The following is a 72089-nucleotide window of genomic DNA, read 5'->3' as shown; positions in this document are numbered from 1 at the left end:
AGACGACCACTCTGATCTTCAAGGGGACCAATTGTGTCCCTTACTATCCTTTTACTCTTAATATACTTGTAGAAACCCTTAGGGTTTACCTTCATATTATCTGCCAAAGCAACCTTATGTCTTCTTTTTGCCTTCCCGATTTTCTTTTTTAGTATTTTCTAACATTTTCTATACTCTACAAGTACTCATTTGCTTCTTGTTGCCTATACCTGCTATACACCTCTCTCTTCTTCTTAACCAGATCGCCAATATACCTTGAAAACCAAGGTTCCCTATGCCTGTTAACTTTGCCTTTAATCCTGACAGGAACATGCAAACTCTGCACTCTCAAAATTTTGCCTTTGAATGCCTTCCACTTACTGAACACATCCTTGCCAGAAAACAACTTATGCCAATCCACTCTTCCTAGACCCTTTCTCATTTCCACAAAATTGGCCTTTCTTCAATTTAGAATCTCAACTCGAGGACCAGACCTATCCTTATCCATAATTAGCTTAAAACTAATGACATTGTGGTCACTGGACCCAAAATGTTCGCCTACACATACTTCTGTCACCTGACCTGTCTGGTTCCCTAATAGGAGATCAAGTATTGCATTCTCTCTCGTTGGTACCTCTACATATTGATTTAGAAAACTGTCCTGAACACATTTGACAAACTCCAAGCCATCCAGCCCTTTTACAGTATGGGAGTCCCAGTCAATATGTGGAAAGTTAAAATCTCCTACTATCACAACTTTCTGTTTCTTACATCGGTCTGCTATCTCTCTACAGATTTGCTCCTCTAATTCTCTCTGACTATTGGGCGGTCTATAATACAACCCTATTAGTGTGGTCACACCTTTCCCATTCCTCAGCTCCACCCATATGGCCTCTGTAGACGAGCCCTCCGGGCTGTCCTGCTTATGCACAGCTGTGATATTTTCCCTGACTAGTAATGCCACTCCTCCCCCTTTCATCCCTCCCCCTCTATCACGTCTGAAACAACGGAACCCCGGAACATTGAGCTGCCAGTCCTGCCCCACCTGCAACCAAGTCTCACTAATAGCAATAATGTTGTAATCCCACGTGCCAATCCACGCCCTAAGCTCATCTGCCTTTCCGACAATACGTCTAAGTGCTTGGAATGAAAGATGATTCCGAGGCAAGGACCAACGTAATCTCTGTGCAATTGCACCCAAGGTCTACCAGGACACTCCCATGGGTGTAACGGGACTGCCACTGGTAACTCTTGCAGCTGTTGACATTGCACACAGTGCTTTACCCCCCGTCCAATATCACCGTCCATCCCCGGCCACCAAAGATAACTTTGCGCTATCGTCTTCATGCGTGAGATTCCTGGATGGGCATGTGTAGCTCTACTAAGAGTGGTTTCCCTTCCTTGTGAAGGAACTACCACTCGTACACCCCATAATAGAATACCATCTTGACTGCTCATCTCGTATCTTCGGTTGCAAAATGGCTTCAATTCATCAGAGACTGATTTCTGGGACCAGCCATGTAACACTTAGTCTCTCACTCGAGACAGGACTGGATCACAATTCGTCCAGTTTCTTATCTGCCTGGCACAGACTGGCGAGGAATCTCGGAAATTCATCACTAATATGAGTGCTTGAGGAATTGGGATGTGGTCATTGTTCTCTTGTAAAGGAAGGCGACTTAGGGCATCGGCATTTGCTATATGAATCCCTGGTCTATGTACAAATGTTATTCATATGCTGCCAAAATTAGGGCCCATCATTGTATATTCGTGCTGACGCTATGAGTGGTATAGCCTTTTCCTCACTAAAGACCCAAAAGTGGTTTGTGGTCTAATACGATCGTGAAATGTCGCCTGTGCACGTATTGGTGGAATTTTTTACGCCAAAAATAATGAACACACTTTCCTCTTGGAGCTGAGAATATCCTTTTTCAGCTGTGATAAGTGTCCTGGATACATAGCCTAATGGCCTCTCGGTGCTGTCATCCATTTTGTGAGATAGGACCGCTCCCAATCCATAGGGGGACCCGTCACAGGTTAGCACCAATTCCTTTGTCTGGTCATAATGCACTAACAAATTTGAAGAGTATAAGAGCTGTTTTACTTTCACAAAGGCTTCTTCTTGGGGTGACTCCCAAAACCAACCCTGTTTTTTTCCTAGCAGAGAATGTAGAGGGGCTAGAACTGTGGAATAATTTGGTAGAAATCGCCCATAATAATTTACCATCCCTGAAAATGCTTTAAGTTCAGAGATGTTCTTAGGTGCAGGTGCCTCTCTTATTGCTTTACCTTTCTCCACAACAGGGTGTAACCCTTGGGCATCTACCCAAAGGCTCAAATAAATGACTTTGTTTGCCTGAAAAGTGCATTTTTCCTTCTTCAGGAACACTCCTGCTTCCATAAATCGTTCCCAAACTTCCTCCAGGTTCGCCAAGTGTTCCTTTTCTGTGAACCCAGTTATCAGTACATTGTCCAGGTAGACCATTACTTGAGGTAGGCCCTGTAGTAAGCTCTCAATTGTCCTTTGGAAAATGGCACAGGCCGAGGAGACACCGAAGGGCAGGCATGTATGTTGATACCCTTTGTGGGTATTTATGGTCACAAATTCCCGGGAGGCATCTTCCAACTCCAGTTGCTGATATGCATGACTCATGTCAAGCTTTATATACGTTGTACTTCCTACTATAGGTCTTCAATCTTGGGAATGGGGTACCTGTCCAGTTTGGCTGCTCCGTTGATTGTTAGTTTATAGTCCCCGCAGATCCGGATGGTCTGGTTTGGTTTAAGGACAGGGACCTTGGGTGCTGCCCACTCTGAGAACTGGACCAATCTTGATACCCAGCCTCTCTAGCCGGTTCAACACAGCATCAAACTTCTCTCTCAGGGCGTATGGCACCGGACTTGCTTTCAAGAAGCGAGGGGTTGCTTCTGGGCCCACATAAATCCTGGCCTGTAGGCCTTGGATTTTTCCCAGTTCATCCTTGAAGACAGTGTCATATTCTATTAGCAGCTCGAGTGGTCTCCCTGCTCGTAACTGGAAGATTTCGGACCAGTTTAATTTAATCTCTTTCAACCAATCACACCCTAGAAGGCTTGGTCCTTCACCTCCTACCACCATCACTGGTAGCTGTGCCGATTGGTGTCTAGAATGAACAGTTGCTCTAGTGATACCTATTACCTGGATTTCTTCATCTGCATATGTTTTCAACTTGGCAGATGTTTGTTCCAAATTTAATTGTTGATCACCTTTATTTAAATATCTGAAAGTGTGTTCTCCTATAACAGTGGGAGAAACACCTGTGTCTCCTTCCATTTTTAATTGTTTACCATTCATTTGCACTGTGACAATAATTGGCTCTGTCTTTCCAACTTTCATGTTGAATAATGAATAAATGTCAGAATTGGTTCTTTCCGGCTCTTCTACACTACAGACTTCATTGAACTTCGATTGTTGTTTGGAGGCCTGTTTAAATCTCACTTTGCAATGTTTCAATATGTGTCCACTCCTGTGACAAAAATAACACTCGACTTTCTTAAATTGCCAATCGCTAGAAGAATGATTGTTTCCATGTCGATACAAATTCGTTTTTGATTTTGTTGCTGAGCGATTTCCTCGCATTTTTTGGTTTGCAGGGGCTGTTTCCCACTTCGTAGCAGAGTTCCGGCTTTTCACGCCACTTTCTGCTGACTGTTCCCGCCCAACTAGGAGGACAGTGCTATTTTGTGCCCCTTGAATTGCTTGTGAATCCCTTCCGGAGATTTCCATCACCAGCGCTATTTCTAACGCTTTCTTAAAATCAAGATCCACTTCAGCCAGCAATCTTCGCTGAATAGCATCCTCCTGCACGACACATACCAAACGATCTCTGAGCATGTCATTCAGGGTTTCACCCAATTCACAATCTTCCGTTAGTTGTTTTAATTTCACCATGTAGATAGCAATGGACTCCCCTGGGACTCCATTCCATCAATTAAACCGGAATCTCTGCATTGTGACTGAGGGCTTGGGTTGAAAATGTCCCTGAATGAGGTCTATTAATTGAATGAAAGTCTATGAATCCAGGGCACTGGGGGCCTTCATGCTTCAAATTAAACTGTAGGTCTTGCCTCCACAAATACTCAAGAGAATCGCTCTCCTCCTTCCCACCTCTGTGATTTTGTTGGCTTGAAAGTAGAACGCAAGTTGATCTATATATTGAGAATAATCGTTTGTGATTGGTTCAAAGGGTTTGGTTCTGCCAAACTGTGGCATTTCAGATCAGAATATCTTCTTTTCTTTTTAATGAACTTAGATACCGACAATCTCTGGGCAAGTTACAGCAGCGCATCTGATGTTTCCTCATCACCAGTTTGTTATAGAGTTGATCTTCCAGACAACTTTTCTGAGTGGACACAGTGAACTTTATTTACAAGACAGCAGCAGCAACTTACATATGTGCATCATACTCCATAACTAAAGAAGAACTCTCCCCTAGAGGTTCCCTGTGCTGCTGAGATGTTGGTTTACACAAATCATGTGATCTTACAACACGGGATCATTCTTAAAGCTACAGTCCTAAGTTTATCCAAACTATAATTACCACAGAGAGATTATTACCTTTAAGGTTCTGCTTCTTAGTCTGGTGACTAGTTCCTCATACTGACTATGCAGAGCCTCCTTCCTCATCCTGCCTTTTTCTTGGTACCCACATGGACCACGACCACTGGAACCACCACACCCACTGCAAGTTCCTCTCCAACCCTGAGCAGATGCCAGAACCCTGGCACCGGGCAGGCAACACAACCATCTGCACTCTCGCTCTTTGCTACAGAGAACAGTGTCAATCCCCCTCACTATACTGTTCCCTACTACCACTATGTTCACTTTTGCTCCCCCAATTTGAATGGCTTCCTGTACTACGGTGCTGTGGTCTGTTTGCTCATCCACACTGCTGTCTCTGCTCTCATCCAAACAAGCTGAGTGAACCTCAAACCTGTTAAATAATTGCTGAGGCTCACACTCCTGCACTCCTGCCCTCTGGGTCCCCTTATCTTCCTCACTCGCAGTCATACCCTCCTGTCCCTGGCCACTGACCAAATCAGAAGACCCTGTCTTAAGAGGTGTGATTGCCTCCTGGTATAAAGCATCCAGGTAACTTTCCCCCTCCCTGATGTGCCGCAGTGTCTGCAGTTCAGCCTCCAGCTCAATGACTCTGAGCCAAAGCTCCTCAAGCTACAAACACTTACTGCAGACGTGTTTGACCTGGATCACAATGTTATTCAGGAGCTCCCACATGCTGCAGCCTCGACACATCACCTGCCCTGCCATCCTTAATGTGTTTTAAATAATTACTCAATTATATTAATCATTTACCTATGTCATTTCCTTGTATATTTTATTAACTTTACCACACATTTGTGTACCTTTTAAAGCCTTAGGGATAGAATGGAGCTTATTCACTAGCCCGATACTCAACAAATTGCTCACTCCTTTCCCTGGACTGGAGCAAGAACCAATTCCTATGGGATGAGAAAGATAGAAAGAGGAAATAAACATCTCCTTCCCTGCTTCACTGAACTTCCCCTCTCACCAATCTCCAAGTCTCCACTCAGTTAGCTCAGCTGAACTCCGTTTGCCTTGGCTGCACTAAAGAATCCTGAATCCATTGTAGACTGAACTGCGGCTTCAGTAACCAGGTTCAGGCAGTTAGCTAGTTAACTACTCAGCTCCTACAGCTGAGAGTGAGTTTACCTTGTCTCAATTGCCAGAATGAAAGAACTCAGCCTGCCTGCACAGTACTTTCCAGTTACTGCTAATTACAGACTAGATTAGCTTTTAAGAACAAAATTTAAGAGTAAAAATTAACACTTTAACACCCCCGCACGCCCAACCACCAAATTCCAAGTCTTCACTCAGTTATCTCAGCTGCACTCCACTTGCCTTTGTTTGTAATTTGTTAATTAGGTAGTTAGTCAGAACTAGTTTCCTAGCCATAAGTGGCTGAATCAGCTGACTAGGATTTCAACTGGTATAAATACAGGAGGTTTCACAGACCCATGAAGTAAGTAGTACAAAGGTGAAACTTTGTCTGAATGGAGTGAGGCTGAGAGCTGAACTCTGGGAAGTGAGGGAGGAGGTGCTTTCTGGTCTTGTACAAGAATAGAGTGGTCCAAGAGAAGGAGCTGGAGACAGTGAAATCATGTCAATGTATTTGCCCACTCACTCAAGCTGTCTAAGTCCACATCCTGGGAGTGGCTGGTTGTGCAGTTTACAATATTCTTAGAATCAAGGCTTCTGGAACATTGTTGATGCTGGAGAGACAAAATTCATGACCAAGAAAGAGAAGGAAAGAAACTGATTTTATAAAGAGGTTTGGATAAACACTTGAAGGGAAAGATATGCAGGAACATGGGAAATTAACTGGGGAATGAAACTAAATGGAGGGGAAAAGGCATGGGGAGGTTTGAACACAGGAATGGGAATATTAAAATTGAGGAGTTGCAAGACCAGGAATCGGTGGAGGTCAGTGAGCACAGGGATGATGAGTGAATGGGATTCGGTATGAGGTAGGACATGGGAAGCAGAGTTTGGGATGAGCAGTAGTTTATATGGGGTCATAAATCAGCTCAGGGTCGAATAGAAATCAAAGGTTGCATCAGCCTGGTTCAGCCTCAGACATTGGCCAGGGAAGTGGATGCACTTCATGGGTATGGAATGGAGTTTATAGTGGGGACCGATGACACTGACTTCAGTCTTCCCAAGAGTTTAATGAGAAAGAATAAGAGAATGAATCATGGTTTACAGAATTATCAGGGACACCAACTGCAACACAAGTGAAAGAAAATTACAAAACCAGGAATGCAGTTAGCAATGGGGTATAGAGTTAATAACTGATTATAGAGAGTCACCAGCAGCAACAGCAGCAAAGAGGGCAGAGTAAATGATGGGAACAGTAATACAGTTAAACATGGTGGACAGAGTTAATAGAGAGACTTACCAGAGACAACAACAACAGCCAGGATGGGATAGTAAAAGTACTGAACGATGTAAAGTGAATATTTGATCTGAATTTTTAACGATAGACGATCATAATATGTGGAAAGAAAGTAAAAATCCCAGGAGAAACTCCTGTCCATTGTTGTAACATTCCAGTCGATTGTTCTCAGATTCCAATCCATTGTTGTAACATTCCAATCCATTGTTCTCAGATTCTTATCCATCCTCTCCTCCTCTCTGGAGCCGCTGATCCCTGTCAGTATTGGTGGTGACGTTCTCGCTGACATTATGGGATAACACATTGAAAGGATTCCCTTTTAACAGAAGAGGGAAACCCTCCAGTGACACAATTAGGATCCGTGGAGAGTGACATTAATTACAGTCACTGAACAAACAAGTTCAGTTAATCCCTTCCAATCCAACACTTTTTATACCACAATAAAGTAGAACATTTACCCGGTCTGGATGTGATTTGTGAGGGTAACTGAGGGAAGGAATGGTGGAAATAGTGGACACACTGACCCTAACCTTCCAATCCTCCTTGGATATGGCGGTGGTGCCAGAGAACTGGAGAGTTGTAAATGTTCCATCCGGTTTAAAAAAGGAGAGGGGGATAAACCCTGTAACTACAAACCAGCCAGTCTCACATCAGTGAAACATTGGGGGAAACTTCTAACTTCTAAAATCTGCAACAACTTAAAATGTGGTTTGGAAAACATGAGTTAATAAATGAGCAGCAGCAGAGGTATGTTCATGGGAAATCGTGTCTGACCAACTTGGAGTTCTTTGAGGAAGTAATGGAGAGGGTTGATGAGCTCAGCCTGGTTCATGTTATGTATATGGACTTTCAATTGTCACATGTTAGGAAAGTGAAAGCCATAGATTAAAGGGGCAGTGACATTGTGGATACGACACTGGCTATGGGACAGAAAGCAGACAGAAGTGGTCAACGGTGACAATTCAGGATGGAGGGGAGTACACAGTGATGTTCCCCACGAGTCAGTATTAGGACCACTGCTCCTTCTGATACCGTTAAATGACCTGGACATATATAAAGGACAGAATTTTGTTGTTTATAGATAACAGGAATACAGAATGCAAACAGTGAGGAGAATTGGAATAGGCTTTAGGAGGACATAGATTGGTGAAATGGAGAGAGAATTTGTGGTGTCCAATGATTCAATTGTTCTGCCTTTGATTATGTCTGTCTGTTGACTGATCAATGCTCATGGTGCTTGATTAATTAAGCCTGAGTGTGGACTCAGAGAAAAGTAAATAAAGCTGAAGAAAGTGCTGGAAGCTGGAGCAGACATTTAAAACACTGCGAATAAAATCTGTTAGACACGTAGAAAATCAACATCAATGTGAGATATAAAATATAAAACATACCTGAGAAATGAAATTTAATGCAGAGCAATGTGAATGATTCATGTGGGAGGAAGAATGAGGACAGATGATATAAATAATATCAGGTGATTTTAAATGAGGTGCAGGGACAGTGGAGAACATGTACACAAATCCTCGAAGGCTTTTACACTCGATGGGTGTGAATTTCCAGCCCCATCCACCACCGGGATCGTCTGCTCCCATCGAAAGTCAATGGGCTTTTGGATGGGCCACCAAATCTCCCGCAGCAGGTCCCACCATGGCGTGGCTGGAAAATCCTGGCCTCTGTCTCTGTCTAAACCAAATATCCTGCAGGGATTTTTAACAATTTGATCAACTTCTCCTGCCACCTTCAAAGATTTGTGCATTCCAGCTTGGAACAACTCACTGGATAAAAATGTTCTCTTTCTCTCCCCTCTGGTTCTTTTGACAATTATTTGAAATCTTGTAACTGAGTGTTGTTCCGGTGGGAACAGTTTCTCCTCACTCTGTCAATACTCCACATTAATTTGAACACCTCCATTCAATCTCCCCTTGACTTTATCTGCTCTAAGGAGAACAATCCCAGCTTCTCTGATCTCTCCATATAACTGAAATCCTCATCCCTGGTACCATTCCAGTAAATCTCTGCTGCACTCCCTCCAAGACCCTCACATCCTTTCTCATATGAAACACCCAGAATTCGACACAATTCCTTTTATCCAGTGAGTTGTTCCAATCTAGAATGCACTGCCTGAAGACATGCTGTAAGCAGATTCAATAGTAAGTTTCAAAAGGGAACAGGATAAATACCGATAGGGGGGATTTGCAGGGTTATAGGGAAAGAGCAGGCAGGAGAGACAAAGCAAAATCGCTCTTTCAAAGATGGTACAGACATAATGGAGCAAATGAATTCCATCCAGGCTGTATGATTATCCAAACCTGTGATTACAGAATCCAGTGAGTCCACACCTCGTGTACAATTGACATTCAGCTGTTAACTAGTGCACCATCCAGATTCCATCACTTACTCATCAAAATACAAGGCTATGACTGTGACATACGCTACAAACTGGCTTGTTCCATGCTCACATCTGATCCAAAACTGCAGATATTTCCTTAGATCTGCAAGTGGATTTCATCGAAATGGAAATTGAAGACATCTTTCATATCGACCGGCTGAATTTCGGGAAGAATAGATGCCAGCAACTGCAACAAGAGATGTCCAATGTTCCTGTATTGCAACAGTTATGGAAGACTGTGATTGGAGGGTGGCCAGAGTCCTTCCAGGATGTTCCAGAGGCTCTAAGACTATTTTGGCCTCACAGAGATGAGCTTGGGATTCCCCAAGGGCCAGAAAGTCCTTGTTCTCTTAGACCTGACATCCTCCAGCAATTGCACCAAGTGTATATGTGGATAGATTGAACCAGGAAACAGGCTGGAGAACAGTATAGTGATCAGGTATGAATCTAGACATCGAGTGATAAGAACGTAAGAAACAGGAACAGGAGTAGGCCATTCGGCCCCTCGAGCCTGCTCCACCATTCAATAAGATCATGGCTGATCTTCTTGTGTTTCGATTTCCACATTCCCATCTACTCCCGATAACCTTTGATTCCCTAGCCTAACAAGAATCTATCTACCCCTGCCTTAAAAATATTCAATGACCCCAACTCCACCACCTTCTGAGGCAGAGTCCCAAAGTCGCACAACCCTCTGAGAGAAAAATGTTCTCCTCATCTCCATCCTAAAAAGGTGACCCCTAAATTTAAAACAGTGCCCCCTAGTTCTGGACTCTCCCACAAGAGGAAACATCCTTTCCACGTCCACCTTGTCAAGGCTGTTCAGGATCTTGTATAATTCAATCAAATCACCCCCCTCACTCTTCTAAACTCCAGTGGAAACAAGCCCAGCCTGTCCAACCTTTCCTTAAAAGACAACCCACTCATTCCAGGTATCAACCTAGTAAACCTCCTGTCAACTGCCTCCAATGCATTTACATCCTTCCTTAAATCAGGAGACCAAAACTGTGCAGAGCATTCGAGGTGCAGTCTCACCAATGCCCTATATAACTGAAGCAAAACATTCTTACTTTTATGTTCAGTTCACCCCGTAATAAAGGATAGCATTCCATCAGCCTTCTTAATTACTTGCAGTACCTGTACACTAAGTTTTTGTGGCTCATGTACAAGAACATCTAGATCCCTCTGCACCTCAGAATTATGCAGCCATTTTCCATTTAAGTCATACTCTGCTTTTTTGTTCTTCCTGCCAAAGTGAACAACTTCACACATCCCACATTAAACTCCATTTGGCAGATCTTTGCCCACTCACTCAACCTTTCTATATCCATCAAGAACCTCCTTATGTCTTCTTCACAAAATACTTTCCTACCTATCTTTGCGTCATCTGCAAATTGAGCTACCAGCCTTCACTCCCCTCATCTAAGTCATTGATGTAAATTGTAAAAAGTTGAGGCCTCAGCACAGACCCCTGTGGGTCTCCACTTGTTCCCATCCTGCCAGAGGGAATGTGAGGCGTGCCAAGTCAACATGCCCTGACATCAGAAGAATCATTATTACCTCACAAGGTACCCACACATCCAATAAACATTTGATGGTCCAGAACCTGAGTATTGCTGAAAAAAAGAGACAGTTTTTGTCAAAGCTTTTCATCTTGCACTGGTCAGGACAATTTGCAAGAATGGCAATATAAGGGAAAAAACAAATTTATACTGTGTGAGCAGAGAGTGCTGATTGGTTAGCAAGTAGACTCTGATGGTAGAGATGCTGCCATGGAGAATGCACCAGGTGATGGTGACTTACAGTTAACTGCTAAGAATTGTTTGAAATGTAAACCAGGCAGCTTGACTCTGATTGATCAAGACATTGCCCTGAGGAATGAACGAGTGAATGGCTGTCACTTATTTTGTTCAGTTAAACAGGCGCAATATGCGTACATGTTCTTTCTGTCTGCAATGAACAGGGCCCTGTGAATAAATATATGTAGCTTCCAGTACACATAAATGGGCCACACTGTGAGGCTGCCTGACAATCTTAAATTCTTAAACTGATCATCAGCATAATTCTTAGCACACTGCTGATTGTTTAGCAAATGTTCTCCAATCGCGAATCATATCTAATGTTGCACATTATGTTTTATGGGCTGGTTGGATCCAGCCTGTACCTTGCCCATTGTGAACAGTGGATGGGACATGATGTTGATATGATCCGCCAGGTTTTGGGACATACGGCCTACATACCTAGCATCACACTGGCACTGAAACTCATATACCACATTACTCATTTGTGTGATAGGCAAAATGTCTTTTTGGCTTGATGGCAGCATCTTGTTAGTGGCCAATAGCACTCGTGTTGCTATTGCATTGTAGCAGTGTGAAACAACTAGCTTCACCTGCTGCTCAAATTTTGAGATACCTTGCCCTTCTAGAGTAGTGTGAGGTAGATTGGGCACTTTTCACAGCCAAAGGAGACAGTCTTAGGCCCGTTCTTGAGTTTGCGTGATATACAGTGCGAAATAATCTGATCAGGGTAGCCATTATCCTGCAGGATGCCTTTGATGAGCCCTATTTAAGCATCAAGCTTGCATGATGAGCAAATGGCTTGGGCCCTATTTTAAACTTCAAACAGTGCATGGCAGTTAAATGTCAATCACCATCAACTGGTGCATTCTCCATGGCAATGCCTCAACCAATCAGAGTCCACTTGACCAGCAATAAACACTCTGTCCTCATACAGTATAAATTTGTTGTTTCCCTTTCATTGCCATTCTTGCAAATTGACCTGACGAGAGCAAGACAAAAAAGTCTCCTTTTTCAGCGATACATCCAATAATTAGAATTTTAACCGATCTCTTCAGCATCCATGGGGTGATTTCTTGGTTGTGATGATTTCGCCAAATATTCATCAGTTCCATGATACATCCAGCGCAGCCACTGCCAACGCATTGGGTGGAATTTTATGCCGGCAGCATTTTACAGTCACGCCAAAGCTAAGGGACTTTTGAAAGGCTCCTGGCATTTTACAGCCCCACCCAGGCCATGACAGGGCTGTAAAATTCTGCCCACTGAGTTCAATCTTCAGCCTATTTGAGGCACCGTAAGAAGTGGTTTCGGACAACGGAGCCCAATATTCTGGAAAACCACTCAAGGTGATGTCTGAAAAGTGGGGAGTTGACATATTACCTCATCACCCACACTACACCAGGCCCAATAACATGGCCGAATGGATGGTATGCAATGTAAAGTCTTTAATTATAAAATGTTGATCGAATCTTCCAGCACAGGAAGAGGCCATTCTGCCCACTTAGCTTTTCAGGCTCTTTGAAAGAGGGACCCAATTCATCCCATCCCCTCACTCCTTCCCTGTCGCCCTGCAAATTTTTCCTTTTTCAATAAATATCCACGTCCTATTTGAAAGTGAATTATTAAGTGATATTGAATCTTCTTCCATCCCCCTTTCAGACAATCATCATAACATCCTGTGAAAAAAAAAAATTTCTCCCCATCTTCCCCCCGGCACTTTTGACAATTGTTTTAAATGGAGTTGAAAGTTGTATTGGTGACTTCCTGATTCTGGTTGTGGACCTTGCCTGATGTTTGGGGAAGGACCGTACAGATTAACAATGACAAAAGGCCAATTACTGACCTACAGCTGGAGACTGAAAGGTCACCTTTAATGGTCAGAATCACAATGTCAGACCACAGAGCAAGATAGGATCAAACAGCACAGGAGGAAGTCATTTGGCCCATTGTGTCTGCGATGGCTCTTTACAACAATGAGCTGCAGTTCCACTACTTTAGAATGAATCAATATAAAAATATCCGTATAATTCAGGAGACTGGAGGACCCTCTCTAGCCAATAAAAAATCAAAGCAGCAAGTTTGTACAAAGTGACCTGTAAAAACTCCGCTGGACAGAGCTTTGTAATGTAAACTCGGTTTCCAATTGTTGGCTTGTATGCAATGCTGAAAAATTTTATTCACTTAAAGAATGTAAAACGTTAATTTTATTGGATAGTGTTATGATTCCCATAGAGACTGGTAACTTTAAAAAAAGATATGAACTTCCCAGTAAACAACACAAAGAATCACATGACAAGATTTCATGTTTGAAAACCTTTGCTGTAACAAAACACCAAAATCAACCCAGACTAAACAGTACTTAGTAGGAAACTAATACTCCAAACTAGAGAAAAGGTATTCTCCATTAACATCTTAACAGAGCCAAAAACACCACACCACATTTATACATTACATGGATCTCTCAGCAAAAACGTAATCTTCTTTTTAAAAGCCCAAATCCTTCCTGGTTTTAACAAGATATTTCTCACTGCCCAAGATTTCATTGAAGTCACGTAGCGAGGTCTCCAGGCAGATTTCACAGGAGGTCACATCCCCCTCTCCAAATTAATCTATTTTATCTTGAATTAAAGGAGGAAGTTTAAAACATAACTATCTTCTAAAGTCCACCATTTGCACAAACAGACATGTATGGTAAGCACTTACCCAATTTCTCAACATGCACTTTGAGCAGTTGTGACTCCTCTCTGGGAATGTGCATCAGTAAAATATGATTGTATATGTGAACAGAACTGCAGTGACTACACATTGAGCAGGGTGATGCCGCACAGACTGTTTCACCACTCCTCCAACTACCTTCCACATGATCCATCCAGCACCGGTGTCCAGTGTCAGGAGTGTGTGACATCTGCAACATGCAGTGCTGCCAAACCCCTCGGCTTCCCTGTGAACCCACAGCCTCTACCACCGAGAAGACAAAGGCTTCAAGTGTAGTGGAGAAACTACATAAACATCCTTCCCTGGAACATACACGGCATCTTGACATGTGGGGAATCGTCTTTAGTCAGTGTATAACAGTCGCGTGTGGATGACTGCCTTCAACACAGCACTCATGGTTGAAGTGCACCTGATAAACTCCATCTGATCTTTGAGTCTGATCATTGATGAACAAGAAATGCTGCAAGGAGCAGCTCAATCCACAACCCTTGGTGTATTACAGCCTTATCTGAAGTTCTGGAGAAGCAAACAGCCTTCCACTGCTGGACATGCATGGGCACACCCTGGCTCCTGATGGTGTCAATGAGAGCTGGATTTCAGAATGCAGTCTTCAGTGCCAATGGTAAGGACCGCGTTCACTCTGTTAACATTCCCACTGAGGGTGCAAAAACAGACCCAAACATTCTTTGCAATAGATATGTGTGTTTACAACTTGTGTAATTGTGATGTTAGTGTGAGGTCATCCATTTTGGAATTGAAAAAATAAATTCCAAAATGTTCTAAATGGTTAGAAACCAGGAACTGGAGAGGAACAAAGTGGTTTGAGATTCCAAGGACATAAATTATTAAAAGCTGGTGGTCAGGTAAAGGTAGCAATAAAAAAACGATGAGTGGAATGTTGACCCTTACCTCAAGGAAGCTGGATTGTAAAAGGAATGAATTTCTGCTTCAGTTGTATTGAACCTTGGTCAAACCCCATCTGGATATTATATTCAGTTCTGGGCACCCAGCTCAGGAAGTGCCGGGTAGATTCACCAGAATGAAAACGGTGCTTCGAGGGTTAAATTATGAGGAGAGCTTGTATAAGCCTGGCTTGTATTCCATTGAGTTTAGAAGATTGAGCAATGATCAGATTGAGGTGTTTAGAATGTTAAAAGGATTGAAGAGGTCGATACAGAGAAACTATTTTCTCTGTTGGGGGAATGAAGAATGAGGGAACATATTGAGCTCAGTCATTTAGGAGAGAAATCAAGAAATAACTTTTCACACAAAGAAACCGGGAATTTACCCCCAGAAGGCTGTGGATGCTGGAACAACTGCAGATAACAAGACTGAGATTGAGGGATTTTTGGTGAGGAATGATTTCAAGGGATCTGGAGCTAAGGTGGGTAAATGGTGGTGAGGGACCAATCAGCTGTGATCTAACTGAATGGTGGGAGGGAAAACCACCTCCTCTTGTTCCAATGTTCCTAATCTTTATCAGTCCCTCCTCAGACAGGGGAAGCATTGCAGCAGAACGATGGTTAAACTTTGGTTTTCTATTAGTCAGGATTCATCAATTGACGTTAAATGTTTCTCGATCACCCTTATCTCCTGAGGTTTTGTGGATAAGCACAGACATTAAAAACAAAATGAGGAAAAAGTTCAGATTTTCAAGTGGAAAAGGCTTCGGACACCGATTTCCTTTACTTTCAATTTAGTATACGGTATTCACTGCTCCCGATGTGGTCTCCTCTACATTGGGGAGTTCAAATGCAGACTGGGTGACTGCTTTGCGGACACCTCCGTTCAGTCCACAAGTATCACCCTGAGCTTCCTGTTGCTGGTCATTTCAATTGTCCACCTTGCTCTCACTCTGACCTTTCTGTCCTTGACCTGCTACAGTTTTCCAATGAAGCTCAACACAAGCTCGAGGAACAGCATGTCATCTTTCGACTGGACACTCGACAGCCTTCTGGACTCAGCACTGAGGCTAACACTTTTAGATCAGACCCTCTGTTTTCATTTTGTTTTTTTTGCTGGTTTGATTGGGTCTCGTTTTTTTCTTTATTCCTTCATGTTACATTCAGACGGTTGCTATGCAGCCATTCACACCTCATCTGGACACATCTTCTGTTTCTTTCCTTTCCCAATTACCACTGCCTTTGGCTTTTGTTCCATGAAACCTTTTATCCTTTAATCTCTCCTGCCCTCCTCCCTATCACACACCTTCCCTTCTGTTCTTCCACACCTCTCCCCGACCACTTGCTCAAAACCTATTACATTTCGAAACTTCCTGGGATTTATTACAAGTTGTTGTTGTTGTTGTAGCAGTGTGAGAGTCTCCATTTCCCATCACTCCATTTATCAGTCTGCACGCCAAGCTCCCTGGGTCAGTGCCCACCAGTCATCCTCATGGATCAATGAACAAAACCACGTGAGATGATTGGATTAATGGTGCCTTCAACATGAGAACTTGTGGGGCTGAATTCAGTCAGGTGACACCAGAGCAACTCAGAGTGACTCCTATTGCTCCAAATAAAATCGGCCCTCCTGGTAATAAACCCATGAGTTCTGTCATTGGTGGAGATTGTAGAGGTTGGGGCTGGTTAATTGGTTCAACGTTGCTGCTTCTGGTCTCATTGGTGTCAGGTGAGTGCAGCTTGTGTGTATAAAAGGTGCTGCTCGGTGGCTGAAGGGATGGTGAGTTGTTTGGTATCATGGGGGATTTTGTAGTGAGGGCTTTGTTCCCAGGGCTGGTGTTAGTTGGAGCTGTTTGTGGCTCTGATACTTGGCAACAGTTTCTAGGCCAGAGTCAAAGCCACCCCTGTGCCTCAGACAGTCTCTCCTCCTGGGCCTCCCTTTGGTTCCCATTTCCGTGTGTCTGAGGGTGGAAGTGTGTCTCCACTGCAGACTGTGATGGTGCAGTGTGGAGAGGACAAGCTGCTGCTCAGGGTCCAGCTGGATTTATTTGGAACCTGGCACCTGATCAAAGCTGCTGACCTGACCCTGGTGGACAGCAGGTTGTTGGCCAACCAGGATCTACTCTCAGAACCACACTGTCCTCTTTGACTATGGACTCCATGAGTGTGGCAGCAGGTTGCAGGTAATGGGAATCCTCAGCTCTTGCTCTAAGTTTGGGCTGTTGGTTATTCCCCACTCTTCATTCCAACACTGGGTGAGATGTCAATGATATTGAGGAGATAGCTGTCTCCTGCTTTATAAAACTACAAATTAGCTTTCTAGTCTGTATTGTACTTTGCATTAACTGGTCCTTGAGTCTTTCCAACCTATGACATCAGCCCCATTGGTCTTGAACCTTCTCTTTGGATCCTCTAAGCTTTTCCTTCTGTTGTTTAGAGGAATTTCATCTCTATTCCCCTCATTCAGATCAATTCAACTGGAGACTTCAGTTTCAGTCCAGTTTAATCCAATTTGATTGTCTCTTAAATGAAGAAAATGGAATACGAATTAAGTCCTCTTTGACTAAAGAGTAACTCCACACTTCCCAGTTTCCCTGCTATTGGAATAAATGGGGCCCTGGCTTCAAACTGTTCTATTTCCATGCTCCATGTTATTGTCCACTTGTGGCTCCTTTTACTGTTAACTGAAGCTGTCCTTTTGTTGAGAGACTTCCCAATTAATGGACCATGATCTTGTGCTCATGATCTCTCTCCTTCGATAAGGGCTGAGGTTACAAAGCAACAAATAACCAAATGAGGCCATACGGCCCCTCGAGCCTGTTCCCCAATCATTAAGATCATGGCTGATCTTCTACACAACCTCCATGTTCCTCTCCCCTCAACATATTCTTTGATGCCCCAAAGTAAATCCATCTGTCTAAAATATACTCAATAACTGAGCATTCACAGCTCTCTGGGGCAGTGAAGTCACAAAGTGCATGACCTACAGGATGTTCTGGCAGTGTTACATGTGGGACTGAGCACGCTACTGCCGACAGTAATTTAAGGCCCATGATCCAGACCCAGGGTCGATTTGCTGCTGAACACAGATGTGGGAATACCAAGCTGTACCTGTGAAAATAATTCTAGTTAATGAAGACTTAGTTAAGCTACAGGAGACAATGGAGACTTCCTCAAAACACAGCATTCTCTGAACACCCTCAAACTGGGATAGAATTCCCAAGATTCTTTCCTTGCTGAATGAAGAAATTCCCTGTTAAGTTAATCCTAAATGACTGGCGCCTGACCTGAACTGACAGCCCCTAATAGTAAATTCTCCAGTGATGGGGTAGCAGTCTCTTCACACTGACCCTGTCAATCCCCCTCAGAATTGTTTTCAGGGGATGGGATGACTTCATTGTTAACCCCTGTGGAGAACATTCTCATTTCAGATCAGTTCTTCATTCCTTCACCTGATTCTTTCAGATGATTGGAGATTTCCTCATCTACACCACCCACCTGAACCACACCCCAGAGTATCATGGATCTGTCTTTGTGAGAACGAATGGAGCTGTCGTTCCCATTGAGTGTCGTTATTTGAGGTGAGAATCTTTATTCGCTTTGTCAATAAGATCTACAGCTGCTGGTGGTCTCTGAAGATGTCCTAAAATGACTCCCCTGCCTTTCCAGGAAGGGCAATGTGAGCAGTGACCCCATCAAGCCCACCTGGATCCCATTCAGCTCCACCAAGTCTGGAGAAGGGCATCTGTCATTCTCTCTGCGCCTAATGCATGGTATGTGATGGTTGGATGGGGAGTGATTTCCTGTAGTCACTCACTGGGAGTTACAGCCACTGTCTCTAACCCTTGTCCTCTTGTACTTCAGGTGACTGGCTTACAGAGCGCACTTCGACTGTCTACTACCTGGGTGAGCTCATTCACATTGAGGCCTCTGTTTCAATGACCAACCACATGCCCCTGAAGCTCTACATTGACCGCTGTGTAGCTACATTGAGCCCAGACAAGGACTCCACCCCGAGATACAGCTTCATTGACCACAATGGGTAAGGAGCTCTCTGCTTTCTCCAGCTGGTCCCATCTCAATGGCTTCACTTGATTCACTTCCTGTCCCTTTTTAATCTTTCTTCAGTTGCCTCCTGGACAGCAAAGCTGAGGACTCCTTTTCAACTTTTGTGTTGCCAAGAGACGAGCAGGAGCTGGACAAGCTCCGCTTTGACCTGGATGCGTTCCGTTTCCTTGGAGATGACCGTTCCTTGGTAAGAGGAAGCTGATCATTGGAGTCTCCATGTTGGGAGGGAGTCACTGAATCATGACGTGTGTTGAATGTGTCCCTCAGATTTTCATCACCTGTCACCTGAAAGTTGCTCCATTGGATCAGAGGGATTCCAGGAACAAAGCTTGTACTTTCCAGAAGGTGCAGAATGTGTCAGTTCCCTCTCTCTCCATCAGGGATGTGTTGTGTGGAGATGTGATGCACAACCTGGTTGATGGGCTCTTTCTCTTGTTTAGCTGGACCCCATTGGAGGAATCGAGCATTGACATTTGTGCCTGTTGCCATGTGGGTAACTGTGGTGCCACAAGGGAGTTGTGGTTTGGTCCCAGAGGAAGGAGAGATCTTGTACCTGAAGCTGGTGGGACATTGATCCTCTAGATGTTGGACGTCCCCCTTTCCCCTCTCTAACTGGAATGTTTGATGTTGCAGAGAGTGAAGCTGGATTGAAGTGGGTGGGTGAGGCCTCACTTGGAGCCCTGCTCATTCTGGATACTGATGTGACCAAGCTGGCAACAGAGTCCCTGAATGAGGCTGAGCGAAGGATGCAGGAGAGGTCTCCAGGTGGTGAGTTGGCCGACTACTGGTTTCCATTTCCCCCTCAGTGTTTCCTTCACTAACCATTGGTTTCTCATTGCTTTGTAGGTGTGGAGTCTGAGGTGGTCCTGATCGTGGCCCTGACTGTGACAGCTGTCTCCCTGATCTCTGCTTCATTCTGGAGGTTATTAGCTATGAGGAGAGGTTGGAGAAACTCGGATTGTTCTCACTAGAGCGACGGAGATTGAGGGGCGACTTGATAGAAGTTTACAAAATTATGAGTGGCATGGACAGAGTAGATAGTCAGAAGCTTTTTCCCAGGGTGGAAGAGTCAATTACTTGGGGACATAGATTTAAGGTGAGAGGAGAAAACTATAGAGATGTGCGGGGCAAGTTTTTTTACACAGGGTAGTGAGCGTCTGGAATTCGCTGCCAGAGGAGGTGGTGGAAGCAGGTACGATAGTGGTGTTTTAGAGGCAGCTTGACAAATACATGAATAGGATGTGAATAGAGGGATACGGACCCCGGAAGTGCAAAATGTTTTAGTTGACGGGCAATATGATCGACGCAGGCTTGGAGGGCCGAAGGGCCTGTTCCTGTGCTGTACTTTTCTTTGTTCTTTTCTTTGTTCATTGCTGGCCTTGCTCCTGTACAGGAAACACAAGCAAACTCAGGTCAAACAGTGATCAAATGATCAATAAAGCAGAGACTCCTTCTACCTTGTGTCAGGGAGCTGAATGGTCTATGCATTCTCCTTGTTAGTTAAATATCTCCATGGACCTAATGACTGGTGTTAGTCTATCCAAGCACAGAACTAGGCCTCCTGAATGATGGGTTTACTGAAGGTTGAGAGAAGCAGGAATTGTTCATTTTTTTTCTGGGTGCTTCAGACCCCAGGCTTGGTATCTATAGCCACCCAGTGTGGGGGAGGGGGTGTGAGCAGGCCTGGCATGAGGGGGAGGGGATGTGAGCAGATCTGGGGCCTCCTTGTGGACCTGTTCCTGAGCCTGGCTGGTGTGGATGTTTACTCAGGCTGCCTCACTCTCTTCCATGGTGATGTTCACCCCCTGGAGAGGGGGATCACTGTATTGGAGTGTTTGAGGTTTGCTGTCATCAGTGGTGCCAGAAGGACCGAGTGGATGATCCATCTCAGCCTCCTCCTGAGGTCTCCAGCATCAGATGCCAGTCTTCAGCCGAGTTGATTCACTCCTCATGATATCAAGAAATGGCTGAAGAGCCCTGGATCTGCATCTGCACTGGCCCTTACAATATTCCAGCAATAGTACTGAAGGCTTGTGCTCCAGAACTTGCCGTTCCCCTGTTCAAGCTGTTCCAGTGCGGCTACAACACTGGCATCACCCAGCAAAGTGGAAAATTGCCCATATGTGACCTGTCCACAAAAAGCAGGACAATTCCAACCCGGTCAATTCCTGCCCCATCAGTCGACTCTCGATCATCAGCAAAGTGATGGAAGGGGTTGTCACAAGTGCTGCTTGTTAGCACTGTCGCTGCTCACTAACACTCAGTTTGGGTTCTGCCAGGGCCACTCAGCTCCTGACCTCATCACAGCCTTGGTCCTCAGGGCGGTGTCCAAACCCCAACCATCTTCAGCTGCTTCATCAAAGACCTTCCCTTCATCATAAGGTCAAAAATGGGGATGTTCACTGATGATTGCACAATATTCAGCATCATTCAGGACTCCTCAGATACTGAAGCAGCCCATGTCCAAATGCAGCAAAACCTGGGCAATATCCAGGCTTGGGCTGACAAGTGGCAAGTAACATTCGTGCCACATGAGTACCAGGCAATGAACACTTCCCACCAGAGAGAATCTAACCATCTCCCTTTGAAATTCAATGGCATTACCGCCACTGAATTCCCCACTATCAACATCCTGTGGGTTACCATTGACCTGAAACTGAACTGGGCGAGCCACATAAATACTGTGGCTACAAGGGCAGGTCAGAAGCCATGAATCCTGCAGTGAGTATTTCACCTCCTGATTCCATTAAGCCTGTCCACCATCTACAAGTCAGGAGTGTGATGGAATAATCTCCCCTTGACTAGACAAGTACAGCTCCAACAACACTCGAGAAGCTTGACACCATCCAAGGCAAAGCAGCCCACTTGACTGGCACCCCATGCACAATCATTCGCTCCCTCCATCACCAATACACAGTGCACAAGATGCTCTGCAGAAACTCACCAAGGCTCCTAGAACAGCACCTTCAAAATCCACGACCACTCCGATCTCGAAGAACAAGGGCAGCAGATAAATAGGATCACAACCAACTGGAAGTTCCCTGCTAAGCCACTCACCATCTGACTTGGAAATATATCGCCGTTCCTTCACTATCGCTGGGTCCAAATCTTGGAACTCCCTCCCTAACAGCAGTGTGGGTGTACCTACACCACAGGGACTGCAGTGGTTCAAGAGGGTAGCTCACCACCGCCTTCACAAGGGCAATGAGGGACGGGCCATAAACGTTGGCTGAGCCAGTGATGCCCAAACCTCATGAATGAATAAAATATTTTGTATCTGTTTTCATGGTAGACGACACGAACAACATCCCAATAATAGTGGAAGGTCAAGGGGCTACAGGGAGCAAGGGTCTTAAAACAACCACTATCACGAAAGAAAGTGTAATGGGAATACTAATGGGACTTAAAGCTGACAAGTCCCCTGGACCTGATGGCCTGCATTCTAGGGTCCAAAAGAAGTGGCTGCAGAGAGAGTTTATGCATGGGCTGTCATCTTACAAAATTCCACAGGTTCTGGAGATGTAATGAAGTCAGGAGCTGAGAGTCCCTGGCGAAATCCATACTGGGCATCAATGAGCAGGTTATTGCTCAGCAAGTGCTGCTTGATAGCACTGTTGATGACTCCTTCCATTGCTTTACTGATGATCGAGAGTAGACTGATGGGGCGGTAATTGGCTGGGTTGGATTGCCCTGCTTTTTGCGTACAGGACATACACGGGCAATTTTCCACATAGCCGGGTAGATGCCAGTGTTGAGCTGTACTGGAACAGCTTGGCTAGGGGCATGGCAAGTTCAGGAGCACAAGTCTTCAGTACTATTGCTGAAATATTGTCAGGGCCCATAGCCTTTGCAGTATCCAGGGTCTTCATCTGTTTCATCATATCACGTGGAGTGAATCGAATTGGCTGGAGACGGGCATCTGTGATGCTGGGGACTTCCGGAGGAGGCTGAGGTGGATCATCCACTCAGCACTTGTGGCTGAAAGTTGTTGCAAATGCTTCAGCCTTATCTTTTGCACTGATGTGCTGGGCTCCCCCATCATTGAGGATGGGGATATTTATGGAGCTGCCTCCTCCAGTGAGTTGTTTAATTGTCCACCACCATTCACAACTAGATGTGGCAGGACTGCAGAGCTTAGATCTCATCCGTTGGTTGTGGGATTGCTTAGCTCTGTCTATCACTTGTTGCTGATGCTGGTTGGTACGCAAATAGTCCTGTGTTATAGATTTACCAAGTTGACACCTCATTTTTAGGTATACCTGGTGCTGCTCCTGGCATGCCCTCCTGCACTCTTCATTGAACCAGGGTCAATCGCCTGGCTTGGTGATGATGGTAGAGTGGGGGATATGCAGGGCCATGAGGTTACAGGTTGTGTTCGAGTACAATTCTGCAGCTTCTGATGGCTCACAGCGCCTCATGGAAGCCCAGTCTTGATTTGTTAGATCTGTTTGAAATCTATCCCATTTAGCACAGTGGTAGCGCCACACAACACGATGGAGGGTATCCTCAATGTGAAGGCAGGACTTGGTCTCCACAATGACTGTGCAATGGTCACTCCTACCGATACTGTCATGGACAGATGCATCTGCGACAGGCAGGTGGGTGAGGATGCAGTCAATCATTTTTTTTCCCTCACCACCTGCCCCAGACCCAGTCTAGAAGCTATGTCAATTAGGACTCAGCCAGCTCAGTCAGTAGTTGTGCAACCGAGCCACTCTTAGTGATGGACACTGAAGTCCCTACCCAGAGTACATTCTGCGCCCTTGTCACCCTTAGTGCTTCCGTCAATTGGTGTTCGGTATGGAGGAGCGCAAATTCTTCAGCTGAGGGAGGACGGTACGTGGTAATCAGAAGGAGGTTTCCTTCTTGTTTGACCTGATACCATGAGACTTCATGGGGTCCAGAGTCGACACTCCCTCCCGACAGTATAGCACTGTGCGGCCACCTTTGCTGGGATGATGACGGTGGTTTCTGGGACCTGATCTGTGAGGTATGATTCCATTGCTTCACTAGTCTGTGAGACAGCTTTTGGCACTAGCCCCCAGATGATAGTTAGGAGGACTTTGCAGTGTTGACAAGGCTGAGTTTGCCGTTGTCTTTTCCGGTGCCATGGAGAATGCTGGGTGGTCAGCAGAATTAGTTCATTTTCAAGTTGGCTAACGGTCACTAGAGGAGTGTCCCAGGGACCCGTGCTGGAATCTCAACTACTTACAATCCATATGAGCAACTTGGATGAAGGGACCGAGATTATTGACAAATTTGCATCCAATACAAGGATAGGTGGGAAAGCAAATTGCCAGGACACACAGGTCGGGATTTTCCAGCACCACCTGTCACCAGGATCTTCCGGTCCCGCCAAAAGTTAATGGAACTTTGGCTGACCTGCCCCATCCCCTGTGATGGGCACTGCCACATGGGGCCGGAAAATCACGGCAAAGGGATATCGATGGGTTAAGGGAGTCGGCCGATATTTCAGAGATGGATAAAAATGTGGGAAAACGTGAGGTTATCCACTTTGGCAGGAAGAACAGAATAGCAGAATATTATTGAAATGCAGAGAGACTGCAGAATGCTGCAGTACAGAGGGAACTGGGTGTCCCTCATACATGAAACTCCAAAAGTTAGCATGCAAGTCCAGGCAGGAATTAGGAAGGCAAGTTGAATGCTGGGCTTCATTACAAGGGGGACAGAGTGTAAAAGTAGGGACGTCTTGTTACAATTGTACAGGGCTTTGGTGAGACCACTCCGACTGCACCGCGGACAGATTTAGGCACCTTACTCAATGACAAATACACTTACATTGGAGCCAATTCAGAGAAGGTTCACCAGGTTGACCCCTGGGGTGAAGGGGATTGTTTATAAGAAAAGTTTGGGCAGATTGAGGGTATAAACATTGAAGTTTTGAAGAATGTGAGCTGACCGCATTGAAACATATAAGATACTGAGGAAGATTGACAGGGTAAATATTGAGCAGTTGTTTCCCCTGGCTGGGAAATCTTGAAACATGGGGGCACTGACTCAGGATAAGGGGCCCATCATTTACAACTGAAATATGGAGACATTTCTTCACTGAGAGTTGTGAATCTGTGGAATTCTCTACCCCAGAGGGGGAGTGGATGCTCCATCATTGAATATAGTTAACGCTGAGAAAGAACAGATTTTGGATCTCAGGGAATCGGGGGATATGTGGAGTGAGAGCAGCAAAGAGCTCCCAGAATGAGAGCTGCTGAAACATAGGATTGAACCAGGGAGCTTCAGATCCTCAATCTAACACTGTCCCAACTGAGCTATTTCAGCCACCATTTTGCTGTGTTTTTGTGCCATTCTTTTAGAAGAAAATATAACCCCACCTGCTGGAATTCTCCCTCCTGCTCATTCCTCATTTCGTGGCACTGCAACCTGACCAGGGCGTTTCATCTCTCCTCTCTTACACCCAATCACACACCTTCCCTTTTCTTCATTTTATCACCCTCCCCTCGCCTAAAGCCCATCACATTTCAAACTTTTCCCACTCCTCATCAAAACTTATCTGCCTGAAACTGCAACTCTCTTTCTCTCTACACACCCGCTGTCACACCCGCTGAGCATTTCCAACATCTTCTCTCTTCATTAAAAACAATTCTCTCTTACTCCATATCAGAAACACAATGGACATTATGCAAAATAAGTTCCCTCTCACATTCCCTCTCAACTTGTTTGCTTTAAAACTTTGCATTTTTATTCTTCTGAAATTGTCTCAAATTAAACACACAAACTCCTGACATGGACCCATGCATCCATTTAGCACGGATGGACGATCAGTTCACAGACATTTCACTATTAATCTGCTGCTGTTAATTGTTGCCATGGGCCTTTAAATTAGGCAGAGGGTGATGACATCATACAGACACACTTGGCCACCATATCAGAAAGCTCCCAGAGTGTAATCTCCGATCTAGCGCTTTGAAAGGTTGGAATTATTGATGTAAACTTGGAAATGTTTGACTTCACAGGCTGGGATTGCCTCAATCTCTCCCTACACTAGTCTTCCTCCCGAGCTGTTTGTGTTTGAGCTATCCCACTCGATTTGGGGCAGGATAGTGGGGGAAATCCAGGCCCAGGACAAAGAGACAAAACCTGAAAATCAGAGCCAGGTCATTGAGGAGAGAAGTTAGGAAACACTTCATCACACAAAGGGTGGGAGAAGGGTAGAACTCGATCCCACTATACAATCACAGAGACAAGCTCAATTAATCATTTAAAACCTGAGATTGAAGGAGCTTTGGTGGACCAGGGAACTCAGGGAGATGGGGACAAGGCAGGTAAATAGTGTTAGGATTCACATCAGCCATAATCTCATTGAATAGTGAAACTCATGTTGCTACGTTTCAATGTTTTTCCTGTAGCTTTGATGTGGATCATTTCGAAATAATGGACTCTTCTGATGTCATACAGTCCTCGTGTTATGATGTCATGAAGATAAATAAATTACAGCAGAGCCTTGGTAGCGGAGAGAGTTTTGTTTGAGACGGCAGCAAGCCCTTTGCTTAAGGATTTGTAATTGAAATACAGGACAGGGCATTGGTGAGACCACATCTCGAATACTGTGTGCAGTTTTGGTCTCCTTATTTAAGGAAGAATTAAGTATGTTGGAGGTGTTTCAGAGGAGGTTTACTAGATTGATACCTGGAATGAGCAGATTGTCTTATGAGGATAGGTTGGACAGGCTGGGCTTGTTTCCACTGGAGTTTAGAGGAGTGAGGGGTGACCTGATTGAAGTCTATAAGATCCTGAATGGTCTTGACAAGATGGAATTAGAAAGCATGTTTCCTCTAGTGGGTGAGTCAGAACTAGCGGCAACTGTTTTAAAATGAGGGGTCACCCTTATCAGACAGAGATGAGAGTTGTGCGACTTTGGAACTCTGCGTCAGAAAGTGGTGGAAGTGGGGTCATTGAATATTTTTAAGAAAGATTCTTGTCAGGCAACAGAATCAAAGGTTATCGGCGGTAGGTGGGAACGTAGAAGTCGAAACACAAACAGATCAGCCCTACTGTTATTGAACGGCAGAGCAGACTCGAGGGGCCGAATGGCCTACATCTGCTCCTATTTCGTATGTTCATAAGTCAGCAATGGAAAAGAAAGCTAGACAGCATATGAACATCAGGAATAGTGTTGTAAATGATGATGATGAACAATGTCTACACTACCGGCTCAGTATGGTGCACCAAATATCCTATCCTGCCTCATTGGACGAACAATGGAAGAAGTCAGGGAAATTGTACACCACAGAGACAAAGAAACTTTTATACATCCCGAGGCGTCCCACTCAAACCAGACCCAAGTCCTGTCTCCAGTTCCGGTTGCTAAGAAACAACAGAAAGATTCAGCTGCTGGAGACGGTAACAGAGAAAAGGCACCAGTTACCAGATCGGTGGAACTTGGACCGAACACCAAGGTTGGCACAAAAAACAAACCCAACTGGCGGCTGTGAAGAAGAAGGTGAGAGGGAGGTGAAGGGTGAACTGAGGAGGCAAGGGTCACAGTGTCAGGAGGAGGTGGTCACTCAGTGGGATCGGAGGTCAAGATCCAGTGTATAGACCGTCCACTCTCTTTCACTCCTCAAATTCTTCCACTAGGTATTAGTTCCGGAGCAGCATTCACAGAAACCTTGAGAACAAGCCACTTGTCATCGTGACTAGGATTTGCCATTTGATCATTGTCCAGACTGCCATTGACACTCACTCCTTAAGAAATGCACACTTAACCCGTTCACACTCTCTCTGCAGCTGCTGCCCAATCTCCAGATTTTTCTCCAATCTTGGAAGATATTGCTGTCTCTCACCTATGCTGTCACCCCTCCCACTGATCCTTATTTGAAACCCTCTAATCTCCCGCCCTGTCTCTCACAGCACCGGGACCCCATTCATCAAAGTCACAGAGAACAGCTAGTGTGACAGCAACAATTACTGACATCAGAACCTGGATGTGTGAGAACTTTCTCCAAACCGTCCTCGGTTAAATTAAAGACAGCCTGTTTGGTTCCTGCCAGGACTCGTGTTTCTGGTTTTCACCCATCAGCCTCTCTGACTGCCGGGCCTGACTGCTTGGAATTATGCACCTACCTGAAGCAGAGCTCTGTTTCCTGTTGTGTATCCACAGTTACTTTTAATAATGAAATGTGTTCATCTGCAGGAACGACTGGATCAGGTAAGTGAGGAAAACCAAAGGCTGAAGACAGCGATCACCAGAACGACTGAAGAACTGAACCAGATCAGGACGAAGCTTCAGGAAGAAGTTTTGGGAACCTGAAAATTCAATTTTAGCCTCGTTTAAAAGTTGCCTCATTAACTTTGTCTCCAGATTGTTTCGAAATTCTAAATTGTATATTCACCAAGACTCGGGAACTCCAACCAAGTCACAGCCCGAGCTCCCTCCGTTTGATTTCACTGAGTAGTGAGGTTTATGGTGTGTCATTGGTGAAAGAATTTGTTTTGTAATTTCAAATCTCTCACTCTCATAAGATTGTTCTGGAGAAAATGTTCCAGCGAATACATTTCAAGACAAGAAGCACAAAGAAATTCTGGGGTTAGCTATTTCGTGACTTTTAGTTTAAATGATTTTTACACAGCAACAAGAACTGGAACTGCCCAGCTCTTTCCAATCTGAACTACATGCAAAGAAGGAGGTGTCTCAGAAGGTGGGCGATTTGCAGGGGGGCGTCGCTGACTTGAAAGAAAAGGTATAAATCCCACCCAAAGTGCAACAATGTCCAGTGATTTCCACTGGCCTTATATTGTGTGCTTCTTAACCTCGTAGTAGTTTCATTTGAGGGATCATCATCCCAAATGGCTGCTATAAGCAGGGAGCTTGTATTAATATTACACTCTGCCCCTATTCCTTTTATTCAGGAGTCTTGTCCATCTTTTCAGGTGTCCTCAGTCTTTGCATCTTGGAGTGAATGTGGTACAATGGAGTATGTTAGACTCAGTCCCATAAAGGGTTAACTGTAATAGTCTGTGATGTCAGAGAAGGAAGTGACTTTCTCATGTGATGTGAGATTCTGGGACAATCTGAAGTGAAAGGAAAGCAAGTATGGTCAGAAGCTTGTAAGAATGTTCTCCTTAATCTGTGAATATGTGAAAATAAATGTTAGCGTCTTTATAGCTAGCAGTCTTCAGAATTCACTGAAACTGCTCCAGCCCAACAGCACAATCATATAGTGCACAGTTTGTCTTTGATGATGTGGAACTGGAGCATGTTCTTTGTAACAAGCTGAACATTCCCTGGAATGTCGGACTGGCTGGTTAATGTACACTGTGCAGCTGAACATTCCCAGTAATGTCGGACTGGCTGGTTAATGTACACTGTGCAGCTGAACAGTCCCTGTAATGTCAGACTGGCTGGTTAATGGACACTGTGCAGCTGAACAGTCCCTGTAATGTCAGACTGGCTGGTTAATGTACACTGTGCAGCTGAACAGTCCCTGTAATGTCAGACTGGCTGGTTAATGTATACTGTGCAGCTGAACATTCCCTGTAATGTCAGACTGGCTGGTTAATGTACACTGTGCAGCTGAACATTTCCTGTAATGTCGGACTGGCTGGTTAATGTACACTGTGCAGCTGAACATTCCCTGTAATGTCGGACTGGCTGGTTAATCTACACTGTGCAGCTGAACAGTCCCTGTAATGTCGGACTGACTATTTTTTGGAAAAATATACTTTATTCATAAAATATCTGGAACAACATTTCAAACCACTTCAAAATCACCATCACAAAGGTACAATCAGATTCAGCTTTTACAACATGTATCACCAGGTGCATAAGTACAAACAATGAATATTACAATCATTTGCAGACATTCATTTGAGCTGTACAGCCCGAGGGGATTTAAACATTTCCCAGTCCCTCGGTGCCCTGGCAGAAAGGTCTTAGACAGTGACCCTTCCCCATTGCGCCTTTGCGGCAGCTGCCCCAAGCTTTAGTGCGTCCCTCAGCACGTAGTCCTGGACTTTGGAATGTGCCAGTCTGCAACACTCGGTCGGGGACAACTCTTTGCGCTGGAAGACCAACAAGTTTCGGGCAGACCAAAGAGCGTCTTTCACCGAGTTGATGATCCTCCAGCTGCAGTTGATGTTTGTCTCGGTGTGTGTCCCTGGGAACAGCCCGTAGAGCACAGAGTCCTGTGTCACAGAACTGCTCAGGACGAACCTCGACAGCAACCACTGCATCTCTCTCCAGACCTTCTTTGCAAAGGCACAATCTACAAGGAGGTGAACAACGGTCTCTTCCCCACCACAGCCACCTCGAGGGCAATGTGCAGAGTGGGTGAGACTCCTGGCGTGTAGGAAGGATCTGACGGGGAGGGCCTTTCTCACCACCAGCCAAGTCACGTCTTGGTGCTTGTTGGAAAGTTCTGGCGTTGAGGCATTCTGCCAAATAACAGTCTGCTCGGGAAACCATCCCACAGGGTCCACCCTCTCCTTTTCCCGCAGGGCCTCTAAGACGTTACGTGCCGACCACTGCCTGATGGATTTGTGGTCATAGGTGTTTCTCTGCATAAATTTTTCCACCAGGGACAGGTGGTACGGCACGGTCCAACTACTTGGAGCGTTCCGCGGCAGCGTGGCCAGACCCATCCTTCGCAACACCGGGGACAGGTAGAACCTCAGCACGTAGTGACACTTGGTGTTTGCGTACTGACGGTCTACGCACCGCTTGATGCAGCCACACACAAAGTTGGCCATCAGTATGAGGGCGATGTTAGGCACGTTTTTTCCCCCTTTATCTAGAGGCTTGTACATCGCGTCCTTGCAGACACGATCCATTTTCGACCTCCAGATAAAGTTAAAGGTGGCTCGGGTGATCGCCATCGTGCAGGTGTCTGGAATGGGCCAGACCTGTGCCACGTACAGCAACAGCGAGAGTGCCTCACACCTGATGACCAGGTCCTTACCCGCAATGGAGAGGGAGCGTCGCTCCCACATGCCCAGTTTTCATTTCACCATAGACACTCGTACCTTCCAGTTTCTAACGCATGCCCCGGTCCCTCCGAACCATATCCCCAGCACCTTCAAGCTGTCAGCCCTGACGGTGTAGGGGACAAAGGATCGGTCAGCCCAGTTCCCAAAGAACATGGCCACGCTCTTCCCACGATTTACCTTGGCTTCCGAGGCCAGTTCGAACTGGTCGCAGATGTGGATCAGTCTGCGCACCGACAGCGGATCCGAGCAGAAGACGGCGACATCGTCCATGTACAGGGAGGCTTTGATCTGAGTGCCTCCACTGCCTGGGATCATCACTCCTCTTATGCCCGGATCCTTCCTGATGGACTCGGCAAAGGGTTCTATGCAACACACAAACAGGACAGGGGAGAGAGGACAGCCCTGCCTGACTCCAGATTTAATCGGAAAACGATCTGTTTCCCACCCATTGATTGAGACTGCGCTACTGATGTTAGTGTAGAGCAGTTGGATCCAATTTCAAATTCCCTCCCCAAACTACAGTTTGGAGAGCACATCCACCATGTAGGTGTGCGATATTCTGTCAAAGGCCTTCTCCTGATCCAAGACCTCCGTGATAGAGGACAGGAAGGACTGGGAGGCCGTGCTGTCTGTGGGCTTCACGTCATACAATCTGGCATAAAAGGATTTGCTGATCCTCAAAATGTCGGACTGTGATGACTTTACTGAGCCGTCTTCTTCCTTCAGGCTGCTGATCACAGAGCTCTCTCTGTGTACCTTTTGGAAGAAGAAACGTGAGCACGTCTCATCCTGCTCCACGGAGCGGACTCTGGAACGGAAGATGATCTTGGAGGCCTCCGAGGCAAAGAGCGAGGCTTGCTGGCTCTTCACCTCTTGGAGTTCCTCCTTGACATCGACCCCCATCGACTGCAGCCGGAGCAGATTCTGCATCTTTTTCTGGAGTCGAGACATTTCCCTCTGTTCCTTTCTAGCTTTCTGGGTGCCTTTGAGGATGAAAAACCTCTTGATGTTTCCCTTGATCACTTCCCACCAGTGTGTCAGGGACTCAAAGAGGGGTTTCACGGTTCTCCAACCTTTGAAAACCCTCTTGAGCTCCTCAATGTTCTCTGGGGTCAGCAGTTGCACGTTTAGCTTCCATGCCCCCCTGCCCACCCTCTGGTCTTCCTTTAAGTGACAGTCAGCCAGTAGGAGGCAGTGGTCAGAGAAGAACACTGGCTTGACATCGGTGGATCTGACTGCGAACGCTCGGGACACAAACAGCAAATATATCCTGGAACGGATGGACCCGTCTGGCCGCGACCAGGTGTACCTACGCTGCGCTCCGTCTGCAGGGTTGCTGAAGACGTTGTGCAGCTTGGCATCCTTAACTGTTTCCATCAGGGATCTGGACGTAGCGTCCAATCTGCTGTCGGCCCTGCTGGATCGTCCAGCCGCATCGATGATGCAGTTGAAGTCACCGCCCAGAATGACCGGCCTGGAGGTCGCCAGCAGCAGTGGGACTTGCTGAAAAACCTCCAGCCGCTCGGCCTTTTGTGCCGGGGTGTACACGTTAATTAACCGGAGTGGAGCATTCTTGTACATGACGTCTGCTACGAGGAGGCGCCCGCCCACCACCTCCTTAACCTCGGAGACGGTGAAGTTGCCTCCCCGCAGCAGAATACCCAGGCCGGAGGAACGAGAGTCGTTTCCTCCCGACCAGCTGCTACTTCCCCCTGCTGATTTTCCACTGCTTCCTCCTCCTCCATTGATTTGCTCTCCTGAGGAGTGGGAGGTTCAGGGGGCAGTGCTGTTGATCGGCTGTCTGTTGCCTCAATCTTTTCCTCCACCTTGTCTCTCTCTGTGTCCTCCTTTGTCCCGTTGTTCTCACTGGGGGCCATGGTGGTTGGAGTGTTGCAAGTGTCCTTGGTAGTAGTGACATGAAGCATTTCCCTGCTTCCCCCTCGTTGGCTTTGGCTGCCCGTGCATAAGTGAGGCAGCATTTGGGGCAGGTCCTGTAGAGTTGAGCTGCCTCGCCACACAGGTTGCAGCATTTAGTCTGTTTGCAGTCCTTTGTCTGGTGCCCTTCCTGTTTGCAGTTCTTGCAGAGGGAGGCGCTGCAGTTGGCCGCTGCATGAGCAGACTTGCCACATGAGCAACAAAGTTTGGGTTGCCCAGCGTAGACAAGGTAACCACGGCTTCCCCCGATAGCAAATCTGGAAGGAGGGTGGAAGGTGGCTCCCTGACCATCGGTCTTGAGCGTGACCTTAAACTGGCGTTTGCCTGTCCAGATCCCCAAATCGTCTCTAACCTCGGTGCAGCTCCCCACCTTGTCGAAGTACCTGGTGAGGAAGGTGAGCACGTCGATGACAGGGACGTGGGGGTTGTAGAGATGCACCGTCACCACACGGTCCCGTTGCAACGGCAGAGCAAAGAGCGGCTCCACCGTCAGGATCTTCATCTCCGGCTGGTCTCTCTTCTCCTCAAACACCTTCAGGAACTTGACGCAGGCAGCAACATTCCTGAAGCTCACGTCGAAATATCCAGCGCTGGGGAAGTGCTGCAGGGAGTAGATCTCCGCAGCTTCAAATCCACACGCCTTCAACAGGATCCTCCTGGCGAAGAAGGCCCGATTCATAGGTGCTCCTCCTTCGCTGTCCTTCACCGTGACTCAGACGGTGTTTGATACCCCATGGTATGGGGTTCGATTGGTTATAGCATTTGCTTCACGACCTTGCCCTGGCAGAACCACGATCATGGTCTCTCCCCTGCCAGGTAAGTAAGGGTTATGTTGGGCACGTTTTTCCCCCCTCATCTAGAGGCTTGTACATCGCGTCCCTGTGAACATGATCCATTTTGTAGTGCATTTCCACAGCACATCACTTCAGATTCAGGCTAGTGGTGAAAATCTGAAGAGTTTCATGCATTGCTAATTACAGAGACGCCTAATAGGTCACAATGTTCTGTAACTGCTCCCAGACATGCTACACCACAACGTAGCAATTTAAAGCCTTTTATTCTGCACTGGTAAACTGAAAGGAAGCAGAAATATCCAGATGCCAACTATGGCACATGGCCAATAAGACGTAAAGCTCCATCAAGCACTCACTTTGATTAGACAAGTACAAGAGGGCAAGAGAACAGGCTGCACTCCATTAGCTGCACTGTTCACTTCTGAACATTTAATTCAGTGTCTTAATTAGTTTCATTCATATTCAGGTATCACAGTTTAAGCAACTCCCTCTGTGCACTACAGAAAACTCCAGATTAAGCGTTCTGTTACCCTACATGGTGTAAGAAATCTAAAGCCTCTCTCTGCAATCCTACCCCCAAAAAAGTGATCTGTACACGCAACACGCCTACCTTCAACTTTCATCCCCTTCCTGTTTTAGATAAAATTCAAAACAACCTGACCACGTGTTAAATCCTGCCAGGATTGGGTGCTGAGTGATTACTCTCCCCATTGGGTAACCATGTGATCCTGCTGGCTTCTGCAGCCAATGCTCGTTTAACCAAAGTGGACCCGGCCAAGGGGGCCACGTGCGCGAGAGACTGAGCGAAGGGGGAGTGTGGACCTGCCATGGTGCATTCCACAAAGCAGCGGGGAGTGACGTCACAGGACAGCAAGGCACTTCCTTAAACTCGGAGTCAGGAAACGACCAATTTCAATCGGGGTGCGTGCAACAATCACAATAATAATCCAAGCATTGGCACAGAGCAGGTCTAGAGGCATTCATTAAAGTCAATGACTTAAACATTTTACTCAATAGATTGTAAAAGAGGTAATCGAGGATTTTTTCTTCAGTCATGGATGGGCAGCTGAGAGCTGCTGCTTACAATCCCTGCGCGGTGTGGGAACTTCAGGACATGATTCTTGGGGGGGCCACGGGTGGAGGAGGAGTTCCAGCTGCTTGAGCTCGAGCCCAGGTTTTCCAAGCTTGAGGGGCTGCAGTCACTGTGGAGCATGAGGGAGGATGAGAATTCCCAGGATCATACGTTCCAGGAGGTGATCACGACACAGGCAGTGAGAGATCAGGACTGGAGACGGGCGGCCATCAGGAAGAGGCAGGAAGTGGAGACTTCGGGGTGTGCGCCGCTCTCAAACTGGGACTTGGGATTGGAGACTGCTGGGAGTGACGATACCTTAAAGAGGTGCAGTCAGATCATGGCACCAGAGGGCAAGGGACAGCAAAGTGTAGAAATGCAGTTGTCATAGGAGATTCTATAGTTAGGGGGACAGACCAGGTTTCGTCATCATGAGTTCCACATGCTGTGCCGTCTCCCTGGTGCCAGGGAAAAGTACATCACAGAGAGGAGACAGAACACTCTGCAAAGGGAAGGGAGGGAGTCACAAGTTGTGGCACATATCAGTGTCACCAAGTAGAGGGGGCAGATATTGAGGTTCTATGGTCAGATTTTCAGAAGCTAGGGAAGATGTTGGAAAGTATGACCCTGAGGGTACCATCACAGAATTAATCTCTGGATTGCTCCCAGTGCCAGGCGCTGGTGACAGTAGAGATAGGAAGATAGGGAGGATCAGTACGTGGCTTGAAGCATGGTGCAGGAGGGACGGCTTGGGACATTGGGACCGGTACTGGGGCAGGAGGAACCTAGTCAAAAAGGGACAGGTGCACCTCAACAGGACTGGGACCATTGCCCTGATGGGAAGTTCACTCGTGTGGTTGGGGAGGATTTAAACTAAATTGGCAGGTGGATGGGCACCAGCGTATAGAAACAGAAAAGATGAATAAGGTGCATAAATGGAGTGTTGGACTGTACCAGAGAATGGGGTATTTCCCTATTAGGAGAGCACGATGAAGCAGGAATACAAAGACAGGTTTGCGATGCATGTATGTAAATGCACAAAGTTTAGATATTTTGGTGAATAAGGTTGGTGAGCTACAAGCACAAACAGCCGTGTAGGAATATGATGTGGTGGCAACAAGAGAAACATGGCTCAAAAATGCTGAGGACTGGGCACTCAATATACATGGATATAAAATGCTCAGGAAAGACAGGGAAGGAAAACAAGGGAGGTGGAGTAGCAGTACTGATTATGGAAGACATTGTAGAATTAGAAAGAAAGGATATCCTTCACAGGGCAAGGGCAGAACCGATTTGATTCAAGTTGAGAAGCAACAAGGGTACAGATCACGCTACTGGGGCTATTCTGAAGGCGCCCAAAAAGAGAGAGAGATAGAGGATTAAATCTGCAGGGAAATCACAGAGATATACATGAACTATCGTGTAGTGATACTAGGGAGCTTCAATTACCCAAATATCAACTGGGATAATGCTGGAGTAAAGGGTAAAGAGGGGAAGGAATTTCTGACATGTGAACAGGAGAACTTCCTTGGCCAGTATGTTCTTGGCCTGACCAGGATGGTTGCAGGGGAGGCGATGGCGCAGTGGTATAGTCGTCGGACTAACAATCCGGAGACCCAGGTCAGTGCTCCGGGGACCCAGGTTCGAATCCCGCCACAGCATACGGGATTCAATAAAAATGTCTAACGATGACCATCAAACCCATCTGATTCACTAATCATCGCCCTCCCTTAGCTTAGTTGAACACCACTTGGAGGAAGCACTGAGGGCGGCATGGGCCAGAATGTACTCTGGGTGGGGGAATTCAATTTCCATTACCAAGTGTGGCTGACCAAGCCTTAAAGGACATGGGTGCTAGACTGCGTCTTCTGCAGGTGGTGAAGGAACCAACAAGAGGGAAAAACATACTTGATCTCATCCTCACCAACCTGCCTGCCGCAGATGCATCTGTCCATGACAGTGTCGGTAGGAGTGACTACTGCACAGTCGACGTCCCATCTCCATCATGTTGTGTGGCACTGTCACTGTGCTAAATGGGATAGGTTTCGAACAGATCTAGCTGGGCATCCATGAGAGGCTGTGGGCTACCAGCAGCAACAGAATTGTACTCAACCACAATCCATAACCTCATTGCTTGACATATCCCCCACTCTACCATTGCCATCAAGAACATCATTCAATGAAGAGTGCAGGAGGGCATGCCAGGAGCAGCAACAGGCAGACCTAAAAATGAGGTGTTGACCTGGTGAAGCTATAACACAGGACTACCTGCATGCCAAGCAGCAAGTGATAGCTAAATGATCCCATAACCAACAGATCTAAGCTCTGCAGGCCTGCCACAACCAGAATGATGGGGGACAATTAAACAACTCACTGGAGGCAGCAGCTCCACAAATATCCCATCCTCAATGATGGGGGAGCTCAGTCACACCAGTGCAAAAGATAAGCTTGTGGCCGTCAGCCAGAACTGCCGAGTGGATGGTCCATCTCGGCCTCCTCCAGAGGTCCCCAGCATCACAGATGCCAGTCTTCAGCCAATTTGAATCACTCCATATGATATCAAGAAATGGCTGAAGGCACTGGATACTGCAAAGACTATGGGCCCTGACAATATTTCAGCAATAGTACTGAAGACGTGTGCTCCAGAACTTGCCGCACCCCTAGCCAAGCTTTTCCAGTACAGCTACAACACCGGCATCTAACCGGCTATGTGGAAAATTGCCCAGGTATGGCCTGTACACAAAAAGCAGGACAAAGCCAACCCGGCCAATTATCGCCCCATCAGTCTACTCTCCATCATCAGTAAAGTAATGAAAGGGGTCATCAAAAGTGCAATCAAGCGGCACTTGTTTAACAATAACCTGCTCACTGACACCACTCAGCTCCTGACCTCATTACAGCCTTGGTTCAAACATGGACAAAAGAGCTGAACTCCCGAGGTGAGGTGAGAGTGACTGCCCTTGACATCAAGGCCACATTTGACCGAGTGTGGCATCAAGGAGCACTAGCAAAACTCGAGTCAGTGGGAATCAGGGGAAAACTCTCCACTGGTTGGAGTCATACCTAGCATAAAGGAAGATGGTTGAGGTTGTTGGAGGTCAATCATCTCAGCTCCAGGACATCACTGCAGGAGTTCCTCAGGGTAGTGTCCTCAGCCCAACCATGTTCAGCTACTTTATCAATGATCTTCCTTCCATCATAAGATCAGAAGTGGGGATATTCGCTGAAGATTGCACAATGTTCAGCACCATTCGTGACTCCTCAGATACTGAAGCACTCCATGTCCAAATGCAGCAAGACCTGAACAATATCCAGGCTTGGGTTGACAAGTGGCAAGTAACATTTGTGCCACACAAGTGCCAGGAAATGACCATCTCCAACGAGAGAGAGTCTAACCATCGCCCCTTGATGTTCAATGGCATTACCATCACTGAATCCCCCAATTTCAACATCCTGGGGGGGGTTACCATTGACCAGAAACTGAACTGTTCTAGCCATATAAATACTGTGGCTACAAGAGCAGGTTAGAGGCTAGGAATCCTGCAGTGAGTAACTCACCTCATGACTCCTCAAAGCCTGTTCACCATCCACAGGGCACAAGTCAGGAGTGTGATGGAATACTCCCCACTTGCCTGGATGAGTGCAAGCTGCAAAACACTCGAGAAGCTTGACACCATCCAGGACAAAGCATCCTGCTTGATTGGCACCATATCCACAAACATTCACTCCGTCCACCACGACACACAGTAGCGCCACTGCGTACCATCTACAAGATACACTGCAGGAATTCACCAAGGCTCCTTAGACAGTACCTTCCAAGCTCACAATCACTGCCGTCTAGAAGGACAAGGGCAGCAGATAGATGGGAACACCATCACCTGGAAGTTCCCCTCCAAGTCACTCACTATCCTGACTTGGAAATATATCGCCGTTCCTTCACTGTCGCTGGGACAAAATCCTGGAACTCCCTCCCTAACAGCACTGTGGGTGTACCTACACCACATGGACTGCAGCAGTTCAAGAAGGCAGCTCACTACCACCTTCTCAAGGGCCACTAGGGATAGGCAATAAATGCTGGCCCAGCTAGCGAAGCCCACATCCCGTGAATTAATTTTTTTTTAAAAATCTGGTGCTGGGAAACGAGGCAGGCCAAGTGGACTAAATGTCTCTGGGGGAACACTTGAGCAAGAGTGATCATCATATCGTAAGATTTAGACTAGTAATGCAAAAGACCAAGAAGCAATGTAAGGTAGAACATCTAAATTGAAAGAGGCTATTTTCAATGGGATCAGAAGGGATTCAGCCAAGGCAAAATGGAACCAAAGAAAGACAGAAAGAACTGTAACAGAACGATGGGTGATCTTTCAGCAAGAGATGCTTCAGGCACAGACTTTGTACATTCCAACAGGAGGGAAAGGCACAGGAACCAAAACCCAGGCTCCTTGGAAGACAAGAGATATAGAGAAAACGAAGAAACAAAAAAGGAAGGAGGGTGTATGATGCATGTCAAGTGAATTCTTCAAGCAAGAAACAGATCAAATACAATAGGTTAAGGGGAAGTGAAGAGGAAAATATGACTGACAAAGAGAGAGTATGAGAACAGAATGGCAGTCAACGTAAAAGGAACCCAAAAATCTTCCAGTAGCACATAAATAGTCACCGGGTAGGAGATGGAGTGGGTCCGAAAGGCACTAAGGGTGATGTATGCTCAGAGGCACAGGGTAAGGCTAGAATACTTAATGAGTACTTTGCATTAGTGTTTATGAAAGAAGAGGAAGCTGACAAAATATTGGTAGAGGTAACGAATGGGGTGAAAATTGAGAGACAGGAGGTATCGCATAGGCTGACTACATTTTGAGTCGATAAGTCATCTGATCTGGACGGCTTGCACCCCAGGTTGCTAAAGGAAGTGGAGGTGGAGATAGAGAAAGGGCTTGCCATAATTTTCCAATCATCCCTTAATATGGGTGAGGTGCCAGAGAATTGGAGTGTGGCAAATGTGACACCCTTAGTGGAGAAAGGCAAGGTCAGTCCTGACAACTGCAGGCCAGTCAATTCAACATCAGTTATGAGGAGGGTTTTAGTGACTGAAGGCACTTGGAGATGTTTGGGTTAATTAAGTTCCAGCACAGATTTGCAAAAGGCAGATTGTGCTCGACAAACTAACGGAATTCTTTGAAGTAACAGAGATGGTTGATGAAGGGAATGCAATGGTTTGTCAGCTATATGGGTTTTAAGAAAACCTTTGACAAAAGTACCAGATAAAAGACTGGTTAACAAAATTGTGATGCATGGAATAAGAGGGTCAGTGTCTAATTGGATAAAAAGTGTCTTAAGGTCAGAAAAAACTGATCCTTATTAGCTGATAGTGCAAGGACTAGGGGGCACAGGTTTAAGGTTTTGGCTAAGATATGCGGGGAAACGAGAGGAAGAGCTTTTGTACACAGTGAGTGGTCATGACCTAGAAAACTCTGCTCACAAGTGTGGTTAAAACAGGGACAATGAACTATTTCAAAAAGGAAATTGGACGAGCATTTGAAGGAAAAAAACTTGCAGGGTTTGGGGAATAGAGCGGGGGAATGGGACTGAGTGCTCCACGGACAGTCAGCATAGACTAGATGGGCCAAATTAACTCCTCCTGTGCCATAAATTGACTCTATGGCTCTTGTAAATAACTGGGAGTTATCAATTCAGTCTTGTAATCCTACCCTGCTGCGGGCTTGAAAGGATAAATTTGTTAGGAAGAAAACAGAAGTCAATTGCCCCGTACATCCATTCTGTGGTGCACCGCATTACAGTAATTTTACATCTAATCTCATTTAGGAGTTCAGATTTCTAACATAGCTTGCAATCACTTCCAGGCATTCATTATTCATTATTTCCTCCTACTAAACATTGGCAAGACTGAAGCCATTGTTTCTGGTCCATGCTCCAAACTCCATCCCTCACCCTGGCAACAGTCTCAGAATAAGCCAGTCTTGTTCACAGCTTTGGTGTCACATGCAGTGAACTTCCAGCCTCTCATTCCTGCATCACTAAGACCACCTATCTCCACCTCTGCAACATTGCCCGACTTCACCCCCAACTCAGCTCATCTGCTTTGGAAAGCCTCATTGATGCCTTCACTAACTCTAGAATTGACTATCCCAACCCACTCCTGGCTGCTCTCCCACGTTCCACCCACCGTAAACTTGAGGTCATCTAAAATTCTGCTGCCTGCCTCTCAACTCACGCCAAGTCCCGTTTCCCTATCACCCCTGTCCTCGCTGACCTGAACCTTGACTGTAAAATTCTCACCCTTCGTGGTCTCGTCCCTCTCTACCTCTGCAATGTCTTCCAACCCCACAGCCCTCAGATATCTGTCTTCATCTAATTCCCTTGTGCGTTCCTGATTTTAATGCTCTGCCGTTGGTGGCCAGACCTTCAGTTGCCTCAGCTCCAAGTTCTGGAATTCCCTCTTTACACTTCGCTGCTTCTGAACTTGGCTTTCCTCCTTTAAAATGCTACTTGAAAAATACCTCCAAGCTTTTGTGAGTGAGCAAGGATTGCTCAGTTTACTCCAAGTGTTTCTCTCTCAATTCTCTCGAATGCAACGCCTGGCTTTGTAGGAATCAGCTGGTTACCTGTATTAAGTACTCAAACTGGTAGATGCAGAGTCCCAGCTCTGCCATACTGGGTTTGAAGAGCTCCCGCAATCGATATTCTTGCATCAAACGCACAAACACACAAAAGGCTTCTTCCTCGGGCATCTATAAAAGGAAAGAGAAATTTGCTGCAGGCGAGGCACCGGGAAAACGTGCAAACAATTTCATTTCTGCACAGGCTCAAATTAAACCATAAGGCTATTGGCTAAAGAGCAGCGATTATTGAGGAAGATTTCATTGTCAAAGAAGCAAATACAGAAGGTGTAAAAGAAGCTTCCAGCTCTTTACACAATCCCTTGGAAGAGCTGTGGGAAATAGTTATGGCGAGAATAAAATGTGGGTTTTAAATTCTTCCCCTGAGGCTATTCTGTTACTCTATTTGAAATGGGATTACTAGGTCTACAAGATTGCTATAACATTTAACAGAATAAACACCTGGAGCACTCACAGGGCTCCTAGAATGAGATTTTTAAAAGATCCACATAAAACTGGTTGTTACATCCTGACAATGTCAATGAATAAATATTCGACTACTCTTTGACAGCATTTCAGTTTTATGATGGTGTAGTTCAGGCAGCATCTTTCACAGGATGCCTGCTGTGAATAATAATGCCCTAAAATTAGGCTGACTACCTGGCAAGTTTCTGATTGTTTGTTTAATCTCAATGGGCTAGATGGATTACACACTCTACACACTGCTTTCATACAGGAGCATCAGTCAAGGCCTGTTCACTGGGTTAATACTGCACAAAGCAAGTTCCATCCTGTGTGCAGAACACCTGGTTATGTGAATCACAGAGCAGAAAAGACCCTTCGGCCCATCGAGTCTGCACCAACACATGAGAAACACCTGACCTTTCTACCTAATCGCATTTACCAGCACTTGGCCCATAGCCATGAATGTTATGACATGCCAAGTGCTCATCCAGGTACTTTTTAAAGGATGTGAGGCAACCCACCTCCACCACCCTCCCAGGCAGTGCATTCCAGACCGTCACCACCCTCTGGGTAAAACATTTTTCCTCACATCCCCCCAAACCTCCTGCCCCTCACCTTGAACTTATGTCCCCTCGTAACTGACCCTTCAACTAAGGGGAACAGCTGCTCCCTATCCACCCTGTCCATGCCTCTCATAATCTTATACACCTCGATCAGGTCACCCCTCAGTCTTCTCTGTTCCAACGAAAACAACCCAAGTCTATCCAACCTCTCTTCATAACTTAAATGTTTCATCCCAGGCAACATCCTGGTGAATCACCTCTGTACCCCCTCCAGTGAAATCACATCCTTCCTATAATGTGGCGACCAGAACTGCACACAGCACTCCAGCTGTGGCCTCACCAAGGTTCTATACAACTCCAACATGACCCCCTTACTTTTGTAATCTATGCCTCAATTGATAAAGGCAGGTGTCCCATATACCTTTTTCACCACCCCACTAACATGCCCCTCTGCCTTCAGAGATCTATGGACACACACGGCAAGGTCCCTTTGTTCCTCAGAACTTCCTAGTGTCATGCCGTTCATTGAATACTTCCTTGTCAAATTACTCCTTCCAAAGTGTATCACCTCACACTTTTCAGGGTTAAATTCCATCTGCCACTTACCTGCCCATTTGACCATCCCATCTGTATCTTCCTGTAGCCCAAGACACTCAACCTCACCGTTAACCACCCGGCCAATCTTTGTGTTATCCGCAAACCTACTAATCCTACCTCCCACATAGTCATCTATGTCATTTATATAAATGACAAATAATAGGGTGAGCACAGATCCCTGTGGTACGCCACTGGACACTGGCTTCCAGTCACTAAAGCATCCTTCTCTCATCACACTCTGTCTCCTGCAACTAAGCCAATTTTGAATCCACCTTATCAAATTACCCTGTATCCCATGCACATTTGCCTTCTTTATAAGTCTCCCATGTGGGACCTTGTCAAAGGCTTTGCTGAAATCCATATGGATCAAATATCTGAAATAAAAGATTGCTCTAACAAAGCTGATCCTTGAAACACCAGGGAAAGGGTCGAGACCTTACACTAAGATACTTAGACACAAGCGCCATACCATTACAATGTTCAGCAGGAATTGCTGACCCTGGTACATCACTGGAGAAATTATTCACACTAACCTGCATGAGGAGCAGCCCCACAATGAATGCACTTCCTTGGCAATATCCAACTTCACGGTCAACTAGAGAGTATGCCTGGAACAAAGCAACTGAATGCAGTCTCAAACCTGGGAGAAAATTCAGATACTTACACCACATGGTGACTCAGCAGCACAGTGATGGTTAATAGACAGTTATATTGCTGCTTAACAATAATGGGAATATTGGAAGCTCTGTCTGTCAAACTAACAAGGGCCTATAGAACCAACCTATCCAAGGTCTTGTTCAATTATTTGCACTACCTGGTATACATGAACGAGATTGCACTATAATGGATCTTAAGAGTACAGCTTAGTAAATGTTAAGTTTTCACCTTGCAGGTTATGACGATGCAAAACCCTCCATGGGTTATTCCTTGACAATTGTCAATGTGACTATTATCCGTGTGCTAATAATAAAGTGATAATGAGTCAGACATACCTCCATTGCCCATAGCCCATTGTCGCAGTATGTAACATGTCAGTCAGGCTGCTCAGTCACACGTGACAGAATCTAGGGAAAAGGCCATCCCTTGGTACACTGAGTTCCTTGGGTACATTAACCATTGTATATTTTCTGGAATACCGTCAACCCGTGAGGGTGCACAGGTAAGAGTTACACACACCAGCTTTTAAGCTTAAATTTACTGCTTTTGATTCAAATTCATTGAATTCGACTTCTTTCAGTGCTAACTTCTCTATTTGGTGTTGTCGATGTAATTCAAATCGAGTATAAAAGTACACGGGGAAGTAAAAGTGAAATGAATTATGGCTTGAACGGCTCAAGTTCAAGAATTGGTGAACAGCTGCTTTCTCTGCTGCAAATTAAATGACTCTAGTCTTGTTTGTCTAGTGTTTACTCTAAGGGTGAAATTTGTTTAATTTGAAATGACATTGCAGCCCTCAATGAGATCCCAACATCGAATTCACTTCCCCGTATCCATCATTCCATTTCCCAGCACTGAGTCGATAATTTAAAGATGTGCTGTATTATTCCAATCCCAAGACACTTGAAGAAGTACGAGGCTAGACACTAATACTTTTCTTGATAATAGGTTTATTTACAGAATGCAGCATTCCATCCGTCTGCTTCCTATCTACTGTAGGCCTGAGGACAGCAGCCACTAATTGTTGCAATTTTGTATTTTTGCATTTTATTTCTGCTTTGCTCTTGATTTTAAGTCTAGGTTGAATATTTAAAGTTATTTTGTATTGAATCTTACTTTGGAGACATTGATCTAAACCTAGCTGTGATTATTATTGATTAGTTAATCAAAGCACAAATCAGTAGGGACGTGTTTTCCCAAGACCTTGTTTTCCATGTTGGGCCATCCACAGCTCTTGTTTGGTTTACGACTCTGTTATTTTAGTAATCTAATGGGGAAAAAGTTATTTTTTTATTCATCAGAAGTCCCTTTACTTACTGTATTCGATGATCCTTGAACTACAACCAGGACAATGATTAGGCTTACATGGGGCGGTCAACTATGGTGTGGAATCAGGAGATGAAGTTTGATTGATGGACATGCAGCCTGACTGATGGCAGTTCAAAGGATGTGTAAACAACTTGAATAGGCAAATTTGTTGAGAGCCTGCAGTGCCTGTGAGGAGAATTGATAAGGACATGTGTTTACCAGGCCTGTTTTGAGAAGATCTGAACAAGGTCGCGAAAGACTGGAGTGGAGCAAGAAATCTGGCTTAAAAGGGACGCTGCTTCCAGGATTCAGTGCTGCAGCCAGAGTGGGATAGTCAACCACTGGAGGCTGCTGGGGGAATGGCCAGGAACAGAGTGACTGACTGCAGTACCCATCCACTGTGAGGTTATTTGGAGACTTTGAGATGTATGAACCAAAGGGAATTTTACCGAATTAGGTTCCTGTCGTGGGACAGACTAATTTGCAGTTATCCATTCTGGGGAGTTGTTGTAAGCAGACCAGTTTGAGGTTAACATTCGTAAAATAATAAATATATATAATATATAAATAATATATATGCCTGTAATATAGTATTATTAGAGTTGCCTTTCTTCCTTTTAATATATAAAGTGCTTTCTCCTTTCAATAAAGTTATCTTTATTTTTACTTTTTTTTTAAATCAATTATAATTGTTATATCACTATCATTGTCTTAATTTTCATTATTCAATAATCATTCATTATTCAATAAAATTGTTGTTTTAACACGTTACTTGGCATTGTCACTCATTCCTGTTATGTCTGGAGTACAGCTCCGAACCCAAGTGAGACTCCGTAGGGATACTTTCATCCCCCTTACACAACCAACCAAGTGTCCCAGCAGTCTCTCTTTATAAGTGTTCTAAGTACTTAATTAAACAATGCCCTTCATCAGTGCATCTTAATATAATTAGAACTTCATTTACATGCCGTGGCATAGCACATAACCCTTTGTAGCCCACGGTGTAAGCATGAGTCCCCATATGATAAGTTACCATTTTAGAGCAGCCTTTAGGGAGCTATCTAACAGAAAGGTAGATGTTCCTTGCACACAGAGGCAAGACAACATTGAGGGGGTGTCAGTGATGGCCTCTTCAGTGTTGGGAAATGTAGTTCACTTTCCAGTATCCGTTATTTCAGGTTGGGATCGAATTGAGGAATGCAAAGTCTTGTGACTTTTTTTAAAAAGTAGGATATCCTGAGAAATTGCAGACCTGTCTGAATTAGGACTGATGTGGTTCTAATCGGATCTGTGTCTTAACTTCATTTATCCACCTTTGTTCCAAACACGAACCTTACCTGACAAAAATCTATCAATCTCAGTTCTGAATAGCCACAGTGGCCTCAACAGCTTTTTGGGGGAGAATGTTCCAGATTTCCACCATTGTGTGTGAACAAGGCCTTCCTGATATCACCCCTGAATGCAAAATGCTGCAGATGCTGGAAATCTGAATTATGAACAGAAAATGCTCAGCAGGTCCGGCAGCATCTGTGGAGAGAGAAATCAAGTTAATATTTCAGGTTGATGGCCTTTCTGAGCCAGTTCTTGTGAAAGGTCATCAATCTAAAATGTTACCTGTTTCTCCCTCCACAGATGCTACCTGACCTGCTGAGTATTTCCAGCACTGTTTTATATCACTCCTAGTGGCCCAACTCTAATCTTAAAGTTGTGGGCCCTTGTTCCAGAGTCCCCCACCAGAGGAAATAATCCTCCACAGTTCCCAGTTTCTCGCCTTTAGTAAATAATCCGATTTAACTTTCTCAGGTCCAAAGTGGATGACCTCGCACCCACCCCACACTGAACTCCATCTGCCACAGATTTTCCCCACTTCCTTAATCAATCAATGTCCCTTCACAACTTCTGCTCCCATTTACTCTATTACTGTTTCACCACGGGAGAGATTCTCTTGGTGAATTTATAGAGCAAATCTAAACCACACATCCTTTTTGGCCAAAATGTTGTAACTGGGGAAGTTACAAAGGTCACAAAGTGAAGCTTCACTCAACATCCAGGCCAAGCAGCTGCTGTACCTGGAAACAGGCTCCAGGGTGTGCATGCCTGCTCGTTGTGAGGTGTACTTCTAGAAATTCAATCAATCCAACATGAATAATTTACAAGACACTGGACTCCCCAACAAAATGTTTCCATAACCCAGCAACTTGCCTTCAAAAGCTTGCATCTATATAATAAACCCAGGAGAGATCGGAGAACCAGAGGGGTTTAGGGAAGGAATTCCAGAGCTTAGGGCCAAGACAACTGAAGACACAGACAACAGTTGTGAGATGGAGGAAGTGGAGGATGGACAAGAGCCTGAATTGAAGGAGTGCACAGCTCTCAAAGGGTTGTTGGGGCTGGAGGAGGATATGGAGATAGGGAGGAGCGAGGCCATTAAGGGGTTGGAACATAAGATGAGAATTTTAAATTTGGGGTGCTGCTGGACCCATGAGACGATTTAAGTCGGTGACCACTGGGGTGATGGATGAATGAGACTTGATGTGAATTCAGATATGGGCAGAGCTTTAGATGAGCTTAAGTTTACAGGGGGCTAAAACTGAGAGGCCAGCCAGAGGAGAATAGGAATAATCAAGGTTGGAGTAAACAAGTCTTCAGCAAAGGGATGAGGAAATCATAACTGGGTTGGAGTTAAGTCTCATCTCTCACCTTCATGACATTGAACAGCACCTCTTGTCCGAGACTGTCTTGTCCTTTAAAGAATTCATGCTCTGGGTACGTGCGAGCAATGTCTCTCCGGATCAACTTCTCACAGGGAGAGGTCATCTTTAGCAACTCTGAATACTGATTTTTCACCGGCATGTCAGTCGCATTGCATAGTAACTGCCAGACAATCCCCCGGAAATGGTGCGGAATTCCTTTCCGAATAAGCTCCTGAAAAGAAGAGACATTTCTTTCATTTCTTCCCCCTCTTATCCAATTTCCCTTCTACCACCTGAAAAGGCACTGGGCTAATGTTTCCTGTGCAGCGAAACCCTGCAGCCCTTTGCCCAAGTAACTACTCTACACAGAAGCCCAAACACCGAGCAAATCAACCACATTGAGCAACTCCAGCAGAGGTTACTGGACAGCTTTAAGGAGAAGACCTGGCCATTTTCCCCTCCTTAGCTTAGAGCCACTGAGGACAGCTACAGCATCAGTATCCAGAGAAAGGGTTATTGCTATTGGCTTCAGTATGCCAACCCAGAACCCTTCCATTCTGTAATTACCCATTAAGACAAAAAGAAAGGCCTACAGAGAATGACATATTGTTTATCAGATATGAACACAATGTTCAAATCACAACCAACCATGCAGTCAGCAAAATCCTTCAGAGCTGCCCACGGGGTGGGAGAATAGCATGTGCTCATTAACCCCTCCAGCTTTTCCCTCCCGCATAGTGCTCAGCACCTTACTAACCTGGCAAGATCACCTCTACACTTTCTAGATTTGACCTTCAACCAGAAATAAAATGAAGTGACGTTTTGAACTGAAGCTCATTAAGTCTTTCTATTATCGGCGTGGTGGGGGAACTTTGGAGCATGAGCATCCGCAGGCAACAGTCAGGTTAGTAACTTGCTCAAGAATCTTTCACTGCAGTCCTGAGTACCCCAATGACAACATCATCTTTCCCTTGTGCATGATACTCGAGCTCTGGTTGGCACTTTCTTACAGCAGGGGCCACCGAAGATTGATAACTCCAGAGTTGGTAAGAATTGAAACTGTATCCCTCACTGTTACACAGTCTGATGGTTCTCAAACTCACTGTAACACTTTACTCCAAACCCTTCCCATCCCGACTCACCCCACCACCCTCTTGGGTGCATTAGGAATAAGAGTTATTTCATCTCAAGTCTATCCCCTCTCCCACACACCATAATACTGTTGTTAGGGCAAGGGAGAGTGGGGAAATTAAACTCCTTTATTTTTCTCGCCCTATGTCCTAAGCAGAGGTGTTTTAATTTTTGAAATAGGCTTTGGCGTGTTTCCCCAGACTTCTGTTTGTGAAGTTAATTTAAAAGTGACTCGCAGCAAACTCTCTTTAGGGTTAAATCAGAAGTATTGTTTATTCATGCATTCAAACACAGGGGAGATTGTCGCAACTGCATACACAGGAGATAGGAAAGAAAAGAGTTTTACAATTAGGAATAACTTAAAACAAAAAAAACAAAGATGTGGATATTAATTCACATGAATGTCAAGAGTCCAGAATGTCAGAGTCCACTGAGGGTTCCTTCACCTTAGGAGTTAAAGTTCAGGTGGGTTTAGCTAGCTGAAAGCAGGAGTTGCAGAATTCCTTTAAAGTTGGTGCTGACGCAGCAAGTTGGGGTTGGTATCCAGAGACTTGCTCCACTCTACAGGCAATGGCAGGAATCTTCCAGAGAACAAGGTTTTGACTTGAGACAGGCTTTGTTGTCAGCCTGGAGTCCTGCTTTGATGTTGACAGGTTGGATGTTAATAGCAGACTGCCCTTGGAGTTCAGGAATGTAACATTAAAACTTTCCAAAGGCTAAAGAAGTTTAGGTCATGTGATGTTGCCCATTGATGAGACATTTTCAGGGTAACAATCAGTTTCTATGCCTCTGGTCAAAATCTATCATTCACCTTAGGAGATAGATGGTGGTTATTAGCACCTCCACACATATAGCAAGTTTCGATGGCTCTCTCTTGTTATAAGTCCAGGCTGGGCAGACAGAACATATGCTGCTGCCTTATTTCATTGACTCTAATGGGTTCACACAATGATAGGTGAGAGATTCCATGAGGATGAGGGTTGAGCTTTGTCCTCTAATTGCTGCTGGAAGCTTCCAGAACTGTAGCCACCGTACAAATCATGTGACCTGCAGCAGCCATGTTTTTGCTCCAGCAAAGTCCATTATTAAATGTGCAGAAAGTACAATTTGATTCAGTTTAGGATCTCTTTCATGTCTTATGGACATGACACTGTCTTTATCAAAGATCTCTGTATGGTCATTCAGTGACTAACTCTGTTAGGGTAGGGTGGATGTGTGATGTGTGTCAGTGTTGGGGCAGGTGACTAAGAGCTGTGAGCCGACTGTAAGTATGTTTTAGCAAACAGATCTCTGCACAAGGTGCTAAAGCTTTAGGTCATGTACTCATCAGGACAAACACAAGGATGTCAAATTTCAAATGATCACGAGGAGAAAAGGATGCTGATTGGTTGGTAAATTGAGAAAATTTAAACAACAGGTTAAGGAAGCCATTTTATACTGTTACTATGCCACAGCTATGTATTTTCCACGAACAGAATACTGCCGTCAGTCCAAAAAGACATTCTGCCTGCCACACAATTGAGCAACATCGTGTCAGAATTTCAGTGCTGGTGCAACACAAGCCTTCCATCCCAGCGATTAGCTGATCGAATCACACAGCACCTTCCTTCAGTTGTTCATAGTAGCCAGTGCACAGGCTGTAATGTCGAGCTCGCAATATGGCTCATTTACACTTGCGAGAAGCAACATATATTTCATAAGCAGGGACCCATTGTCTGCAAACAAAGCAAATATGTTCAAGCCTTGTGCCATTTTTCAATTACCCAGGAGCTTTGGGAGCCTATAGTTCCCTGTTACTTTCTCCACAGCAATGCCTTGGCCAATCAGAGTTGACTTACCAACCAATCAGCACCCTCTTCTCCTGTAGTTTACAATGTTGTGATCATTTGAAATTTGGCATTCTTGTGTTTGTCCTGATGAGTGCAGGGTGAAAAGCTTCTGCTCTCTTTTCAGCAATATTCAAGCTCTGCACTACAAAGCAACTGCTAGCTACTGTTGTACACGCAGAAGACTATAGTGTGGTAATGCTGACAGACCCTGGAATTTCAGCCTCATGCGAGAACGTTAAAAGGATCACCTTCGCTGAATGTCATCCCAAGTGGTTAACAAATTCAGAATTTTTCTGAGGAATACACAAATGAAAGGTTAAAGTAAACTATTGTGTTTTGGACAACAGCTGTAGGATTCCTGGATATCTGATTTTGAAAGGGATTTTCTCTCCCTCTCTCGCTATATCCCCAAAGCCAGCAATCCACCCTTCATATTCGCCACCCCCCACCCAGCCCCGATGCCACTCGAGCCAGTCTCCAGGAGGCAAGTGACAGCAGGTAGTTTCCATTCTCAGTGCGTAAAGCCAGGTGCTGCTTCCTGTAATACCACAGGATATAAAATACAGACAAACACCCGGATACAAACAGCTGCATCTCTGAGCAAAAAACTCACTACAAAAAAAAACATTTAGAGCTAGATTCCCACCCATGCAATTGCTGGACTTCCAATTCCCAATCTGCACATTAACAGCAAATGGGTTATTCAAGGAGCAGTGGGGCTGAGTAGGGATGAAAATGGAGATCAACTGGTGGACGCAGAATGCATGGTTGAGGTGTTTTCCAAGAAAGAGGACTTTGCCAAAGCTAGTTTAACTAAGACGGGTCTTGTGGTGCAGTGGGTAGTGTCCCTACCTTTGGGCCTGAAGCTCCAGGTTCAAGTCTCACTCCAGACTTGATGGCCACAGAAGGCATGTTCATAACATAGCCAGATTATCAGCTTGTAAATCCTTCCAATACACCTGATGGCAGGCTGTAAGAGTGGGAGTGTTTCCTGGTCAGCCATACTGCAGGAGGCAACAGTAAACCACTGCAGTTATTTGCCAAGCACAGTCATGGACCAATCCAATGGGAGTCCATTGTCATCAACACCCTCTTAGAGCATGGTACCCGAAAGAGTAGGAGATTGCCAGGATATTGGGTGAGATGAAACAAAGGGGAAGCATCAAAATGGCTGGCAGCACTCACTGAATAAGTCACCTCACCCAAACAGGATGCATCATAGGTTCCAGAGGAAGGCCAGGGTAGAAATTGCAGAGGCGCTGGCCAAAATTTTTGAATCTTCCTTAGAATGTGGTGCCAGAGGGCAGCAGGACTTGTTCAAAAAGGTGGAGGAGGAGAAACCTGACAATTACAGGTCAGTCACTTTAATATCAGTGGCTGGGGAAGCTTTTTAGAAACAATAATCCAGGAGAAAATTAACAGCCATTTGGATAAGCATGGATTAATAAAGAGGAGCCAGGACAGATTTATTAAGGATAAATTATGTTTGACTAGCTTGATTAAAGTTTTTAATGAGGTAACAGAGTGGATGATGAGACTTTAGCTCACGGTTTAAATATGAACTTCCAAAAGGCAATTTATCAAATGCCACAAATTAGGCTCGTTAGCAAATTGAATCCATGGGATAAAAGCGACAGCAGCAGCAGCACGGACACAAAATTAGCTGTGGGATAGAAAACAGTTGTAGTGAATCAGACTGGAGGGTAAGTGTATAATGTTCAGTATGAAGGCCGCTGCTGTTTCTAATATACCTCAGTGACTTGTACTTGGAGGTACAAGGCCTAATTTCAAAATTTGTAGTTGACATAAAACCTGGAAGTGTAGTGAACAGCAAGAAAGACAATAATAAACTTCAAGATGACACAGACAGGCTGATGGAATAGGCAAACCCATGGCGGATGAAAGTCAATATAGAAAAGTGAGGAGTGGTAAGTCTTGGTGGGAAGAATGAGGAGAAACATTCAATCCTAAATGAAGTCTAAAAGGCGGCACACCTGGCCAGGGTGAGTGTGTTTGTGGACAAATCTTTGAGGGCAGCAGGACAGGTTAACTAGGCAATTACTAAGGCACGTGGGATCCCGAGTTTTAGAAATAGAAGCATACAGTACAAATGCCAGGAAGTTACCACCTAGAAGGACAAGGACAGCAAGTAGATGGGAATACCACTACCTGGAAGTTCCCCTCCAAGCCACACATTATCCTTACTTGGAAACATATCGCTGTTCCTTCACTGTCGCTGGGTCAAAATCCTGGAACTCCCTCCCTAACAGCACTGTGGGTGTACCTACACCACAGGGACTGCAGCGGTTCAAGAAGGCAGCTCATCACCACCTTCTCAAAGGCAATTAGGGATGGGCAATAAATGCTGGCCCAGCCAATGACACCCACATCCCATAAAAAAAGTTATGCCAGACCTTCAACACAAGTTCACCAGTCCAATTCTGAACACCACACTTTGGGAAGGCTTTGGAGAGGGTATAGAGGAGATGAACTAGATTGGATCCAGGGATAAGGGATTACAATTACATGGTTAGGCTGGAGAAGCTGCGTTTTTTAAAATTTATTCTTTAATGGGATGTGGGTGTCACTGGCAAGGCCAGCATTTGTTACCCATCCCTGATTGCCCTTGAACTGAATGGCTTGCTAGGCCATTTAGAAGGCATTTAAGAGTCAAGTCTGGAGTCACATGTATGGCAGACCAGGTAAGGACAGGTTTCCTTCCCTAAGGGGCATTAGTGAATAAGACGGTTCCAGTTTCATGGTCTTCAATACTGAGACTAGCTTTATATTCCAGATTTTATTAATTGAATTTAAATTCCACTGGTGGTGGGATTCGAAACCCCACCCCAGAGGATTAGCTTTAGCCTCTGGATTAGTAGTCCAATGGCATTACCTCTACACCACCATCTCCCCTTAACCTGGAGCTGTTCTCCTTAGAGCAGAGAAAGGCAAGAGGAGATTTGATAGAACTGGTCAAAATCATAAAGGCCTTAGATTGTTTATCTTGATTTGCTGTCTCTCCAATGGCCGATGGGAATAATCAGGGACACGGATTTGAGGTGAATGGCAAAAGACCGGGACCAACATAAGGACATATATTTTTACACAAGTGGCTAGGGTTTCGAAAACTCTGCCTGACAGCGGTGGACAAAGCAGCCTTCAAAAGAGGATTGGGTAAACGCTTGGAGAAAAAAGGGGTGTGGAGGAGTGGCACAAACTGCATTGGTCCTTCAAACAGCCAGGGCAGGTTTGATGGGCCGAAGGTCTCCTGTTCTGTTATACTCTATGAACAGTCTTTCAACTCTATAACCATTTAATGCAATGATATGGAATATAATGAAGTTTGTAATTTCTTCAAATTTCCCAAGTTGATCAATTGAAACCAGATTGGAAGGGAGGGTGCTGAGCAGGAGTTAAGTCCCACTGCAAAGTAACGGGGACTTTATGGTTTATGGGGTCTGATAGGCTGAAGGAAAAAAATGAACGTTGGAAAGCCATGATAAGAAACTGAAAACATCTGGAATGTAAAGCAAGCCAGTTAGCTTCTGGAGGAGGATGAGGTAACATTTTGATGGGCTCCACCAAACTTTCAACTACTTCTCCCTTCTTTTAGCTGCCTGATATATTGGCCCAGCATTTTCTGCTCTCATAAAACTGCCAGGCCCTTGACCTGATTGATACCAGCAAGATCTGGAGGCTGATTATCTGCTTTACCATTTTGGAAACGGTAAAATTACATGGTGGTTCTGGCAGCAGGCTGGTGAACAGGAATTGCCACAGGCCTTTCATCAATAATATTGGCAAAATAACAAGCCGCACCCCCCGTGTCACTCACCCGCAGCAGTTTCTCTTTCTTTTTGCGCACTTCCTCCCATTCGTTGATCAGCCGGCCCCACAGGATCCATGTGTCTTCCTCCAAGTGGCTCAAGTTGCTCGAAGCTGAGGAGCTGGAGACCAGTGAGCCGCTGCTGTTCCGTCGCGACCCATTCACCGACCGTAATGACTTACTGTCGGCCTCCAGCAACCTAGCAAAAGTCGAGAGAGACAATTCCAGTGGGGGTTTCTGGACTCGTAATGGGATATTACTGTTTTGTAAAATGCACACCACGTCTCAGTAATTCCCCTCACACTAGAAACTGGTGCAGCAGTCACAACGGCCAGTCCTTCAATGAGAATGTTGTGTCGCATTAATGACAGGAATCGGCAGTCAACGTAAAAGTTGAAGGAAACCACAATAGTGAGTGCCAGTAATAGGGAACAACCTGCGGCTCCTATCTCACCTGCATGCCCACTCAAACATATCCCAAACAAAATCCTCTGACAACTTGCGCAGCTTCAGCTGAACCCAGTATCAGCTATTTCATGGCTCACCATGGAGGCGAGGCTTATAGGTGCTCCCAATAATGTTTGGGTCTATATTATCCGGCTCAGAAATATGTCAACGCACTGGCTCACGGAGAATAGATCAAAAATGAAACCGCCCAGGTACAGTATGTTTTACACTGAAGCAGTACTGGATTTCTGTCACCAGAGGGCCCCTGTCAGCTAAAACGCGAGAGGGGTCAAAAGATGGGCACTGCAGCATTTTAATTCCAGGGAGGGGCAGGATTAGGGGAACACTGCACACTCTAGATGGACAGTCTTAAATAATACCTCCCAATGTCTGCTGCCTCAACATCTACCCAAATCTTCCTCGGGTTTTCCTGCAGTATCAGCCTCCCTGGGACGTTCACTCTATGCTTTCACCAGCCTCTGCGTAACATTTATCAAGGTGTGTGTGTGCAGCACTCTCCAGGTTTGAAGCAATGCAATACAATAATGCACACCCAGGGTCAGATTTTCAATTCCTTCCCCAATAGCAATGCATTTTGGAAGGAAAAATTAGGAAACGTAATATAAACTAAAGGATAGTTTTAAAGGGAGAAATGGACTGCGTAGGGGGAAAATCACATACGCAACTGTTCATGCACAACAAGTTAGTGAGGCTGTTAAAGATCTTTGCCTTTATCAATAGAGCAAAACAAGTTGCGATAAACTTTTATAAATCACCGAATCATTCCGAGCTGGAGGATGGAGTTTAAATTCTGGGCACCGTGCTTTAAGGAACTTTGTCAAGGCCTTAAAGAGGGAACAGAGCAGATTTACTGGAAAGGTACCAGGGGATGAGGAACTTCAGATACTGCATGTCAAAAGACTAGAGCTGAAGTTATTCTCTTTAGGGCAGAGGTGGTCAGTGGAAGGCTTAGACATTCAAAGTTACTAAAGGGGTTTATTAGAGCAGGCGGCTGCCACAAGGAGGGTCAGCAACCAGAGGGCACGGATTTCAGAAAATTAGCTGAAGGATTAGAGGAGCAAAGAGGATTTTTTTTTTAAAAAATGTCGCGAGTTATGATGATCTGGAACGCACTGCCTGGAAGGATGGTGGAAGCAAATTCAACAGGAACCTTCAAACAGAATTGGTAAATGATTGCAAAGGGAAGATTGGCAGCACTGTGGAGAAGCAGCAGGGGAGTGCAACTAATTGGACAGCTCTTTCAAAGAGCCAGCAAGGCAGGCACAGGGAGCTAAATGGCCTCCATCTATGCTATATGATTCTATCATCGCCACACTGCACAGATTTCCCAATCTATCCCACATAAATCGAGCCTACCAAAACATCTGGTGCTTAAATTGATGATAAAGTTCATGGCTAGGTCCTCCTCCTGACCTTCTGACTTACAGCGGGTACTCTAGATTCCTTCCCATCAATGTCTCCCATCTTTATTCACAAAGCTTTGTATTTGTTTTCTTCAAACTCAATAACCCAATCCAACCATCCGCGATGAAGTCAATATCCTGTACTGGCCGCTCGCCATACAACTGTGAAACAATAAACGAGGTGTACGATGGTCAGATGGTACTTAGCAACATGTCTCAGTTCATGACATAAGAATGATTATGAGGTAAACTCTCCTTTGGGGTATAAGGCGGGAAAATGTGAACTTGTCCACTTTGGCATGAAGGAGCAGCATATTATTTAAATGGAGAGAGATTGCACAACTCTGCAATGCAGAGGGGATCTGGGTGTCCTGCTACATGAATCACAAGTAGTTAGCATGCAAGTACAGCAAGTGATTAAGAAGGCAAATGGAATGTTGTTTATTGCAAGGGGAATGGAATATAAAAGTGTGGATTATTTTGCTAGAGCTGTACAGGGCATTCATGTGACCATATCTAGAGTACTGTGTACAGTTTTGGTTTACTTATTTAAGAAAGGACATAAATGCATTAGACGCAGCTCAGAGAAGGCTCACTCGACTGAGTGGGATGGGGGAGGCTACCTTATGAGGAATAGTCGGACAGGCTGGACGTATCCATTGGAGTTCAGAAGAACAAGAGGTGATCTTATTAAAACACCAGTTCCTGAGAGGACTTGACAGAGTGGATGCTGAAAGGATGTTTTCCCTTGTGGGAGAGACTAAAACTAGGGGACACAGTTTAAAAATAAGGAGTCGCCCCTTATAAGATGGAGGTGAGAAGAGTTTTTTTTTCTTTCAGGGGGGTCATGAGTCTTTGGAACTCTTCCCCAGAGACCAGCGGAGGCACAGTCATTGAATATGTTTAAGGCAGAAGTAGATTGACTCCCTTGCTAGTCAGTAACTAAGGCTATCGGGAGGTAGGTGTAACATAGAGTTGAGGCCACAATCAGATCAGCCATGATCTTGTTGAATGGCAGAGCAGGCTTGAGGGGTCGAATGGCCTACTCCTGCTCCTAATCCGTGTGCTCGTATGTTCCTGTTGCACAAACAGTGTACAGTGCATCTCCAGGACACACACTGTACCGAGCTCAGGAGGATTCTTTTCCTGACTGTCTTATGGAGAATAATTTAATTTAGGATAATATCAGACTTTCACACTAAGAATTGCAAAACAAAGTGCCAAAATAAAGTCCTTGACATTTCATGACTGTAAAGCAACATTAAATGTTGCAAATTGTACTTCACCGCTAGAAAATAATCAGCGAACAGAATCACAATAGAAATCACAGAATGGAGACAGCGGAAGCCGTTACTGCAGGTTACCCCGGACAGTCACCCTCACTGGTATAATAAGCCTTGAAGGAAATGCACCAAAAATTATGAACAGGAAAGATACTGCAATCGTAGCTCACATATCATTCTGATGAAGAAAATCTTTCAGCACACAAGCTAATAGGGCTACCACAGGGGATAGCAAAACACCTACCGTGGCAAAGAAACAATCCTCAGAATCTCCGGAGCGACCAGACTGCCCTTTTATTCCATGCTTTTTAATCAAGAACGGGCTTAGAAGAAATAAAGATTCAAGCCACAGGCTTGACCCAAATAGTGAGCCCAGCTTAGTTCTAATTCAGAAAACACAGCTCTGGTTAAATTGCAGCATTGGAAGCTTCCTTGCTACAATGTCACCCACCTTGTGTTCTCCTACAAACAACCCTCACCTGTTTTGCTCCTCCAACTTCGCCAGTAGTTCCAGCTCATCTGGACTGAGGTTATCAGAGGAGGAAGAATCAGGACTGACTGCCGGGCTCGCCATGGGAACAAGGCTTTGCAGTGTTAGGGTCTTCATCCATCAGAAGGTAAAGCACTGTTTCCCGGCAAAATTTATATCATCTAGGAGAGATGGAGAATAGAGAGCTTAACATTGACAACCATCAGATAATCTCTGGTATATACTAGGTGCAGCCAGTTTACCCCAAAGTAAAAGAGATGCACTCCACACCAAAATTAGTCAAGTTAACAGATTTCTTTCCTCAACTAGACCAGGCAAGTAAATAAAAAAGACCTACATTTATATAATGCCTTGCACAACCTCAGGACAATCAAGTGTTTTACATCCATTGAAAGTACTTGTGAACTGTAGTCAATGTTATAACGCAGGGAAGGCAGCAGCCAATTTGTACATGGCAAGGTCTCAAACAGCAGTTAATGGCCAGGTCATCGGCTTTGCCTCGGATGCGGTATAAATATTGGCTCCTGACACCTGTTCTTCTTTGAATACTGCCATGGGTTCTTTCACGTCCATCTGAGAGGGCAGAGCCTCGGGTTAACATCTCATCTGAAAGACAGCACCTCTGACTGTGCAGCACTCCCTCAGTACTGCCCCAAAGGGTCATCCTGGATTATATGCTCAAGTCCTAGAGTGGGGTTTAAAAGCACAGCTTTCTGACTCACTCACACAGGCAGGAGTGTGATCACGGAGCCTTGGCCACCATTTAAAGCCTCATTTTCCCTTATCCATGACTGCAAAAGAGTCCCCTGAATTGGTGCGGTTACTATTACTGCTGGGTGCCAGCACACGTGGTTTTGAAAATAGCCATGTGGGGGTGAACTATTTTGAAGTCTTTCATAACAAGTGCAAAGTGAACCAATTTTAAATATTAATGCACTGAAGCTTGCAGCTTTCATAGAATAAAGTGCTGAACATTTTTCAGCACTTTCATTGCACAAGTAGTACAGCCATTGCCTTCAGGCATTCTTGCAATATTGATGTGGCCTAGTCTATTTGTATCAACAAGGCCCACACTACCCATTCCATTGCTGGTTAAGTGATGTATTTTTGTTACTTCCAGTCCAAGTTTTTTTTTGCCCAGATTACACTTGGTCCTATTTCCAGCCCTGACTCCATTTGCTGGAAGGTTACACCCAGGAAAAAAGGTAGCCAGCTGACAACAGAATTACAGCAAGTTTAGCAAATGGACTTAAACCGTTACATCTCAAATCGCATGTTGAGCTGGCACAAGGCAAGAGTACAATGTATTGAGCCACTGTGGCAAAAGATAGACTTATAGCGAGAGCCAGAGCCACACAGCCAGAGTTCCTGGCCACAGAAACACCATCAAAGGGACCAGGCAATAATTGTTCCAAAACATGGAGCCTGATTAGAGAAGCCATTCCTATATAAGGCAGTATCTATGGATGGTAGAGACTAAAATTGGATTGTTTTCTTAATGACTTGAGAACAGGAACTGTGTGCAAGCAAAGGGATTTTGGCGTGTATGAATACAAGTCACTAAAAACTACAGCATGAGAACAAAAAGCAATCAAAATGGCCAATGGCGTATTGGCCTCTTTCTCGAGAGGGTGGTAATATAAAGTGGTGGATTGAGGAGTGATTGAAGTCCCATTGGGAATCCACATTCTGTCAGCAACATACTTCAGGAAGGGGCGCAGCACAGATTCAGTACAATGGCATAGGGGCTTAATGGGTTAAGTTAAGAGAACTGGTTGTATGATCTTGGGGAAATCTCACCGAGACATTTCAAATGATAAAAGCATGCGATAGGGCAGAATGGTGAAATTATTTCCTCTGGTGAGGGAGTCCAGAACAAGGAGGCACAACATTAAAATTATAGCAGTCAGGAGTGAAATCAGGAAGCACTTCCTTCCTTTCCCCCATAAATGTCAGTGGAAATCTGGAACCCTCTCCTCAAAAGGCTGGGGATTCTGGGGCTCAAATGAAATTTTGAAGACAGCAATCGTTAGAGGTGTTTAGGTCAGAGTATCAGGGGCAGGTACATGGAGATTAAGTACAGAGCAGGCATGATCTAACTTAATAGTGGAATAGGCTCGAGGGGAGGGGTGAATGACTGACTTTGGTTCTTTAATTCACGTTCTGATAGCTGCATCAATCACTTTGAACCAATTCTTTGACCAGCGGAGCTGCGGTTCAGGAGCAGAGAGAAAGGAAGAGCAGGTACTGAAAAAACGTCCATTCATTTGGAGTATTTAAAAGAGGGGGCATTCAGGCAAAGTAGCCGATCGGGAATAGAACCTTTGACTGTTAACTGCACCGTTCCAAGAAATTCAGGCCACAGAAAACATACCTTAATTTATTTCTGACGGGGATTAAAGCTCATCATGTGGGAAGAAAGTAAATTGCCAGCAGATCTGAAGACTGCAAGCTGCTCCCAAGGCAGGTCCTTCACACAAATTAAACATTCACTCTCCATTTTTGTACAAGTCAGGTCAGGAAGCAATAGTCTGCACACTGAAAGCACGGCTGCACGGGTGATTGCACTGGTCACAGGTACGTGCTGCATCACAAAGCCTGGACAATCCACAGGACAGAGGTCAGTGTAAGATGCAAGGCTGGGTTTAGCACCCCCTGCCTTTTCTGCTGTATTTGGTTCGTCCCCACATTATGTGGAATGTTCTTTGGTGGCACATCATATTAATCTTAGCGTGAAGACTAGAACTAGAAGAATAGCCCTTTGATCTGTTCTGAAAGAATGTGATGCACTATGCACAGAGAGGAATAACTAGGGAGCGGGTTGCAGATCAAAACCAGCTGCAGGATTCAGTGCCATGAAAAGACTGACTTGCGTTTATACAGCACTATCCAGGACCAGCAGAACTCTCAAAGTGCTTTGCAGCCAATGAAGTGTTTTGAAGTGCGGTCACTGTTATGATGCAGGAAACACAGCAGCTAATTTGTACACAGCAACGGGATAATCACCAGGTAAACTGTTCCAGTGATGTCGCCTGAAGGATAATTAATAGTTAGGGAAGGACTTCTCTTGTCATCTTCAAAATAATCCCATGCAATCATTGGCTCAAACCTGGGCCAACTCCCTCGTCAGCAGGGATAGGGAGTGTGGTGTACACACCCCTCCCTAGCAGCGGTTGGACAGGATTGTACACACACCCACATCCCCCACCAGCAAGTTTTAGGCAGGAGAAACTATCTGCCGTGCTTGTGCTACACACATATGCAACATGTTTGACTACCTGGTTACGTAACTACACTGAGTATGGTGGGAAGAAACTGCACAGGTAGTTAGGCTAAATAATTATCCAGTTATTTAAAAGAAAACAACATTTGATTGTTGCTAATCACTTTGCGCCATGTTTATTCAGAGCCTTCGATGAAGCTAGTCCTATCAGTATCCATGCTATTTTGGTCTCATCCATTTACACCACAATATTTTTGAGCCGTTTGGCTCACTTATATACGCTACAAGCTACATATTCACACAAAGGGCCTTGTCCTTTGCAAACAGAACGAGCATGGTCACGTATTACGCCTTTTTAACCTAAAGGAAAGCTTGGGGGACAGCCATTCCCTTGTTCATTCCTCTTGGCAATGCCTTGACCAGAGTCGACCTGCCTGGTTTGAATTTAAACAAAAGCTTAGCAGTTAACTGGTCTCTGGTGCATTCTCCATGACAATGCCTCCCTCACTCAGTCCACTTGCTAAACAATCAGCACTCTCTTCTCATGTCCCATTACATTGTTGATCCTGTGAGATTTGGTATTCTAGCAAACCTGTCCTGATGAGTGCAGGACGCAAAGCTTCAACAGCACGTCTTTTTTCAGCAATACTCAAGCTCTGTACTGCCAAGCGACTATATATACTCTCAGCGAAAGAGAAATAAAGTATCAGCAACAGCGGGGGCAGGATGTTGCAGGAAATCTCGCAGTGTGTGTCAGTAAAGATTCCTGTCAGCTTGAAGCTAAGTTACTGGAAGTGTGAGGGCAGTGGGGCACCTGGGATCTCAGTGAACAAGCAGACTATTAATCTATTTCCTTAACCAGTGAGAGTTAAAGATTAGGTAACAGGGGAACAGAAAAGAGAGTGAATGAGAATCAAATCTGGAAAAGGAATGAAAAATGAAAGTAAAAGGGGAAACGAAAGACTGATGAATAGAGAGTGTAAAATGGACCAAAAGGGAAAAATAAATTTCAGAACGACTTCAGCATTTTCAAAAGGCGTTTGATAAAATGCTACATGTTGGACTTCTGGCAAAATTGAAGCTCAGGTGATGAAGTTGACAATAGCAGCATGGATACAATAGATACACCTGGTCGCGGCCAGACGGGTCCATCCGTTCCAGGATAGGCTTCCTGTTTGTGTCCCGTGCGTTCGCTGTCAGATCCACCGACGTCAAGCCAGTGTTCTTCTCTGACCACTGCCTCCTACTGGCTGACTGTCACTTAGAGGAAGACCAGAGGGTTGGCCAGGGGACATGGAAGCTGAACATGCAAATGCTGACCCCAAAGAACATTGAGGAGCTCAAGAGGGATTACAAAGGTTGGAGAACCGTGAAACCCCTCTTTGAGTCCCTGACACACTGGTGGGAAGCGACCAAAGGAAATATCAAGAGGTTTTTCATCCTCAAAGGTGTCCAGAAAGCTAGAAAGGAACAGAGGGAAATGTCCCAAATCCAGAAAAACATGCAGAACCTGCTGCGGCTGCAGTCGATGGGGGGTCGATGTCAAGGAGCAACTCCAAGAGGTGAAGAGCCAGCAAGCCTCGCTCTTTCCCTCGGAGGCCTCCAAGATCATCTTCCGTTCCAGAGTCCGCTCCGTGGAGCAGGATGAGACGTGCTCATGTTTCTTCTTCCAAAAGGTACACAGAGAGAGCTCTGTGATCAGCAGCCTGAAGGAAGAAGACGGCTCAGTAAAGTCATCGCAGTCCGACATTTTGAGGATCAGCAAATCCTTTTATGCTGGATTGTATGACGTGAAGCCCACAGACAGCATGGCCTCCCAGTCCTTTATCACGGAGGTCTTAGATGACAGTACACGGGAGAGCCTGGACAAACCGCTAACTCCTGACGAACTGACTAAGGCCCTTGAGTCCTTCGAGAAGAGTAAAACTCCCGGAAGCGACGGCTTGCCGGCGGAGTTGTATTCGGCTCTGTGGGACTGGATGGGCCCAGACCTGCTGGAAGTGTACGAGAGTATGCTCCTGGCTGGCAGCATGTCAGAATCCATGAGGAAAAGCATCGTCGCCCACATCTACAAGCACAAGGGGCCAAGGCAGATGCAGGGATATAGATAAAGAGGTGAGTGGGCCTCACTGGATTGCCTCTTCGAAAAAGCCAGCGTAGAATTAATGTGCTGAAACTCTTTCGAGTTATCAACAGTCACAGATTGCAACTCTTTCGAGTACAATCACAGTTCTTGGTTTCCGGGAGTGGGACATGAACCCACAACCCTCTGATTCAGAGGCGAGGGTGCTATGAACTGAGCCACAGCAGCTCACCCTGTGCTCTACTGGACATGGTTACATGCAGGAATGCGACTCAACAATTTAAATTGCTGCCTTTCAGGTCTGGGGTGTGAATTGCATTAACAATCATCAGGTCATTAAAAGGGTACTTACACTCTGAGCCCTAACTTTTGGCGGTGAGTTTAGTGGGCAACCAACATGCCAATTTAGCAAGTTCTTAAAGATAACAGGGGGGGCCAAGGGCAAGATGCCGTTTACAGGAGGCAAAATGGCAGAACAGCTTAAATCTATTAGTAAGTTATAGAGATTGAACTCAAGATTTCTCTCTTCACCCCCTCAACCGAATTGCACAGTAATAATGGTGTGGACAGGAACTCACTGATATTTTTCCAGCCAGATTTGGCAAATTGTTTCCATTCTTTAGCTGTCAAGTTAAGAGTGAAAGGAAGTTTCCAACAATATAGCAGTGACTACACTTTGCAAGTACTTCATTGGCTGTAAAGCACTTTGAGGCATCCAGTGGTTGTGAAAAGCTCTAAATATAAATGCAAATTTCTCTTTTTCTTTTAAGCTGATGTTGAGCCTGACCGATAAATACAGGAAAGGCCAACAGCCCCTCATCCTGCAAAAATGAAGCTCATTCACAAACAGAGATGGAGTTAAAATAAAGTTGCTGTGTGACTTTCTGACCTGTGGCTACTTTGATGATCAGCTGCACAGTGAACCTGCTTTGGTCACAGTGACCTATTCTGCAAAGTCTGAAAACGACACCTGTCAGGCAATTGTACTGCACCCCATCAGCAAGGGTTAGAAAGGCAGCAGTCAGTAAGGCCGCAAGTTCCATACCTCGAGTCCTGGGCTCCCTCACTGTACGCATTGTTAAGGGAAGTGATTTTTTACAAGGTCCTTCATTCAATACTCAGTACAGTATACTCAGGACGAAATATACACATCTCAAAACCATATTAAGGAACAATGGGGGAAATAACAAGGCATTAGCTCCACATGGAGAAACAACGCCCCTTCCAGACCAGCGCTGCAAGCTTTACCTATCAGGATGCTCAGCCTTTGCTCGGAGCCCCACATCTTTGTTGAAAATTTCCTTTATAATTCAAGCAAACAATCTGATAACTGGGTGCAGAGATCAATTAACTTCCTAGTTCCAAAACTCAGCCCAAGATCATTTTAAATATAAATATCAGCTTCCTCCCTTGAAATGTGGTCCCTTATTCACTTTCAATTTGGTTAATCGAATAATAAAATCATTTGAAAGTTCCAGCCAGGCTGAATAATATTTCACTGCCACCTGCACATATTCTACAGTATCTAAGCTGTAAACACAATACTTACCACAATGATAACGACATAAATATTTAAAAGCCATGTCCAGAAAACGCACATTACACAAAGCAGCATGACACAAACTACAACCATCAGGTTTGGGATCAGCACAGTCATCATACAGTCCAGCATTTCTTTAAATCTCGAGTTGGATTTCTGTATGTACTGTAAGATCACAATTTGATATCAGTGAGCAAAGGGTTAAAAAAGGTCAACACCTACAACAGTGATGTCCAGCCAAATGCCAGTTTGGTTCAGTTTGCTGTACTCTGGCTATAGTCACCAGGTTTCACAAAGAGTTCATCTAAGCTGATAATCCAGTGCAGGCCTGAAGGCCGAGTGCTACATCGCCAGAGGTTCCACTAAAACCTCAACTGCTAAAAACGGGTGGGTATGGGTCAGGAGAGAGGATATTAGGTTAAAAATCTGAAACACAAACCCAACCTGCCACTTCCCCGCCCACATCCAGTTTTAGCAAAGGTGAACGAAAGGCAGGCAACAGAACTGTTTCTCAGGAGACGGTTCACTCATTTAAATCCTCCGAGGAGGCTTTGTGCTTTCATTTGAACAGTGCTTCTGTTTCCAAGCTCCCAGGGCCGGGTGTCCCAGGCCTCAGGAAGCCTGGCAGATAAAAGGAGGTGAGAAAGTTGGAATCCAGAAGGTAAGTTCCTTTACAGAACTGCTTGCAGACCAAGAGCAGGAATGCTTCCTGCAGGTCCAGCAACCAAATCTGTAAACCCACCCCCCACCCCCTCCAGCCCTAATTCAACAATCTCCTTCCTACACCCCAAAAACGTCCCCCCCTCCACCACCCCATTACCCACAAACCCAATGGTCGCTGGCCCTCAGCAACTCCAACTTTCACCTCAACCTCAAATTCACCTCCAATCCCCGAACATCCCCTTCCCCCATAAACACCTCGTCCCCCTTCCACCATGCACCTTCTCCCCGCACCCCATCACCCCTCCAAAAAAAACTGATCCTGGGCTGCACCCTTTTCTGAAGGCTTCCCCACCCAAGACACAGGCAAGCTCATCAATCTAGCCGCTTCCTCACAAAGAAAGCCCTTTTGTTTTTGCATTTAGGACGGTCAGACTTCTGGTTCCCTCTATAACTCCTCTCCCCCGTGCCCAGTAAATCAAGGCCCAAAAGGTCTGGTCCAGTCATTCATGTTAAAGATCCCATGACAACATTGACAGAGCAAGGGCACTTCCTGGTGTCCTGGCAAACAATCCTCTTTCAACCAGCACTAACAAAAATATATATATTGACACTGTGTTTTCAGATGTTTTCGACAAGGGGCATCTCATATCTTTGTGGATACTACGCTAACAGAGTGAAGATTCTGTGATCCATTATCTATTAATGAAAGGCCAACAGACATTCAAAACGTTCTAAGCTCAGTGAGGGAATCTGATAACATTTTTTTTTTAAAACACAAGAGCAAAGCTCAGCTCCATCAATATTTAAGCCCTTCAACTGAATATATTCCCAGGCAAAGACAAATCAATACACTCAGTGTCGATGCGCTGAAACCTAGGAGACAGCTGAGTGGAATGAAACAACTGAGGGAGCTTTGGCTTGAAGGGAAACAGTTTTAGGTGGGAACCGCCAAGCTTACTATTGATTTTAAACCTTGTGGAAAGCATATGACCTAGTTAATAGCAGAAAACAGGTTCACCAAATACAAGTATGTGATTCATGTAATAACATTGCTTTTCTCACCATATACACGGTTTCTCTTCCTGAGTCATGTTTGCATAGGTGGTTGATTGTTCAATAATTTGATCAATTTACATGTTGACAATTCACGTGAGTTCATTAGTTTATATGGTTTCACTGCTTAATTTATAACAATTAAAATATGAAGTAGAAATAATGAACTTTCATTGACAGAAAGCCTCTCACATCTTCATGTCACCTCAAATGCCAATGAAATACGTTTGATGTGGTCACTGTTGTACTGTAGGCAAACACAGCCATGGCAGTCAATCTGCACCAAGCAGAATTTCACAAAATGTAATGATAATAGGCAGATGATCAATTCTAGGTTCTCTGTGAGGCACAGGGTACAAACGCAAAGTTATAATGAACCTTCATAAAACTCTTCCTTGGTCTCAACTGGAGTAGTGTTCCCAACTCTGGGCACTGCACTTCAGGAATAATGTGAGGTTTGAGAGTGCACATGAACTAGGTCACTAATGAAACAGAGCTTGGAAATAACTATTATTGTAGTCCTGTCTTTTGAGATAAAGGTCAGCCAAAGCATAACTGAATGGTTTGAGGAGCTGAGTGCCTTTCCTCTATGTGATGACTGTATTTTCTTTTTGTGTCATAGTCCCTTAAAGACCAAGGTGAAATGGGGAGTATACCGAAAAACAGGGCAAATTGTTTTCCTGATTATGATAATTAGGTTCCAAGAAATGCTCATTTGACCCAAGGTTGCCATGGAAATGAAAAGCTAAAAGGCAAAGGATAAATAAAAAGCTAATTGTAGTGGTGTTGGTACAAACTTCAGCTTGTGTTTTGGTTTGGCACTTCAGAACACACCCAGAATTTGAGGGGGGAAACAAGCAAGGATCTCTCCAATTCAATCAGTTTTCTGTTTGGCAGTTCAGAACAGATCCAAAAGAACTGAAGAAAGGAAGAGCAAGGAATTGTGGATTGGACAGACCCATTGCTGCCGTTTCGATGTTGCTCGAGCCCACTAGACTGTTTAAAAGGGTTGGAAAGGGGGGTCTCTTGGGGTCCTGTGCCATTAAGACTGTTGTGACCCAAATGAGAGGGGCTTTGTAGTTGAGCACCTTGTCGGTGTTAGCCATTTCTGGTGACTTCTGATAGAATACAGCTGTGGATGAATGCAACACAAAGGCTGAAATGATTGCGTGGGAACTGCCAGATCCTATATAATGAAGGCACAGTTGTAAAGACTAAGATTGCACATGGTACCACATTTACATGCAAAGTAACACAAGTGTTTGTAACTTAGTGAAGCGTATTTTTGTCATATCAGCTATTGGAAGTGAAATTTACTTCATTTTTAAATATCCTTCACTTGCTAATTTATGTTTGAATTATGTTGATTTTAGTTGGCTTGTCACAGTAAAAGCTTTAAAAGGTGAAATCTTGTCCCGTGGTTTTCTTTCCATTGACGTGAAGGGGATTCCTTTTTTAAAAATATTTATTAGTCTCTACGGGAGTCATAACATCTTCTTCCTATGTTCCTAACATCATAGGAATAGTGTCATTATCAAATTCCTGTATATTAAGTGTTTGCACACTATTACAGCAACAATTTCAAGCTGAGCATTTTGGAAGGAGTACTTCAGAGGCACAACTTAAGGAAAAAATACTGTCAGTTAAAAAAAAAATCAGATGGCCAAATCAGGTGGGGGGTGATCTGCAAGAGTGAGCACAACAGTGTAGTAAAGACAGCAAAATATCTCCAGGTTATATGAATATTTCTTACAGGTGTCAACTGTAAAGGATAAAAGCAACTCACCAATTTCTGTAGCATACAGAGCATCCTAAAGGATTTCATAGTCCGTGACCCCCGATAAATTGGGGTGGGGCCGGCTTAGGGTTAACTTGGATATGGATCAACAGATACAGATCAAAGGGTGAACAGCATATGCCTTAAGGAGGAGACAACCAGGGAGGAAACCAGCAACTCTAAAGGAACATTCAGTTAGCTCTGGGGTGAGGGTGGCAGGGTCAGAAATAGTCAAAATACACCCATATTGAAAAAGACCTGCAACACCAATCCAGGCAACAATAGGTCACAAACAGGTCAGTTACAAGTAAAATGATGCCCTTTATTCAGAGGGACAAGCTGGGGGGATACTTGGGGAAGCAGTCAGTGGGGACCTGGAAGGGGAACATCCTGCTTGGGAAATCTCCCTAGCTTCTGTAACTGGATATGAAACTAGTTGAAATAAGGAACAGAACATTTAAGAGTTAATAGATCAAACAGGAAGAGGAAGACAGGAGAGTCCCATGGGGTTTTGTGCTTCCAATCCTATTGTTTTCAACCTGCAGAACTGGCCTAGAAACCAAAACAAATAAGAAGCTGGTCAGAATTTGCTGTTGCCACAAAAATTAATAAAGAATAAAGCAATTTAGATAGTGAGGTAATTGATGAAAGATACAAGTGAATTAGATCAGTTATGGAACTGGGAAGGCACACGGCAACACCATTTATATCGCATTTTTAACACAAAAACATCTCAAGCCACTTCAAAGAAGTGTCATCAAAGAAAATTTGACACTGAGCCACAAAGATCTTACAGCAGATGCTCAAAAGCTTGGTCAAAGAGGTAGGTTTTAGACAGCATCTTAAGAGTAGGAAAGACAGGTGGAGGCAGAGAGAATCCAGGAGGGAATTCCAGAGTTAAGCAATTCCGCAACTGAAGGCATGGAGCAATTAATATGGGGGCTGCTCAAGATGTCAGGGCTAGGAGAGCGCTGATGTCTCAGGTTGTAGGCTGGAGGAGATTAGACAGAGGGAGGGTGAAGCCATGCAGGGATCTGAAAACAAGGATGGGAAATCAAGTCATTGCTTAACTGGAAACCAGTGTAGGGCAGCAAACACAGAGGTGGTGGCCGAATAGGGCTTAGTGCAAGCTAGGACACGGGCAGCAGAGTTTTGGATAACCTCAAGTTTCCAAAGGTAAAAGTAGGAGGTCGACTAGGAATGCATTAGCAGCATTCAAGTCTAGCGATAAAACAATAGCATGAATGAAGTTTCAGCAGCAAATGAACTGAGGCAGGACAGAATCGCACAACCTTACAGAGGTGGAATCAGGCAGTTTTAGTGACAATGTGGATGTGCGGTCGGAAGTTCATCTCGGGGTCAAAAATGACTCCAATTGCAAATAATCTGGTTTCGCCTCAGTCAGTTGCCAGGGAGAGGAACGGAATCAGTGGATAGTGAACTGAGCTGGTGCTGAGGACCTGGAGGCAATGACTTGAGTCTAACTCTAACCTAACATCTAGAGGAAATTTCTGCACTCAATGTTGGACAAGCAGTCTGACAATTTCAAATCAGCAGATATTGATAAATGGATAGTTGAGAAGTCAATAATATAAGTAACAAACTGGATTAACGCAGACAGACCTTGAAGTACTACAGGCATCACTTTAACGTACAGACAACGTCAATGTGCCTGATAGGATGGTAAATACAAATTCAATAATAGCCTTCCAAAGCAATTTGGATAAATGCTTGAAGGAGAAAGAATTGCAGAGGTATGGGGAGAGAGTGGGACTAACTGTGTTGCGCTTGGAATGAGCCTCTGCAGGCAATATATAAAACATGCATCATTCTATATTTATCCATCTATAAATATAGATGAGGAAGCCAATGCGCTAACTGTGCCACTGGGCAGACCCCATATAGACTGGTTGCCGCTTAATAAGAGCGCTACGCAGTTGAAAAACAGCCACTAGAAACTATACTCAGAAAAGCAAGACAAGTCCTGAAATGCTAACAGGGTGAGCTAAGAGATTGGGTAAACTTGAGCTCTGGAAGGATGAGGTGGGGTGTGGGCCAGGGCAGAGGGAAACCTTTCCCCAAATCTATAAAACCTAAAAACTGCACAGATAAAATAAACCCTGAATATCAGAGTAAGCTGAGAAGGAGAGCGAGAGAACATGGAAATGTTCACTGATCTATCCCCATTGTCTGGGAAATAGCATATCCCAGGATATCAGTCATGCCCCTTTGTCAAATGTTTCTCCAGGGACTCGATCAAGTTTTCACATTGTTGGGTAGATGCCAGTGTTGTAGCTATACTGAAACAGCTTGGTTAAAGGCATGGTTAGTTCTGGGACACAGGTTTTCAGTACTGCAGCCAGGATGCTGTCAGGGCCCAGAGTCTTTGTTGTATCCAGTGCCCTCAGCCATTTTTGATATCATGTGGAATGAATCAAATTGTCTGAAGATTGGCATCAGTAATACAGGGGACCTTGGGAGGAGGCTGAAATGGATTATCCACTTGGCAGTTCCAGCTGAAGATTTTTCTAAATTCTCCAGCCTTGTCTTTTGCACTGAGGTGCTGCCTCTACCATCAATGAGGATCACCTCACTCCCAAGACTTAATGGGCACTTGGATAAATGAAGTTGTTGAAATTACACACAAAGCACTACAGGAATAAAAGAGCAACACCAGATATATCTAGTTTGAGTGCTTTTTTGTATCTGAGCTACTTTACTGCCTATGAGCATATTCGAATCTGCAAGTTTCAATGTGTTCAGGCATTTGGGCCTGTGATCTATGTAGGATTGGACACAGACAGACACACAGACAGACACACAGACAGACACACAGACAGACACACAGACAGACACACAGACAGACACACAGACAGACACACAGACAGACACACAGACAGACACACAGACAGACACACAGACAGACACACAGACAGACACACAGACAGACACACAGACAGACACACAGACAGACACACAGACGCCCCCTGAGAAATACAGTCACACTCGAATGGAAATCGCAAGTTCAAACAAATCCCACAAAGCACTGAGCTTGCTAGTCAGTGCTCCTTGCTTTGTGAATATAACTATTTATAGACTCAGTAACTTCCCGCCAGCATTCATACGCATCACTGTCTCCTCTCACCTTGTTCAATATGGTTCTCTCAGTTCAACATCTCGTTTAGTGACACTCATACTGCAGGAAATTGTGGTGACAAGTGAAGGAACTATCCAAACATTTGCCACTGTCTGGACAGTCAAACGACATGTTCAGAATCACAGCAGAGTAAGCTGGGCCCATGGAGAAGTAGGAACAATTTCGGTGCCAAAGCGATGAAGCCAGTGCTTTCGCTTGCATTCATCCTGTTTAACTTAAATTAGGTGGAAGTACGATCACAGCGCCATGTTCACCTATGAAAACCAGCATCTCCATTAACCTACCCAAGCAGATGCAACTGCTCGTGCAATGCTAGCCTCACAGGAAACAGCTTCTAAAGCTAGGAGTCCATTTCCATCTCCCAATTTTCCAAATGAAATGACATTTTCTTGGATAGCTTGGCAGGGCCGAACCCAAAGTCAAAACACCGCAAGTACAGTGAAGGCTGAAAATTCATAGGAGCTGTCCAATCAGCACCAGCTCAAAGATGCAGGTCAGTTTTAAAGGTCTTCAGAAATCTGCCACACTCAATCAAGTCTCTCTCCCCCCACCGCCACCCCCACAACAAACTGCCAGTTTATATTCAAAGTGGCCTCTCAACTCACCAAAATCCATAGCACCGATATAAATGCTGCACTGAGTCAAAGACAGAATTGTATGAAATGCCAC

The 72089-nt window shown here is 45.0% G+C and overlaps 1 protein-coding gene across 1 annotated transcript; it reads right to left on the bottom strand.

Annotated features, from left to right (window-relative positions):
* Positions 1 to 20111: 20111 nt before the first annotated feature.
* On the bottom strand, positions 20112 to 58080 carry LOC144675070 (EVI5-like protein). The gene is made up of 6 exons (XM_078536115.1): positions 57914 to 58080; positions 54290 to 54479; positions 47502 to 47726; positions 43370 to 43444; positions 41218 to 41343; positions 20112 to 20214 (listed from the first exon to the last, which is right to left on the bottom strand). Exons 1-6 carry the CDS (start codon positions 58039 to 58041, stop codon positions 20197 to 20199), a joined length of 762 nt encoding a protein of 253 aa, XP_078392241.1. The 5' UTR covers positions 58042 to 58080; the 3' UTR covers positions 20112 to 20196.
* Between the last annotated feature and the right edge of the window lie 14009 nt (positions 58081 to 72089).

Source organism: Cetorhinus maximus, unplaced genomic scaffold (genome assembly GCF_964194155.1).
Source record: "Cetorhinus maximus unplaced genomic scaffold, sCetMax3.hap1.1 HAP1_SCAFFOLD_909, whole genome shotgun sequence".
In the NCBI taxonomy this organism is placed as follows: Eukaryota; Metazoa; Chordata; class Chondrichthyes; order Lamniformes; family Cetorhinidae; genus Cetorhinus; species Cetorhinus maximus.
The sequence above is the reverse complement of the archived record's forward strand: the minus strand, read 5'-3'. Positions and strand labels throughout refer to the sequence as shown.

What these genes read in the sequence shown, in the direction of transcription:
- LOC144675070 (XM_078536115.1), bottom strand. Translation starts at nt 58,041, where the DNA reads ATGAAGACCCTAACACTGCAAAGCCTTGTTCCCATGGCGAGCCCGGCA. An exon ending in TGCTGTTCAATGTCATGAAG is followed by an intron (nt 43,445 to 47,501) that starts GTGAGAGATGAG and finishes GCTTTGTTCCAG; the next exon opens with GCATACTCTCTAGTTGACCG. An exon ending in TGGGGCTGCTCCTCATGCAG is followed by an intron (nt 41,344 to 43,369) that starts GTTAGTGTGAAT and finishes TTCCTTTTATAG; the next exon opens with ATGCCCGAGGAAGAAGCCTT.